The sequence below is a fragment of the Salvia splendens genome, chromosome 4 (assembly GCF_004379255.2).
Source record: "Salvia splendens isolate huo1 chromosome 4, SspV2, whole genome shotgun sequence".
In the NCBI taxonomy this organism is placed as follows: domain Eukaryota; kingdom Viridiplantae; phylum Streptophyta; class Magnoliopsida; order Lamiales; family Lamiaceae; genus Salvia; species Salvia splendens.
The window spans coordinates 5586213-5647160 of record NC_056035.1 but is presented as its reverse complement, the minus strand read 5'-3'; the positions used below and the strand labels follow the sequence as shown (position 1 = coordinate 5647160).

The 60948-nt window shown below is 37.7% G+C and overlaps 4 protein-coding genes, 1 long non-coding RNA gene and 2 pseudogenes across 13 annotated transcripts; 3 read left to right on the top strand and 4 right to left on the bottom strand.

The window, feature by feature from the left end:
- Nucleotides 1-862: 862 nt before the first annotated feature.
- Nucleotides 863-2547, top strand: LOC121800550 (zinc finger MYM-type protein 1-like). The gene is made up of 2 exons (XM_042200102.1): nt 863-1299; nt 1572-2547. The coding sequence occupies exons 1-2, from the start codon at nt 863-865 to the stop codon at nt 2545-2547; spliced, it is 1413 nt and encodes a 470-aa protein (XP_042056036.1).
- Nucleotides 2548-5017: 2470 nt separating this feature from the next.
- Nucleotides 5018-10309, top strand: LOC121798116. Of its 6 annotated transcripts, none has more exons than XR_006050010.1 (5): nt 5018-6806; nt 6892-7106; nt 7283-7390; nt 8424-8516; nt 9698-10309. It is a non-coding gene; the product is annotated as an uncharacterized LOC121798116 (long non-coding RNA). The 6 variants fall into 6 exon arrangements; XR_006050011.1 differs by lacking the exons at nt 8424-8516; nt 9698-10309 and adding an exon at nt 7612-8121 and having other exon boundaries at nt 5018-6125; nt 6624-6806; XR_006050009.1 differs by lacking the exon at nt 8424-8516.
- A 5857-nt stretch (nt 10310-16166) lies between these two features.
- Nucleotides 16167-17512, bottom strand: LOC121798115 (annotated as a pseudogene).
- A 4194-nt stretch (nt 17513-21706) lies between these two features.
- On the bottom strand, nt 21707-22758 carry LOC121800548 (annotated as a pseudogene).
- A 9098-nt stretch (nt 22759-31856) lies between these two features.
- On the bottom strand, nt 31857-34911 carry LOC121798114 (probable serine/threonine-protein kinase PBL3). 3 transcript variants are annotated; one of them, XM_042196958.1, is made up of 7 exons: nt 34667-34911; nt 34501-34560; nt 33324-33664; nt 33115-33250; nt 32860-32996; nt 32650-32773; nt 31857-32520 (listed from the first exon to the last, which is right to left on the bottom strand). In XM_042196958.1, the coding sequence occupies exons 2-7, from the start codon at nt 34556-34558 to the stop codon at nt 32072-32074; spliced, it is 1245 nt and encodes a 414-aa protein (XP_042052892.1). In that variant the 5' UTR covers nt 34559-34560; nt 34667-34911; the 3' UTR covers nt 31857-32071. The 3 variants fall into 3 exon arrangements, with proteins under 3 accessions (XP_042052892.1, XP_042052893.1, XP_042052891.1); XM_042196959.1 differs by having other exon boundaries at nt 34687-34911; XM_042196957.1 differs by having other exon boundaries at nt 34501-34910.
- A 5627-nt stretch (nt 34912-40538) lies between these two features.
- LOC121798112 (UDP-galactose/UDP-glucose transporter 3-like) lies at nt 40539-46595 on the top strand. The gene is made up of 7 exons (XM_042196955.1): nt 40539-40828; nt 41139-41236; nt 41317-41447; nt 44790-44820; nt 45163-45266; nt 45598-45719; nt 45998-46595. The coding sequence occupies exons 1-7, from the start codon at nt 40725-40727 to the stop codon at nt 46404-46406; spliced, it is 999 nt and encodes a 332-aa protein (XP_042052889.1). The 5' UTR covers nt 40539-40724; the 3' UTR covers nt 46407-46595.
- A 583-nt stretch (nt 46596-47178) lies between these two features.
- LOC121798110 (transcription factor MYB124-like) lies at nt 47179-52060 on the bottom strand. 2 transcript variants are annotated; one of them, XM_042196953.1, is made up of 14 exons: nt 51754-52060; nt 51474-51528; nt 51181-51369; nt 51044-51090; nt 50870-50926; nt 50703-50775; nt 50329-50384; nt 50053-50232; nt 49851-49966; nt 49530-49675; nt 49014-49156; nt 48720-48937; nt 48433-48578; nt 47179-47884 (listed from the first exon to the last, which is right to left on the bottom strand). In XM_042196953.1, exons 3-14 carry the CDS (start codon nt 51268-51270, stop codon nt 47774-47776), a joined length of 1383 nt encoding a protein of 460 aa, XP_042052887.1. In that variant the 5' UTR covers nt 51271-51369; nt 51474-51528; nt 51754-52060; the 3' UTR covers nt 47179-47773. The 2 variants fall into 2 exon arrangements, with proteins under 2 accessions (XP_042052887.1, XP_042052888.1); XM_042196954.1 differs by having other exon boundaries at nt 49911-49966; nt 51754-52056.
- Nucleotides 52061-60948: the final 8888 nt, after the last annotated feature.

Genomic DNA, 60948 nt, shown 5'->3' with positions numbered 1-60948 from the left:
GACTATCCATCTAGGATTAAGTTGAAAGGTTCAATCTTATGAACCAAACATGATACATATTTAATCATAAGATTTAATCTTGACAACCGAACACCCAGTAGTAAATTAATGTGAGGTTTTCTTTCTAAAAAATAGAGGTGTTGATAATGTACCAGTACCACCACTATCCGTTTGCTTTCAAGGATAAAAATATGAACGATTTTTCCTTGGAAATAAATTTTCCATGTATATAACCCACAAATGAAACGCAGCTGGCAATATAAATTTATTTACTCCTACTGTTACGGGCTCAATTCCCACATTGGTTGTGAGCAGGGACGAAGGGACGTTAGGGCCTGGGGGGCCAGGGGCCCCTCAACAATTGTGAAAAATAACAGGGTTATTTTGGTAATTTCATAATTATTAATTTTAATAAATAAAAAATATCTATTTTAATTAATTCCTAGTCCATACCATGGGGACAATTGAAGAGGCCCAGCAACAAAAAAAAAATCAGGCCCTAACACTATTCTGTTGGCCGAAAAAATAGGCCCAACCACTATTCCACATCTATCTATTGACCTACGTGAGTAATGGCGCTAATTGGAGTTTCAGAATTCAGACTCACCACAACAGCAAGTGACCAAGAGGCTGTATTTCACAGGTAAATTCCAAGCTTGAATGTTTTCCTTTCTAGTATGATAATTAATTTTGGAATACTTATTTTAGGAATTCTCCTTTACATTGCATATTCTGTCGACAAGCTTTGGTTAGTTCATACATTTGCAAATTGATTTCCCTAATTTTAAGTTTACTCCATAAAATAGATGTATTTGCTTATCGTCAAAAGCTTTTGAATGCAGGTATTTGTTGAAAATTGAAAATGGATCGATATTTTAAGAAACTTTCCCCTAGTGTTGCTGCTTCATCTTCGTCAGTTAATGGACCTACACTTCTTCAACCTCAAGAGTCATTGAATGAAGATAAACTTGAAGCTGATCCAGAAAATATTCCAAGTGATCCAGGGAAACGACCTGATATAATGAGATATCCGTCAAACTCAATAGAACGGGTGCGTAGAGCTTACTTACTTAAAGGTCCATGTCAACCGCGCGAACATGATTTTCCTCCAAGAACTGATGGAAAGCGACAACGTAAATTTGTCGCGCATTGGTTTGATGAATTCAAAGATTGGTTGGAGTATAGTATTACAAAGGATGCAGCATATTGTTTATATTGTTATCTCTTCTCTAGACTCCATGGAAATGGACAGGACGCTTTTGTATCTGGAGGATTTACAGCCTGGCGCAAGAAAGAAAGGTTGAGAGATCATGTCGGGGATCATACAAGTGATCATAATAAGTGTAGATTAGCATGTCGAGATTTGATGAATCAAGCCCAACACATCGAAGTGTGTATATCTAAACAATCAACAAAATCTAAGCTTGAGTACCGTCGCAGATTAGGTGCAACTGTTTTGTGTCTTCGCTATCTTATCAAGCAAGGATTACCCTTTCGAGGAAATGATGAGTACGATGAATCCTTGAATCAAGGTAACTTTCTTGAGCTTTGAAAGTTGTTGCTTCTTGCAGTGAAGAGATAGATAATGTTGTACTGAAAAATGCTCCTGCAAACCTCAAACTGACATCATCGGATATTCAGAAAGACATCATTAATGCAGCTTCTGTTGAGACAACAAAACTTATTGTAGATGGTATAGGAGACAACTCTTTCTCCATATTAGTCGATGAGTGCCGAGATGTGTCCGTCAAAGAACAAATGGGTGTTGCGGTACGATATGTGGATAAGAATGGATGTCTCAATGAACGTCTTCTTGGTATCGTGCATGTCAGTGATACGGTTGCAACTACACTTGAGAAGGCACTTGATTCTTTGTTATCGACTCATGGTTTAAGTGTATCAAGTTTGAGAGGTCAAGGATATGATGGTGCAAGCAACATGAGAGGAGAATTCAATGGGTTGAAAAGTTTGATTCTTAAGAGAAATCCTAGTGCTTATTATGTGCATTGTTTTGCACATCAGCTTCAACTCACAATTGTTGCTGTTGCTAAAAAACATACAAGTATTGGGTCTTTTTTTAATTCTGTCACCCGTTTGTGTAATATTGTTGGAAGTTCATGTAAGCGCAGAGATGTGCTACGAGAGAGTCAAAGAGCGAAGGTTGTTGAAGGGATTGCAAGTGATGAAATTAATACCGGAAGAGGATTAAATCAAGAGAAGTCATTGACACGACCCGGAGATACTCATTGGAGTTCGCATTATGGTACTCTCATCAACTTGATGCATTTATTTTCTTCTATTAATGATGTCCTTGAGTATGTTGGGGAGAATGGTTATGAGGATGCACATAGGGCTGAAGCTTTGGATGTGCAAGAAATTCTAAATCATTTTGAGTTTATCTTTGTGTTGCATCTTATGAGGAAACTCTTGGGAATTACACATGATCTCTCTCAAGTTCTACAAAAGAAGGATCAAGACATTGTTAATGCTATGAATCTTGTCAAAGTAGCAAAAACACATTTACAAGTAATGAGGGAAAAAGGTTGAGAGGTTTTACTTACTGAAGTTACAAAGTTTTGTAGAACAAATGAGATTGATGTGCTTGATATGGAAGATGATTGTGTAGTTAGAGGAAGAGGAAGGCGTAAAATTGAGAAAATAAAAAATCTCCACCATTATCGAGTTGAGTTGTTTTGTTCAGTCATTGATATGCAAGCTCAAGAGTTGAATCACCGTTTTAATGAAGTCAACACAGATTTACTTCTGTGTATGACATGTTTTGATCCTAGAGACTCATTTTCTGCATTTGATTCAGAGAAGCTGCTTCGTCTTGCCAAGTATTATCCATCTGAATTTTCAGAAGTTACTTTGTATGAGCTTGAAAGTCAGCTTGATAACTTTATTTTTGATGTGCGCACAGATGAAAGGTTTTCAAAAGTAACGGGAATTGCAGGTCTTGCTCAGAATATGGTTTCTACAAGGAAACATGAGAATTTTCCGTTGGTTTATTTGTTAATTAAGCTGTCATTGCTCTTACCCGTTGCCACTGCTTCAGTAGAAAGAGCTTTTTCAGCAATGAAGCTCGTTAAGACTTCTCTACGGAATCGTATGGGAGACCAGCTATTGAATGATTGCTTAGTTCCTTATATTGAGAAGGATGTGTTTGTTAACGTAACTAATGAAGCTATTATGCAGCGGTTTCAGAAGATGAAAAGTAGAAGAGGAGTGTTATAATATCATTGTATGGAACTATGTTTTTACAATATTATATTTATATTATGTAATATTATTTAAGTTTCATTTTATTATTTGAATTTTTTATTTGGACCCCCCAATAGTAAAATTCTGGCTTCGTCACTGGTTGTGAGAACAACTGACGTGGAGTATATAGACTAAATGGGAGTATATAGATTAAATGTGCTCTCTCTCCTAACAGACTAGTTTTTGGGATGAGTTCTCTTGTTTGGTACGTATCACCTACTTTGTAGTTAGTGCATTAAAACACAACTTAGTCGGAAGTAATTTCACGATTAGATCTTAATTAATCTATCGCTCCTACGCAGTGTTCGAGTTAGGAAAGAGCAACCTAATACCCATTCTTTGAATTAATTGCAAGTTCTAATCATATGTAACGCATGTCCATTATTTGACGATAAAACAGAATTTAGTTGATCAAACATGTTCTCTCAAATCAATGGCTGTGTACTTTTATTGATGTTTTAATCCTAGACTTATAAATTACGAGTAGTTTTTTCTAATCCGAAATTTAACAAATACTAGTACGTAATTAGGTACTTTATGTAACCCTATTCACATCAAATATAGTTGAACTTCAATTTATTTGGTCGAAAAATAAATAAATGTACGCAATTGATTTTGGGTCAAGGCCCGTAATAATTTGGTAAAGAGCTAACCCGGCCCAAATAATTTGATAGTCTCATTATTCATAATATGTATGGGTTTTGCGGTAGTTTATGGTAGTGTATTTCTATTTGAGGTGAGTTGAAGATCAATTTATATGGTAATTTGTAGCAATTATTTATTGTGTTTAGCTCGGATATTTTGCAAGTTTGATGTTAAAATTACAAATTCTATAGTTAAATTGCTTACCAGCAATAGTCCGGAGCGAATCACCCCATTTGCTACCCCACCAATAGAATAATGCCATGTGTTTATTCTTTAAGCTGAATGATAGGAGGGGCTGATATTTGAATTTGCAGAGAAAATAGCAAAATAACAACGGCTGCCGTAGTAAATTTGAGGAAGAAGATGATAAAAGTCTAATACTAATATAATATTAACAAAAGTCACAACTCCATCTCTCCTCACTTGACGATCATGTTTTTCCTTCTAATTTTAAGTATTAGTCCTATGTTTTTTTAATAATACTGACTATTGAAAGTAACTAATTAATCAACGACTTATGCACAATTTTAAATTTATTGTTTGTTGGGGTTGGAGATTTTTTTTTTTTTTTTTTTTTTTTTTTTGGGTTGGAGATTTTTTCTTCGCATTTTACAATTTTTATGTTTTGATGCGCCGTAAAGTTCAAAGGATTTAGGCGTTTGGTTTTTAGACGTGAATGATAAATAAATGATTTTAGGGTTTAATATTTAAAGTATTGTTTTTATTTTCTTTTTATTTGTATTTTTGACATGGAAATATTATATTGGTATAGTAGAAGATATATTAGTATTTAATGAAAATTTTAATCCTTAATTTTATATTTTAATAAATATACACATGGCACTATTATTATTATTTTATTTTTTAGCAAATGATGTAGGAGATTTTTCAATTTAAAGAATAAACACATGACATTATTTTATTGATGGGGTAGTAAATGAGGTATGATGTGGGGGAGGTGATCCGCTTAGGCAATCGTGAATGTAGCTTGATTCTACATGTACACTTTTGGTGGGAGACTTTCCCCACTTCCTTTTTGGTTTTATTTGGTGGGTGCTTGTATGATTAAAGGAGAACATTTTTTGTCGGCTGTATGTATGTGGAAATGTTTCATCAACATGTTTATTTGTACTTTGTAGATGTAAAATCTTGGGATCTCTCTCAGTAGACATGTTACTAAAGCAGATTGAAGCTATTGTTTGTTAGTTAGGGATTTTCTGGCAATAAGTGGTTATGCAATATTTGAACTGTTTAATATTCTTTTCAAATATTTGTGGTGATGATCAGATCATGCTTTGTTTATTATGTTCTCTGATGGTGGCCTCCGTAATCAGTTTTGCTTTTGCTAAACCTTCATTTTCTACATCCTGGTTGTGGGACTTATGTACAATAGGATGCAATTTATTATGGCTTCGTTCCGTTCTGTTCCGTGTGAATGCGTAATCAATGAATTACATGGTTTATAGCTCAATCTGATGATGGTGTTGGTTATGAAATTTTCAAATTTTTGAATTAGTACAGGTTTTGTAGGATGTTAGCCTCCTCAAGATGGGGAAGTCTCCTGGAAAATGGATCAAGGGCATTACTTTTGGTGAAAAAGGATCTAAGTCTAGTTTAAGAGAGCATCCTGTAAGTTTCAATTTGTATTTTCAATCTATACTTTTTCTTTGGTTTCAATCACAACTATCATTTGTGAGACATCTATGTGTAAAGTAATGTTCCTATGTATGATCATTTCTCTTAATTGTTATTCTACAAACAAGATGCATCAGCTGTTGTTTCCTCTATTTGAAAGAATCTTAAACTCTGCACTGTCTATGTTATGTGTATTTTGGGTGAGGTATATGTAATAGTACCTCTGTATAAGAAGAAATATGTATTGAAGAAACCATAGGTGAAATATGTATTCAAGAAAATTATGTAAGCAAAACCAGAAGACATTAAAGGAAGCCTGTAAGATCTACAGCCCCTATACCCTCGGAGCAAACGTTTAACACTCCAACTTGTAAATTAGTGGAGGAAAAAACTGCATCGCCCCAGTCAAGGTGAGAGCTCTAGTCTCCCCAAGGTTTGGACAAGATGCAACTGAAAGCAATTCTCTGCCATCTTCCATTAGTGGGAAACTGATTTCATCACCAAGAGTTCACAAGCTGGCTCAATCTAATGGCAAATAACGAACCAAAATTGATAGATCCATGTCTTCCTCAAAAAAATTGCAGGTAAGAGCTGCACTTAGTTAATTATGTGTTAATAATTTGTTAGTTCCATGCAATTACTTTGTTTTACCTCTATTTGAAGATTCAGCTCAACATATGATACTGAGTAGTTACTGCTTTTCCCTATATCTTGGACCGTATGAAATACTAGCATTTTTCCAGAAATCCATATTTTTTTTAAAGTAACCTTTGCTGCAAACTGGACAAATTCATACAATGAGATAATCCATATTTATTTCTTGGATTTCTCTCATTATAATAAGTGTCTATGAAGTAAGAGCAATCATAGACATTTTTAGGTGCTTGCTTTCTACATATCTTAATTTTGAGTTTGGTTATAAAGATGGCATGTTGACTCCTTTCCTTTGGTATTGTTTTCTCATGTTTCACCGTTTGCATAACATGATACACATTTTGCATTTAATAGCTTCCCATAGTTCTTCAACTGACTTTTTTACCTGAGTGATCTATTTGTGATTTGTCTGTTGGACTTAAGAATAGATTTGACCATGACAAGGGACTTGAACCATTTTTGCAAATGTCACGACTCACGTTTGTGGTTACCTTCTTTCTGCTCCCAATCTTTCTGCTCAAGTTGCTTGGTAGATGAGCTGGAAAGGGTGGATTATATATGTGATCCCATTTAGACAGTGAGAAACTGTGCAACAGTCAAATGCAGTTAATGTAAACTCACAAGCTGAATACCTGACTTTCGTGCACCTTGGGGCGCGACAACGTATAATGCTAATTCTCTGCTATCTTGTATCAGATCTCCACAGGAGTTCCCCCAAACACTTCAGCGAGCATTACTCATCCCAGAAAATACTCAATGAAGCGACTGGGAGGACTCTGGTCGAGACCTGATATTTATCAGTTGTTTGAAGCTGAATCTATTCGGACACTGGCATTCTTACTATGCTGATGCATCTGGCTTGAATTGCAGTGTTTTCTTTCTTTTTTCCTAAGATGACCCACCCTTTTCAGGTATCCCCTCTTCATTCCTGATATCAGATCGCCCCCGGAGTTCCCCCAAACACTTCAGTGCCCAACCTTTCTCAAGAAACCATGCAATGAAGCGTTGAAGGGAACTCTAGGGGAAAACTGATGAGTACTTTCCACTTGTTTGATGACTGAACACAAACTGATACCTCTATATATAGTTGCGATGGAGCAGAGGAGTGGAGGAGTCTTTGATGGAAGTGTAAACCATGCATATCAGACAGAATTACCCAGAAGGTCCAGAGCATATTTGGTTGGAATCACAAAAGGTCAGAATATTACAATTCCTTGCATCTCCCAACTTGTAATATCATCAAATGCTGCAAAATGTGTTTATGATAAAATCAAACACTTGGTGCATCAGGGTATCATTCCTCGGAATATGATTTAGTTTTGGTGAAAGTAAGTTGGAAAGGATGATAGGATCAATTAAGCAGATTCAGTTGTGAAAATGATTCCATGGCATAACATAACCTACATTCTTAACCAGGTTCAATATCTCCCATGCATTCACCTTGTTTTCTAGGTTGAGAAGTGGACCTATCTAAGGATTCATCTCTAAAACTACGTGGTCAAGTCCTTTAAGGATCAGGATGCACCAACCATAGGCTTAAGTGAAGGGCCATTTTTGCTAGCTTATGCTTTAGAATCATGAGGCGTCAGATATCAAGAAAACCACATCAATCTGCATTCATGTAAAGAAATTGAATGATTGCTACATGAGTTGGTAATTTTGATTACAACTTTCTTTCTAGGATTTCAATATGACCAACTTAAATTTGTAGTTAGTTGATCTGGGCTTAATTTTTTCATCTCTAAAATGTTCTTTCAGGCTTTATTTTCGATGTAAATCCCACGCCCAAATTCCTTTGTTGAACTGTTCTTGGTACATGGTGACTTTGCATGTAAATTTGTACTCCCTCTGTTCCATAGTAATAGAGTCATTTTGCCATTTTGGTACGTTCCATAGAAATAAATTCATTTTCTTTTTTTAGTAAAAGTCAACCCATTTCTTCACACCTACTTTATTCTCTCTTCACCTCTCTACCTTTTTCATTTTCCACTTTATTATCCATTTACTTAACTCACCTAACACAATTTTTCTTAATCTTCATGCCGAAAAGAAACGTCTCTATTACTATGGAACGGAGGGAGTAGATGATAACCGTTTTGGGTCGGTAGTACTGTGCTGGCAGTCCAGCCCGGCCCGAATATTTTACACCATAAATCACATCATTAATTATCTAAACTTGAAATTTATTTGAAGTGTTTTCCATGTTGGACTAAAAGAAAAGATGCCAGGTGAAACTGTAAGAAATGGAGCATGTCTTTTGATTCCATGGATAATGGAAAAGGTGATACCCTTTTTTGTATATGGGCTACTTTCTCGACCAGGTTCAGACTCTCACTACTTATTTACTGGATACTCTGTATAAACAAATTAGTACTCACATTACTAGAATTTAAAAAGGGGAGAAACTTACCAGTACATAAATAATGGTAAGATTAAATTCCTTTTAATGACAGTAATGAGTAGTAGTGCATTCTATAACAAATGTACTTTTTTGGAATGGCTGACTTAATTATTTCATCCCACCGATTTGAAATTATTTGAATATGTAAAAATCTCATATTGTATTTTCGTAGATATACCACAAGCTTTAAAGCCTTAATTAAAGCTTATTGTCCAAGTATCACCCCAACTCAAAAAAAAGAAGATAAAAGATGAATTATAAATATGCTGGAACTAATTAGGAACAACAATTATAATTAATCTCACCGTGGATTATTTCGTTTCTATTAGTTTTCACGATCCAATGTAGAGATATTTTGCCATATTTAAGTTTCTTTTCTTTCGTTGTTCACATTTTAGCAAGGGGCGCCTTAATTCAACTGAAAAGAGGACCCCCTTTCCCTTCGACAGATCCTTGCTCACAATTTTCTATTACTATTGAGAAAATTAATTAATGGGTCAAAATAGCCCATTATTTTACAAAATTCAATTAAAAATTAGTAATCCTACTATATAAACTCACATTTTTATTTGTAAAGTAGTTTTTATAATTTCATGATGCAGCTGGATAATGTACGTAGTTGATAGGTTTACTAGTCTCATTTATTATCATGCATCACACTAGTAAAGCTTGCATCAGAGTGTGTATGATGTTGAGTTTGATGAACACATGGAAATAGTTGGCGACAGAGCTAGAAAACTGAGGGATCAAGGATTCTAATTCAAATAGATTGTTAAATCATATAATTTGACCCATGTTTGTGACCAGGTTCAGAAACTGCCATTTTAATTAGGGCAAAGAAAAAGCTTCACATGTTTGATTCTTGGTACGGTGTTAGTCCCTCTATATGTATAAATATAGGCAACAAGAAGCCTTTGCATTACTATTATTACAACATTCTAGTACATTGTGATTGGTGACTGAAGTTTCCTCAAACTACTTCACTAGAAATAAAACAGTTCCATTTCCTAGTGAAGTGTTTGGGGGAACTTTGGGCTGCCTCACAGATTTTGAGCATTCTGTTTCCTTTTTATTTTTTATTATCTAATTCTGATTCTTTAGGGAATGCACAAGGCAAAGAGATACTTGCCGCTGGTCCAAGTGGGGTGGAACCTCGCGAGGCCTATTGAATAGCCAGGCCCGATGAAGATGCACCCGTAGCTAGACGACGCTCCTCCATACACGGTGGCTCCCGTCTCGAATGTCCAAATTATAGCCCCTGTCCTTGCATCCATTGCGTAGACGGAGCCAGTTGGCGCCATCGACCCTGCAAACAGGACTTCATTGACAATGGTGAATGGCCCATGGGCAGTTTCGTTGCTTGGGTTAGCCGTGGTCCATAGGATTTCCCCAGCAGTGGTGTTTCGGGTAGATGGCTTCAGAGTGAAGGGCTCATTGTTGGAATTCAGTATGTTCGTATACACGCGCAATCCATCACTAGCTGCCTGCACCCCATACCCCTCCTCCTTCTAGTCCTCCGGGGCCCGCTCTCTGTGTATTCATAAACATGAGCAAAAATTACAAATATGGTCATCATCTTGATAGAACGAGGTTCCATCTTAAAGTCAATAGGTGATAAGTGTAGTAGCCCATAAGACTATAATAGTTTCACTTATCTTTTTACATCAATTTACCATTCATCAACACAAATATAATTAAAGACTTACATATGTCACCATTGTCGCGATCTAGAGCCCAAGCAAAGCCACTTTTCTGTACCGCAACAACAGCGTCGCGCAATCTTCCATTGGAGACAACGGTGAGCTGCATCGGAGCCTCTCCGAAGTCGGCATCCAAGTTGGGGCCAGTTGGACAATCTGGGTTATTGGGAACCAAACATGTGAAGTAGAAAACATCATAACCTCCGAGTTGCCTAGCCCACACAATTCTCCCACTATTCAAATCTAACGCCATCAGTGAATCAAAATGTATATCCGGCCCAAAACACTCGTCAGGCTTGCTTGGCGGCCTTGTTCCATTGTTCTGCCTAGCCTGACACTGAAGAACCTCGGTCGGAGCAATATAAATTTGCCCTGTTCCTGCATACACGAGGCCGAGCCTCATGTCGATTGATACGGAGAGGTTCCGTATCTGTGCGCCGGCGACGAGAAGACCAGAGGGGGAGGATCGTTCGCGGAGTCTTCCTCCGTCGAGCAGCCGCCGACCGCTAGGGTTTTCGCGTTGTAGTTTATGTAACTTGCGGAGAAAGTAAAGGGACGATAAAAAAAAGGTAAATTCTGATATATTGATAATGATTTCAATGTACAGAACCCCTATATATATCTAAGGACCCTAGGTTTGGTTCGACTCGATCAATTCCGGGAAAGAACCAACAAGAAAACCCGAAACGGAGCTTATAATTACGCTCGACTCTAAAAGGCAATTATTTTAATAGTTTGCAAAAATATTAATGAAAGTCTTAAGCAATAACAATTAATAAGGAAACGTTAAACGTAATCATCCAACTTCGCCGGACGTCTTGATATCCGCTTCGGAAGTTCCGGCGACGATTCCCTTGAGCTTGACCCCTCTGACTCCTCAGCGCTTGCATCCTCCTCACCCTCGTCTGACTCTCGGTGCGCTTCCTCCTGCCCTTTAGCCGTCTCTCTTGATGTGCTACTCACCGTGCTTGTATCAACTCCCCCCCGGATAAGAAACTCCTTGTCCTCAAGGAGGTGGGCAAAACGGGACCGAATAGTGTCCAATGGCTCCCAAGAAGGCGCGACTGAAGGGTCCCCCGACCACTCCACCAATACCTGTTCCACCGCTTTCCCATCGTGGAGAGCGACTCGACGATCCAACACCCTTATCGGCTTTCCAACCGGCCGAGCTCCCAGAAATTCCTCCGGTAAAACAGAGTCAGAGGTTGCCGAACCCCCCTCGACGAAAGGACGAAGTAGAGACACATGAAATACGTTATGAATCCTTGCACCCGGCGGCAATGCAAGACGATATGCCACAGACCCAATTTTTTCGGTGATGACAAAAGGCCCATAGAAACGCTTGGCTAGCTTAGCCGACAGAGGGCGAGCTACCGAGTGTTGACGATACAGTTGTAACTTGAGGAGAACTCTATCTCCCACCTCAAACTGAACATCTCTGCGGTGCTGATTCGCGGTGTCCCGCATCCGCTGCTGCGCCCTCTCTAAATTTTTGCGCAAGTACACCAGAAGAGCGCCACGCTGCTGTATTAAATCTGCCACAGCCGGCTCTGTCCGGATTCGCCCCGCCGTCGGCTGAACAGCCACCAAAGGAGGTGGTTCGCGACCATAGAGAGCCTTGAACGGAGACATTCCCAAACCCTCGTGATGGTAGCAATTCAGGGCCAACTCCGCCCACGGTAAAAAATTCGCCCATTTCGATGGTCGGTCCCCTGCGAACACCCGCAAGTATTGCTCCAATCCTCTGTTGCGAACCTCGGTCTGACCATCCGATTGCGGGTGGTAGGCGGTGGAATAGTGAAGCTTCGTCCAACTTAGCTCGAGCATGTTCTTCCAAGCGTCACTAAGGAAAATAGGGTCTCTATCTGAAACCAAAGTCAACGGAAAACCATGATGCTTGACCACTGTCTCAATGAACAAACGTGCCACCTGCATAGCATCGAAGCGAGCAGGAAGTGGAGCAAAATGAGCATATTTCGAAAGACGGTCCACCGTCACCATGATAGTAGTGTAGCCCCGCGAGGGCGGTAATCCCACGATAAAATCCATAGAGACATCTTCCCAAACCTGGGAGGGAATAGGTAACGGCTGTAGCAACCCGGCGGGTTTCTGCGTAGAATATTTGGTCGTTTGGCACTCCACACACGATGCAACAAATTGTTTAACGTCACGGCGCATGCCACTCCAGCAGAAATGAGCCGAGAGCCTCCGAAGGGTTCTCTCAAAACCCGGGTGACCTGCTTGCGGAGTGCTATGGTGCTCATGTAAAAGGGCCTCACGCAGAGGTGAATCCTTGCTCACGAATATCCGTCGCCCACAATAAATCAGCCCGTCCGAGAAAGCAAATTTTGGTGCCGCTGTACCCGCCACAATCGCTCGCTGCAGCTCCTGTAAGTCCGGGGCAGCCGCTGTTTCCTTACGCAGCAAGGTCAGAATGTCGGGCCCCGGCTGGGCGACACTCATCAGCAACTCCCCGTCGGCCACTGCCTCCTCATCGCGGCGCGAAAGCGCATCCGCAACCTGCTGCAGAAGCTCCCTAAGGCTCTTTTGGTCGCTGCGAATCACGAACTCGCGACCCAACAAATACTGGCGCCACTTTTGTACGGCCTCGACAATAGCATAAAGCTCCTTATGGTATGTGGATGCACTCCTTTTCCTGGGACCCAATTTCTTACTGAAAAAAGCGATTGGGTGGCCATCTTGCATAAGCACCGCTCCAATGCCGAAATCCGACGCGTCAGTCTCCAAATAAAATGTCTTAGAGAAATCCGGTAAACGCAAGACGGGGGCTGCCGTCATAGCACGTTTAAGTGCCTCAAAACTGTCCAAAGCGGCCTGGGTCCAGCAGAAAGAATCCTTCTTTAGTAAATCCGTCAGGGGGGCAGCGATGACGGCGTATTGTGCAATGAAGCGGCGATAGTATCCCGTCAACCCCAAGAAGCCCCGAAGTTGTTTGACTGTAGTCGGAACCGGCCACGCTACCATGGCATCAAGCTTTGCCGGGTCGGCCTTAATAACTCCCTCCGAAATCAAGTGTCCTAAATAATCCACTGTAGTGCAGCAAAATATGCATTTGGACATCTTAACAAAAAATTGTTGTTTATCCAGAATCGCCAATACCTGAGCTAGGTGAGAGGCGTGGGTTTCCAAAGTGGGGCTGTAGACGAGGATGTCGTCGAAAAATACAATAACAAACCTCCGCAGCCACTGTTGGAAAATACAATTCATCGCCGATTGGAAGGTGGATGGCGCGTTGGTAAGTCCGAACGGCATCACCAAGAATTCAAAGTGACCGTCATGAGTGCGAAAAGCGGTTTTGTAGGTGTCCGCCTCGTGCATCCTGATCTGATTATAGCCCGAACGGAGATCTAATTTTGTGAAAAACCGGGCTGCACCCAACTTATCAAATAACTCGTCCGCAGTTGGAATCGGAAAATGATCCGGAACGGTGGCCTTGTTCAAGGCACGGTAGTCGATGCAGAAGCGGAAGGTACCATCCTTTTTGCGAACTAAGAGAACCGGTGATGAGAAAGGGCTGTGACTGCGCTGAATCACCCCCTGTTCCAACATGTCCCGGACCTGTCTCTCAATTTCATTCTTCTGAAAATATGGGTAGCGGTACGGACGAACATTCACTGGCTTGGAATTCGGCAGAAGGTGGATGCGATGGTCAAACTGGCGGGCCGGTGGAAGGCCAACCGGAACACTAAAAACTGTTGCATGTTCTTGTAGCACATCGCGGATTTGTGGAGGTAAATCGGGAGGGAAAACTGCATCATTCGCGGCAGGGTCAGCTGACGGAGGCAGCTGGACTACCTCGTACATTTCGAACAATGACACCCGGGACACAAAAGATGTCAAGGACCGGAGAGAGATCTGACGCGGGCCAGGGTTTGCGCTCGTGAGAACCACCAACTCATTGCCTCTAGTAAATTCCATTGATTTCTTGACAAAATCAGTAGTCACACGCCCCAACGACTCGAGCCATTCCATACCCAATATCACCTCTGGGCCATGAATCGGCAAAATGTGGAGGTCAATAAGAAACTCCGTGCCCTGCATGATCAACTCGGTGGCCCTGGAGATGTGGGAACACAACAATGATTCCCCATTCCCAACATATACTCGAAACGGCTTCACCGCTGTGAGCGGAAGGTGGAGCTTCTCGGCCATGCGGGGGTGGAGATTTCGATCGTGCCCGCCAAGGTCAGAGATTTCGATCTCCTCGTGCCGTCCATCGAGTGAAGATGTGACAGATCCGCCGCAATAACTTCATTAGAAAATCCCTCAGCATTATCTTCAAGCGGGTCATCCTCGTTATCCTCGACTCCCATGTAGGCGAGGAATCGATGCTTGCATACGTGTCCAGTCACCCACTTTTTCGGACAATAGTAGCAGAGGCCCAGACGAGAGCGTTCCGCCTTCTGAGCCGCCGAAAGCCGAATGATAGGTGTCTTGGAGCCCTCTGAACGGGGCACGTGCTGCCCTGGGCGTCCCGAAACAGCCGGCGATGCCTGGCTTGGGGTCGCTACTGGTGGCGCTGAACCAACTGGGTGCGAGTCACGCGGGGGCCAAGGGCGGCGCTGCGCAACCTGGGGTGCGGGGCTGAGGTCCGGCCGACAGGCAGCTAGCTGAGCAGCCAGGGCGAAAGCACTTGCCAATGTGGCTGGCTGGTGTAACAACACCTCGTCTTGCAAGGGTTGCTTCAGACCCGCCACATACAAATCCAGAAGAACATGATCAGGCACCCCAACAGCGTTATTTTGCAATTTTTCAAAGGCCAGCTGGTAATCATAAACCGTACCCGTTTGGACGAGTTTCTTCAGGAGTCCCACATGCCTCGTGTAGCATTGAGGGTCGAAGCGGCGGCGAACGTCATCCAGGAACTCATACCAAGTGACATACTCGTTGCTAGCACAATAATTCCAGATCCAATCTGCCACCACGGGCTCAAATAACATAATAACGTAGTGGAGGCGTTGCGCCTCTGGGGTTCCCATATGATCGAAGTAGAATTGAACCCCACGGATCCAGTTATTCACCTCTGTTCCGTCAAATCGAGGGGGATCCATTTTTACCCTTGTGTGGGGATGCGAATCCGAATTTGGTTGCCCAAACTGAGGGCGTGCATTGGGTGGGCCCCAACAAGACAAGGGATTCACCGTAGGTGGACGTCGCAGCTGTGTGCGCTCCGGAGTACGGCCAAAGGCTGAGTCGGCGTGGTGCCTAGAAACTGTGGTGGATACCCCCACAGAGTCCGAGAAACCCGACAGTGGAAGGGAGAATGGGCCTGCAGCAGATGTAAAGGGCCCTAGGGTTTGTGGTAATGAGGCGTGTGTTGCGAAGGTAAATGGCGCTGTCTGTGGGTGGTACGACGCAGCGGGAAGGGAAGGTCTCACTGAAGGAGTCGGGGTGAAAGTGAACAGAGGGAACGGACTTGTACTCAGCGGCGGAGGGCGGTCCGTGAAAGGCGGGGCTGGTAGTGGCCGCCTCGGGAGTACTTGGTCTCCCACATCGAATTGCGATTGCATCTCATTCACCACTGCCGTGAGATGTTCCAGTTGTAACATAATCGCCGTCAACGACGGTTGGCTGGCAGTCGGGTGCGTCGGCTGTGCAGTTGAAATCCCAACCATCTCCAAGCAATCGGACGCAGAACTCTGTGAAGCCATTGAAATTGATGTAGGGAGTATGAGAACCAAAGAAAACACCAGATGATACGGAGAGGTTCCGTATCTGTGCGCCGGCGACGAGAAGACCAGAGGGGGAGGATCGTTCGCGGAGTCTTCCTCCGTCGAGCAGCCGCCGACCGCTAAGGTTTTCGCGTTGTAGTTTATGTAACTTGCGGAGAAAGTAAAGGGACGATAAAAAAAAGGTAAATTCTGATATATTGATAATGATTTCAATGTACAGAACCCCTATATATATCTAAGGACCCTAGGTTTGGTTCGACTCGATCAATTCCGGGAAAGAACCAACAAGAAAACCCGAAACGGAGCTTATAATTACGCTCGACTCTAAAAGGCAATTATTTTAATAGTTTGCAAAAATATTAATGAAAGTCTTAAGCAATAACAATTAATAAGGAAACGTTAAACGTAATCATCCAACTTCGCCGGACGTCTTGATATCCGCTTCGGAAGTTCCGGCGACGATTCCCTTGAGCTTGACCCCTCTGACTCCTCAGCGCTTGCATCCTCCTCACCCTCGTCTGACTCTCGGTGCGCTTCCTCCTGCCCTTTAGCCGTCTCTCTTGATGTGCTACTCACCGTGCTTGTATCATCGATGGAGGGGCTGCTGCCCCAAATGCCTGCGCCAGCGTATCCTCCTAGTTTACCGCCGTTGTCAGGTAAGGTATACGTTTGCCATAATATTTTTCCACTGTTTACATCTATCTTCACAAGGCTTCCTCGGAAAGTGCAACATCTCTCCGCCGGTAACGTTACTTCTAGAGACGATACCCCCACGTAGAATCCACTAAAACAGTATAAACGGAGATCTGAAATCAATATACAAATTCCAAGCTATTCTTATTATCATCAATTGATTTTAAGACGAAAATCTGTAAAATGGAGTTAGAATTTTACAAACCCTTTGTAAACTGTTCCAGACGCCGTGACAAGGCTCAAGGGGCCTGGATCGACCCGGGTAGACCAGACAAATGTTCCTACCGAGCGCGTGACAGCGACAACATAGGCCGGGCCATAGATGCCAATAATGAGGAGATCGTCGGCCACCACAGGCGTCGACCGCGACATTGACGTATGTTCCTGTCGGAGGTAGCTCTGTCAGCTGCCCTATATTCCGTTGCCATATCAGCGCTCCATTGGCGGCGTTAACGGCGTAAAGGTTGCCGTTCCACGACGGGAAGTAGACTACACCGTTGGCCGCAGACGGCGTCGCGGTTATGTCGAATCCGGCCAAGAATTCCCATCTCTGTCTCAACAGCCCTAAACGAACGGAGATGGGATTGATAGTTCCTCCAATCTCACTCCTCTTGTTGCTGATGTCTCTTCCATGGGTTAACCACTGCAAATAATTTGCCAAAGCTTCACTTTCAAAAAAAAAACTGAGTATACAAATTAATAACTACTTCGACAATAAAATCTAAAAATTAGGTAGAATAACCTCCGCAGTTGAGGTGTCGACAAATGAAATGAAAAACAATGCCAACACAAAAATTGCATTACTTCCATGGTTAGCCATAATTTGGCGACTGGAGGCCTACAATGTTGGAAGTTTTTTTTTTTTTTGCAATTAATGCAGTTGATTAATAATTAGGAGAAATATTCAAGTCAAGAAGTTGATTGTCCCAATTGAGTTGGTATCTATATACTAATTTTGAAAAATATACAGGAAAATTTTCTTTCTTATATAGTGTATTTCTTGCTAGATAGAAACGACAAAACTTGTTTCAATTGAGAAAGTGATCGAAGTAAGGATTTTAAAAATATTAAAAAAATATGATGCAAGTGACAAGGATACATATAATCTTGAGAAAACCAGCGAGATTTCGCCTCATAATTTGTGATAAAGTCGCAAAACAAACAGAAATCCTTCATGGATATCATAGAGAACGTCAACAAAAATTATTTGAGGCAAATTATTACTCGAGATTGCACTTTTTAGCATCAATTTTCTTTAATCAAATTAATTCTTTTTTTTTATCATGTTAATGTGCTGATTATGTTAAAAACAATAATTACTAGGATTACCAAAAATTTACTCTCTCAAAGTTGACAAAGTAATTAATGGCTTTGGCCACTGTTCTTTGCTTCTTTTATTAGGGAAAGTGCAGTACAAACGTGTACTCTTCAGTCGTTTGATCTATTTTTTCCTACAATGTTGAAGTTTTCTAATGGGAAAAATTGAATTTTTAAATGTTGAAAAATACAGCTCCTATGAAAGCCTTACTTTCTCCCAAGCCAAAAAAGTTGACATAAATAAATCTGACTTACGAGTTCAAAGATTTATGTCTAAGTGTTTATTAATCATACGTCACTTTTTCTTTTATCTATCATCTGAACGTATTTATGAATCATAGACTTTTATTTTTATTTTTTTCTTATTTCACTCTATGCAATAATATAATGCATATTTATAGTCCATCCTTGTTAAATTCATACACAAGAAAAGTATACAAATTTCGTTAACATTAATAATTTACTATATAATTAAAATAACAAAAATTAAATTCTTGACTTCTAGAGAGTGCCAAATATTTAGATTTTTGGATTTACCTAGTTGGAATGGGATTATACATGTGCACTTTGAGGTGCCTTCCGAGCATATCTCGTTCAACTTTCTTCCAAAATGTCTATGTTTTTTGGTTGGTGGTTGACAATTGGATCTTTGTTGTACACACTAACATCTTGAAAATTCGCTTGATTTTCTTGGCGGACACCTGCGTGTTGTAAACGTGCCCAGTTAACACTATTCGACTAGATCGTACGAGTGAAATGTTTAATTTTGTGAAATAACATACTAATAATATAGTATCGATCTATGTTTGGAGCAGATAATCATGATATATCCATTATCTCTATGGTGACTCTCAATGAGTACGAAATAGTGAAATAATGTGTGTGACTTGAATATAATTAGAGGTTTGAGATGAATTAATGTGTTATTTAATTATACATTAAAATCATGGTATGCGGAGAAATATTTCGTCAACATGTTTATCAAATGTTTATTTGTTGATGTGAAATATTGGGTTCTCTCTCAGTAGAAATGCTACTAAAGTGGCTCCACAAATGATTGAAGCTATTGATTGTAAGTTACAGTAGATTTTTTCTTGCTTATAATCTTTTCAAATTAATTCTGGTGATGACCATCACAATTTTTTTTTACTACTAAATACTTATCTTTTAAGGACAAAAAATATTGAGACGCAATTACTAGCTTTTGAATTTTTTTTTAAAAATAGCCATAATTTAGGGTGCAAAAGAAAGTCTTCTTAAGTTGAGGGCAATTATCTTAATCTTTTGTTTTTTTTGAACGCTTCTGTTTGTGTCCCCTAATTTTAGTTGGGGCACCAACAATAATGGCAGTTTATAAAGCGTTGGTGGTATAATTAGACACATAAATTAGCATACTTAATAGCATTAAAAAGCGTGTTTATCCGTAGTCAATTTTAGTCTTGCTAAGCCTTCATTTTCAACATCCTCTGATTGTGGGAGTTATTATTTCAGGTGCTAAACCTTCATTTAGTTTATTTTAAGCTTTGCTGCAACACATGCATTCGTGATTCTATTCATCTCTCTGTTCCCAATCCATCTGCTCAAAGTGCTTGGTTGATGATCTGGAATAGGTTGATTAAATATGCATTCCCATACACTACAGTTAAATGCAGTTAATGTAAACACATAGTGGGAGATATATGGAACAGAGTTTCTTTGTAGGAAGTGTAAACCATATTCGGTATCACAAAAGGCAATAATATTACGATATATTCCATGCACTTCCCAATCATCAAATGCTGCTGAATGTGTTTATGATCAAATCACACACTTGGTGAATCAGAGTATCATTATGATTTAGTTATGTTGGAAAAGGATGATAGGATCAATTATGCAGATTCAGTTGTGAAAATGATTCCATGGCATAACATAGCCTACATTCTTAACCAGGTTCAATATCTCCAATGTATTCACCTTGTTTTCATGGTTGACAAGTGGTCCTATCGTAGGATTCATCTCTAAAACTACACGCTCAAGTCCTTCGATCGAAATGAACCAGCCATAGGCTTAAGCGAAGGCCCATTTTTGCCAGCTTATGCTTTAGAATCATGAGGCGTCAGATTTCAAGAAAACCACAACAATCTGCTTTGATGTAAAGAATTTGAGTGATTCCTCCTGGATTTGGTATTTCCGATTGAAAGCAATTTTCTTTCTAGGAACGATTTTCTGCATCTCCAACATGTTCTTTTAGGCTTTATTCTTGGCCCAGACTATTGATTAAGGCTTTATTCTTGTATTCTTTGTCGAATACGAGAATAATTCAACTGAAGCATCCTACCATAGGAGTACTTATTTTCAATGTAAATCTTAAGGGCCAAAATTCCTTGTTAAACTGTGCTTGAATTAAATGTTTGCTTAATTATAAGCACGGTGAGTTTGCATGTGTACTGTAGAATGTAGATTATAACAATTTTTGTTGGTGCCCGGCCTAAATATTTTACATCATGTATAATAACATTAATTGTGTAAACATGAAATTTATTTCAAGTGTTTAATTCCATGTTAGACTATAAGAAAATATACCAATTGAAACTAGTACTATGTAGTATTTGATTCTAGGGACGATGGACCCTTTTTCGTATGTGGGCTACTTTTCTAGAGTCTCACTCTTTCTTATACGACTAATTTACTGGAATTTTTAAGGAGAAAAAAACTTATCAGTACATTAAATCATGGTAAGATTAAATTCCTTTTGTGGACAATGTCATGTGTTTGATTAAAAACAGCCCCTGTTTTGTTTTGTTTTGGTTGGTTGGAATCTAATGTTTTCCAAGTTACAGGGAAAACTACTCTTTTATTGAGCTAAGTCTTGTAGTAATATAATGTTTTATTTATATAGTTTTTTGGTTTATTTTAGAAAATATTGCTAAATTATGATATTTTAACCAAATTACTAAACTTTAATTTGTTTCAAAATGATTACTAAACTTGTATTTTTTCATCACTTAAGATTTCAATTCAAATTTGCTAATATATAATTGTAGTATTCCACATGGCAATTTTGAAATGTCACATGTATTACTAATAATTTCTCTTCATTTGTTTTCCTGAGAATGTCGTCCATAAGAATCGACGAAAGTGTTGTCGCTTATTATTATGGTTCGCTCACTTATACTGCGCGCAGCTATCAACTTCTCTATCTAACACGAAATATGTTGTTTAATTGCATAAGAATTAATTAATCATGTTGTTAGGTTAACTAACATTCATAATATATCATGCATCAAACGAGTAAAATCAGTAGAGTGTGTAGGAAGTTGAATTTGATGAACAAAATATTATAGTAAGAGCAATTAAAGCTTGAAAAGTGACTTAATCCAAAGATTATTGAATCATATAATTTGACCCACTTCTGTGACCAGGTTCAGAAATTGCCATTTTATTTAGGACAAAAATCATGCTTCACATGTCCGATTCTTGGTACGGAGTTAGTATAGGTCGTCTATATAAATATAGGCAACAAGAAGCCTTTGTATTATTACTACTACAACATAGTACATTGTGATTGGTGATTGGTGTGGTTTCGACTGAAGTTTCCTCAAACTACTTCACTAGTAATAAAACAGTTCTCTTTCATAGTGAAGTGTTTGGGGGAACTTTGGTCGCGCCTCACACATATCCTGATCCTTCTATATCCTTTTTATGTTTACAATCTAATTCTGATTTTTTTAGGGAATGCACAATGCAAAGAGATATTTGCCGCTGGTCCAAGTGGGGTGGAACTTTGCGAGACCTATTGAATATCCATGCCCGATGAAGATGCATCCGTAGCTCGACGACGCTCCTCCATACACGGTGGCTCCCGTCTCGAATGTCCAAGTTATAGCCCCTGTCCTTGCATCCATTGCATACACGAGGCCGCGTCTCATGTCGATGGAGAGGCTACTGCCCCAAATACCCGCGCCAGCGTATCCTCCTAGTTTACCGCCGTTGTAAGGTATACGTTTGCCATAATATTTTTCCACTTTTTACATCTATCTTTGCCATGCTTCCTCGTAAAGTGCAACATATAAATATATATAATAAAAATTTCACATTAGTATTTAAAGAGAACTGAAAACAATATACAAATGTCAAACTGTTTTTGTTATCACTAATTGGTTTTAAGATAAAAATCCTCAGACCCTCTATAAACCGTTCCAGATGCCGTAACAAGGCCCACGGGGCCGGATCGAGCCGAGTAGACCAGACAAGTGTTCCCGCTGAGCGCGTGACAGCGATGACGTAGGCCGGGCCGTAAATTCCAACAATGAGGAGATCGTCGGCCACCACAGGCGTCGCCCGCGACACCGTCACGTTGACGAATGTTCCCGGTGGAGGTAGCCCTGTCAACTGCCCTATATTCCTTTGCCATATCAGCGCTCCGTTGGCGGCGTTAACGGCGTAAAGATTGCCGTTCCACGACGGGAAGTAGATTACGCCGTTGGCCACAGACGGCGTCGCGGTTATGTCGAAGCCGGCCAAGAATTTCCATCTCTGTCTCAACAGCCCTAAGCGAACGGAGATGGGATTGATAATTCCTCCGATCTCACTCCTTCTGTTGCTCAGGTCTCCTCCACCATGGTTTAACCACTGCAAATGGAGTAATAATTTTAAAAAACATATATATTAAAAAAAAAAAAATGAGTTAAGCTATAGGAACCTCAGCAGTTGAGTTGTCGACAAATGAAAAGAAACAAAATGCCAACACAAGGATTGCAATACTTCCATTGTTAGCCATAATTTAGCGACCGGAAATGCAAAAATGCTGAAGCTTTTTTTGTGAGTTGATTAGGTAAATTATTGAAGTCAAGATGTTAGATTTGTATCGATTGAGTTGGTGTTTATGTACTGATCTTGATAAATCTACAGATAGCAATTAGCAACAAATTTGTTGCTATCTTTAGAATGAAACGGCATAACTTGTCTGTGTTGGGAATGTGATTCAAGTAAGAATTTTAAAATATAAAACAAATTACTACAAGGATAGAATCTTGAGAAAAGCAGCGAGATTTCGCATCATAATTTGTGATAATGTCGAAAAACAAATAGAAACTCTTCACGTTGTATCAGATTGATTTCGCCTGCCTGCAGTTGTTTTCTTTATCAGTTATATATTTTGAAAAATATGAAAATTTATCTGAATTTTTTATGATGTTAATTGTTACTATTTCAAGGCTGTTTCGCAGCAAATTGGCAAATTGCGGCGTTAAACTGTATATGGACTCCTGAAGATTTTGGCCTCACAGTATATTTCCAACTTGTTTCTGATTGTTTAATTTGAATTGATGGATCAAAATTTGGGGCTTCAGGGTGACTGAATGATTATTGTAACATACTCTGATACTATGTTAAAATACTATTTGTATCACAGTTACTCTATTTATTACATCGTGTATTTATTTAATTTGTTGGACTAATTCATATAATAAAATACGATAAATTTTGCTCTACTTTACTACAAGAATAGACTATTTGTATCATACTCCTATATGTTGCACCCGGGTCGACCCGAGTTTCCAGAAGATGGGAAGGTTTTGGACGAAAATGTAACCAAATGAATAACTAATACGGTATGTTTGGGAACATGGAATTGGAGCTATCCATTGTTTGATATTACAAAAAGTATATAGAATTGAAATTGACTTATAATTCTAAGTTTTTTAATTCCATGATTTGAATTTCATATCAAAAGTAGAAAATTGAAATTCCAAATAGTCATTAAATTAGATAGTTTCACTATATACCCACTACACACATTTCACATACACTACACATATTTCACACACTACACACACAAACTTCACACGTTTCACATACTACATGCACTTCACACATTACACAAATTTCACACACTACATACTACACAAATTTCACACACTACACAAATTTCACACATTTCTCGCACTACACACATTTCACAAACTACACCCACTACACAAATTTCACACACTACACATATTTCCCACACTACACAAACTTCACACACTACACACATTTCACACACTACACAAATTTCACACACTACACAAATTTTTCTTTCTGATTTGAATAGAAAAACTAAAAATTTCCAAAAGATTAAACTGAACTCAACTTAGAAATTTTAGTTTGTGAATAGTGTGTGTATTTTGGTTATAGTGTGCGTAGTATGTGTGATTTGTGTAAAATTTGTGTCGTGTGTATATTGTGTGTGTAATGTGTGTAGTATCAAGTATGTATATTTTGTGTATAGTGTATGTAGTGTGTTTATTTTGTGTATGGCGTGTGTGTATAGTGTGCAATGTGTGGAGTGCATTTTTTTGTATAGTGTGTGTATTTTGTGTAAAGTGTATGTGTGCAGTGTGTGTATATTGTGTGCATTCTGTGTATAGTGTGTGCAGTGTGTGTGAAGTTTGTGTATGTGTGTATAGTATGTGTATTTTGTGTGAAGTGTGTGTGAGTGTTTATTTTGTGTATAGTGTGTGTGAGTGTTTATTTTGTGTATAGTGTGTGTATAGTGTGTGTGCACAAATTATTCAAATTCAATTTCATATCAATTACTTCACTTTATCAAACATAGGATTTTGAATTGAATTGAACATTCCAGTTCAATTCCAATTTAATTCCAATTTCGGGTATCAAACGGAGCCTTAGACAATGTGTATTAATTCTAAAATATACTGAAGTATTCTCGTAGCCATCGATTATCATAATGTTTGAATCATTGTTTAAATTTCAGACTGGATCGGTTGGTTTAGCCATGAATCGACATGTGTCCGCTCCAATTGGAACATACTCCCTCCTTTTACAAAAATAGTCACATTTGTGAACGGCACGAGTTTTAATGAGTAATTAATAAAGTAAGAGAGAAGGAGAAAAAATAGGTAAATAAAAGAGATAGTACTATTTTTTTTATAATATTGCAGTTCGATCAATGGTCTGAATCGTGAATTGATACCTTGGTCAATTTGCTTACCCACCCGATTTTTAAAACATTGGTTTGATTGCATATATATTCTACTAATAAACTGGACTATACCGATAAAAAAATTTAATACTAGGGTTTATATCAAATAAATCCTAGCAAGTGAAATTAGCACAGATAACTTGTTTACAGTACTTCCTCCATCCTATAAGAATATGCATTTTCTAATTTTTAAATCTCTCAAATAAGGTGGAACCAATTTTTCACTAATACTAATACTTTAATTAATTTTTCTTTCTACATCTCTTTTACTTTACTAATTATATATTAAAGCTCATATCCAACCAAGAATGTATATTCTTGTGGGACGAAGGAATTATAAAATACTGTAGTACTTTTAGTTGTTTATGCAACCAACATTGTTGATTAAGCACAACAATATACTCCATCCATCCCAGCCTAAGTGATACGTATTCCTTTTTGGTACGTCCCAACCTAAGTGAGATGTTTCCTTTTTTTGGCAACAATCAACTCACTCATCTCTCATATTTTATCCTCTTATCTCTCCTACTTTATCTTCTCTCTTACTTTATCCTCTCTCTCTTACTTTTTTCTGTCATTCTCTTTCTTACTTTACTATCTCTCTTATTTTACTATTAATAATTTAATTCACTATACACAACTACCTAAATTCTTGTGACAAAATAGAAACGTCTCGCTTAGGTCGGGACGGAGGGATTATTGTATATCAATAATCAATGACAACATACAATAAAAGAATTGGTGAAGTATAATACTTCCATTGTCCCACAATAAGAGTCACATTTTGCTATTTTGGTCTGTCTCATAATAAAAGTCATATTTTACTTTTACCATAAATGATAAGTAGATCTCATATTCCACTAATTCACTCCAATCATATTTTATTATAAAAGTAATATTAAAAAAATAAATCTTATATTCCACTAATTTTTCTAATCCATTGTTCATTACATTTTTTTAACTTGTGCCACAAATATGAGTTTAATTGTTGGACGAGGGAGTAGTACATTACTCTTGATTTCGTGGCTCATCATTAAAATAAAACGACGTTTTTCCCAATATTATCATTCATGTGAAGTGAAACTGTTACAAATTTGAGTTAATAATTACTGTAGTATACACTAGTTTCTTATTAGGCTTTACAATTTTTCTTGTTTTGGTTATTTAATTTATAACTATTTAGGTGAGTAATTTTTTTCTGAAAAGTCAAATATAATTGCTGTAAAGAGTAATACTTGCATACAAAATCATTCGTATCAAAATAGATAAAAATGTGAGTATATTATACTACTGAGTTATACTTTGAGAATAACTAAAAATAAGAAAAGTTAAGAATAATTGAAAATAATAAAAAGTATCAACAAAATGTGTGCATATTTTAATACAATAATAATACATTATCTTATTATATGAGGTATCCCAGTATGGCCAATATCTGATATTTCCAATGAAAATATTGAATCTGGTCAGTATTGTAGCCAAGGTGCAGAATGGAGAAGAATCCCTCGATCACTTTTGCTGTCAGATATAATATGTTATCCTTTAGTATCTCAGGTTTTTTTTTTTTAATAGAACTTAGATTCTGTGTTTGTACTGAAATTTTTTTTTGTTCCGGGTTTGGGAGAGAGACGCATGACCCTCATGCGTCTCCTTTTAATGAAACGCATGACGGAGATGCGTCTTTTATAGAGACGCATGAGGGACATGCGTCGTTAATTTTTTTTTTATTATTTTTATTATATTTTACTATTAAAAATAAATAAAATAAAATAAATAAATAAATGAAAGACGCAAAACGCTTATGCGTCTTTCAAAAAAAATAAAGAAAAAAATAAAAATTTAACGACTCATGTCCCTCATGCGTCTCTATAAAAGACGCATCTCCGTCATGCGTTTCATTAAAAGGAGATGCATGAGGGTCGCGTCTCTCCCAAAGGCGGAATAAAAGAAAGTCCAGTACACTCGAGGAATGTTATTTGTGATCTAGAACAAAAAAAAAAGAAAAAACCTGTATCTCAGTATACCTTACTACTACTTGACAACTCACAATCAATTATACTATATTTAATTAATCAAGTCTCCTTCAATATTATCAATTTATCACTAAAAGGGATCCAACACATTATCTCACACTTAAAATAAAGACTTAATCGAATTATAAGACTAATATTTAGGTGAAGAGATTAGGATAAAAGGGCAGGCGTCATCCAACAAGATTCTTCACGTTTCCCACAATTGCGTCTACATTCAGTTCTTCCCCAGACACATCTCTCTGCATGATCAGGTCTCTCTCACTCTCTCTCTCAAGGTTAGCAAAGGGAAAAGGTAGATCTACTAGTATTTTGTAGGGAGTGTGACATTTTTTTACTCAAATTCGATATTTTCATTTTTAGGGCAAATTTGATATTTTCATGTTGACTTTGAATTGGGCGTTTTTTTTGGAATTTGGGCGTGTTGATGCTCTTGAAGTTGTGCGGATCGGAAACATTTATTTAGTTTGTGTGATTAATTTCTATATATCTTTTTTGGAGACGAATAAATTGATTAATTAGTGGTTCCTGGTCCCGGATACTGTAAAGTACTACTCCATAAAATTTGAGGAATCAAAATTGGCAAATAGTCTCCATTAAATTAGGAATTTGCAAGTAAATAGTTTTTCACATTATATGCTATTATGACTTTATTTTTTCCTTTTAAAAACATCCTCATAACAAAGGGGAGGGTGTGGAAGTTTTATCGAATTAAAGTGATAATTCTTTCTCTTATTCATTTGCAAGCATAGATGATTATACTGCCACTCTCATTAATGTTCTTCTTTCTAGATTCTACAGATGTAATTTAAATCACACGATAATGAAATGAGAAATGGGACATAGCTTAGCTATTGTGATTTGCTGATTTGTGTACATAGCAATGCAAGGACGAATTTGTAGAAAGAGGCAAAACATAATTTAATGAGAATTGAGGCTTGGATTTTGATTATGAATCATACTTGCATTGTTTGTAATGTTTCTGGGTTGAATTTGCACTGCCAAAATCAATTACGCAAGGCTACATAAAGGGCAAACATAACTCTAATATTTGATTTAGAAAGTAATTAAATAAAAACTAGAGAAAACAAAGTAAGGGGAATATAGTGGGGAAAAAACATATAACAAGGTAGTGAAAATGGGGCGAGATGATAACTGAATAAGATTCTAGGTGATGAAATGGAGTCTAGGTTCATTCTGGATCAGAGATATATTCCATGGTTTACAGCAACGAATATGTTGAGCTCTTTAAAAGCCACACTACAATTGACAACGAAAACATGACGAGTTGCAACAATTTCATTTCATGCGTCCTCTAGAGTTCCCTGCAAACACTTCTCGGACCTTAATTGGCTCTCGTGAAGTGTTTGGGGGAACTCCCGGGCTCGTTTGATCAATCATCCTCCACATGTAAGTACGTCTGCTGCATCGATCTCTTTGTGGTGATTATGATTCTATCATCAAATTAAAATTGAAGTTGATCAAACTATATCTGGGGTTTTGTGAGCTACTAGTGTGTGAATGGATTGTACAGTTTTCTTGGATTTTAAGATTTTGTTATTTAAAAATGTGAAGATAGGGCAATTGAGCTTAAAAAGTAGTCTTAACAATATTTTCCTACATTCTCCAGATTTATGCATCGGCTGTCCAAATTTTGGTTGAGTTTTCTAAGTTCTTTCTTTCTTCAGCCCCAGCAAAAAAACAATAAGATGAGTATAGTGCTTCAAGATTTATACAGTGAAATTCCAGATCTCTTTCATTTTTCCTTTGGTTTAAAGACATATATTATTTAGGTGCTAGAAAATCAGCCGAAAATAAAGGTGAAATTGGAGCACACATCTTGAAGCTAGCTAGGGCTTGCGGTAACTCAATTGTTTCTGAAATGAGCTCATTTTGGAGATCTCTACATAGGAAAATGATAGTAGTAATTTGAAAATAGTAAGCTATAAAGTGCTACTATAACCTATCTCCTTTTACAAAATTAATTAATGAATTCCTTGAATAGAAAGCATAGTGGAACAAAATCTTATAGGAGCCTGACAATATTTAATTTAATTACACCATTAGCTAAATGCATTTGCCTAACGGCTACATATTTAGTCCAACACGAGTAGGTCATCTAGAGAAATCGACCGTACCTGGACGATGTATATCCCGAAGATTGAAGGGGCTCATCAAAGACTTTCGACCGATCAAAATGATTAAAGTCATGAGAAGAGAAATAATAGTCTCAATTTTTGTCTCCATTAACGGTAAGTTATCTTGTAGTGCAGCCACATTTTCTGTAGTTGCAAGATTTCAAGCAGCCTCATGGAGAGTTTCCATGTGTCAACCTAATCACCCAATATTTGCTTTCTCTGTTGGCTTCAAATCGGCTACGAAGTTTTTATAAAAATTTTGGCCATCTGTGACTGTTCTATATCATGTCTATTATCTATTTGGGATATATCTAAAACAAGATTGCTTTTCAAAAATTTGAACCCAATTGAGTGCTCGACAAAAAACGGCATTTTTGGCGCATTGGCACATGAATTAGAGGGATATTTTTAGCTTCATACACGTTATTGCATCAAAATTCGTTTCTATTTAAATGTACTTGAGAGTTGAAAGTAGGCTTTGCTTTTGTATAGTAATCTCTCCATCACAATTAATATGAAACATTTAATTTTTGGCTAGGAATTTTAGATAATATTATTTTATGAATTAATAAAGAGAAAGTATAATAAGAGAGGGAGAAAAATAGAGATGATAGTTGTTTTTATTTTAAAAAATGTTTTATTTTTAATATGGAAGAGAGTACTACATTTGTGAATTAAAGACTAATGGGACCAAGTGTAGAATTTCATATGTACATTTGATTACTAGGTAAAGTTCATTATTAAGGCCACGATAATTAATTAAAGTTAAAGCGTCCCCACACACACAACACTAGGTAGTGACACACATAATTAAAGTTAAAGCGTCCCCACGATAATATAGATTCTTGACATAATTCAACTCTATTTAAACACTTTAAGGTCATCTTTTGTTGTCAGGATTATGTCTCAGAAAGTAATCTAATTCCTTAAATTTTAAATTCTTGTGTTTGTTTTAGTTTTTAATCAAATTGGGAAAGTAATCAGAATTCCGAGAACAAGGAAGGTTAGTACAACTTTCCAGGATTCTGAATCCTAATTTTTCTTAGGCATTCTTTTTCCCAGTTTTAGGATTCTTACATATTTAATGTAATAATAATATTATTATAATTATTATTAATTAGAATGCTTTAAAATAATTTAAAATTATAAATCATACTACTTAATTTCAAAATAATAAATACCCATAATTAAAATGATCATAATTATAACTATGTTATTATAATTTTTATATATATTTTTTATTATCATAATAATAATTAATAATTTATTAAATAATGAAAATGTAATTATATAATAATAAATACTAATTATTATTTTATAAATTAATAAATAATCAATAAAATCCTAGTGAAATTTTAAATTATAAAATTTATTTAATTATAATTACCTTAAATATAATTATTATTATTATTATTATCATCATTATAATCATTTATGATTATAATACTCCATGTAACTGTAATTATAGTTGTATTATTATATATTGTGATGGATGATCCATATTTAAACTATCCATAGTAATAATAAATATAATAATATAATTATTATCATTTTTAAATAATAATTTAATAAAATTTTTATTATTATTATTCTTTCTAAATAAAATAATTATAATAAGTCTATTTTTAGTTTGGTGTTTAAATCAAATACTATAAATTTTAAAATCTTGATATTTTCCAAATATAAGAAAGTAAAGTTATTGGGAATCATATTCACGGAATTCATTTTTCCAGGAATCATTTTTCTTTATAGCTTTACTTTCCCGTCAATCAAACATGACCTAAGATAATTTATTGGGAATATCTCCGCTCCAGGTAATCGATAGGTAATCAATTCGACCAGACCAAATGCAACTACAAATTACCTAAACCTTCGATCTTAAGATTAAGTCTATCAATTATTTGGATTTAATTATTAGTTCACACTTGATTGTGGTTAATTGTCCATTAATTGATTATTATGATTAGTAATTCATTATGAAGGTGTTTGTTTGGTCACAGTGAAAGGCAAGTTTGATACAATAGGTCAGTTTAATTAAATGTTTGGTTGGCTTAACTAGGCTTGATATGGAAATTCGACACGCACTCTAATCATTCAATTAATATAATTATATAATCATCATCTAATTTATAATACAAAATACCCAAATTGCCATCACTAAAATTATTGTTTGTTTTGTACTCTCACCCTCCCATTAAATATGAAACATTTGGAAATTAGCACGCGATTTTATATAGTTTTGTTTTGTGAGTTAATGAAGAGAGAATAAAATAAGACATAAAAAAGTAGAGATAGAGTTAATTCTATTTTAGGAAATGTTTCGTTTTTAATTGTATAATCCAAAAATGAAAATGTTTCATTTTTAATGGGATAAAGGAGTAATTTTTAAAATGATTCATTTTATTCTGCACCTCGCGCAGCAATCTAAGATTCTAAACTAAAAATAGAACAATCCAAATACAATCATGAATAATCATACTATCAATCCAACAAATCTAACTCATAACTGATTAGTTGGTATGCTTAATCTCCTCGTGTATTAATTTTGAATTAACTAAATCCATAGACTAGTAATATTATTGTTATTTGTTTTTGTTGTTTTTGTGTGTGTTGGGGGATGGGGAGGTTGAATACAATTGTGGTTTGTGAGAATAACGGAAATAAAGAGCTTAAGACGACACAATTCATATACCCATCCACACACACACACGGTAACACCTACTACTAAAGAAATGGGCTTCTTTGATGTGAAAAGGAGAGATCTCGGATTCAATTCATATTGAATTTCCCTCCCAAAAAAATAATACAGATATTAGATTTCACTCATAAGCCACAATCCACCAACAATACAAACACGAAAATGTGATCCTAAGTGGAAAATTTACAGATGAATATTAAGGTAATATCATATGATAAGCATACAACAACTAGCAACCCGCCTCATCTTACACGGGGCGATCTCCGGTGTGCCGGCACCGGAGATGCCAATGGCGTCATATTCATAGGCGAATGGTGCTTCGACTGCAAAATGGGTACGTGTTCACCTTGCTGATTGTCTGTCTTCAAGTGTCTGACTGTGCACTTGGGCGCTTGGAGCTCTTCCAGTTTGGCCAAGACCTCCGCCATACGAGGCCTCTGCTTCGCCTCGTGGCTCAGGCATTGCACAGCAATGGTAGCAGCAGTGAAGGCTGCTTTCTGAGGGTATTGCCCCTCCAGTTTGATGTCCATTATGCGGAACAGTTTTCTCTTGTCGCCCATGTATGGCTTTGCCCAATCCACTAGGTTTTGCTCGACACCTACCTTCATTTTGTCAACGGCACGACGCCCAGATAGCAGCTCGAGCATAACAACCCCAAAGCTGTAAACATCACTCTTTGCTGTCAACCGACCTGCTCATAGACCAAGAACGACAAGCGTTTTGTTAGAACATGGACCATAGATGCTTTTGTGGATCTTCAAAGGAAAAGATAAGCACGTTATCAAAGAAAAACGAGCATGATGTGTTTTAGCTGTTTCACCTGTGGCAACATACTCAGGTGCAGCATATCCATGTGTACCCATAACTTGAGTTGACACATGGGTCCTATCACCAGTTGGGCCAGCTTTTGCCAAACCGAAATCGGACAGCTTCGAATTGAATTCCTGCATCCCCAAATGAAGTTGTCAATGAAAAAAGATAATGGATGGCTTATTAACAAGGTTAGCAGTGTAACTAGTTGGGTTCATACCCCGTCTAGAAGGATATTCGATGCTTTAAAATCTCTGTATATGACTTGCTCTTCAGCTTCATGCAAGAAAGAAAGGCCTCTGGCAGCACCTATAGCCACCTTGATTCTAGTAGCCCAAGATAGAGGTTGAGGCCCTCCTGTAAAAGGGACACAAAAGCAGTTAGAACTGAATTAACGAAAGATCCCACCCCATAACACGAAAACACAGACTATAAGTAATATTTATAGGACAGGCTTAACAAAGATAATGCATACTTCTGAACAAATGATTCTCTAGGCTTCCTTTTGGCATGAACTCGTAGACCAATAGCCGATTGTCACCATCCGAGCAGTAGCCAATAAGTTTAACTAGGTTTGGATGGCGAAGTTGACCCAGGTAATTAACTTCCGTCTGAAAACCACAGCCAGTCTCTCAGAACCTTGAAAAGATAATTTAACTAAGCAGTGTAGTAGAAGACACTTACCAGCCACTCTTTGTGGCCTTGGAACCCTTCGGGCTTTAACTTCTTCACAGCAATGACCAACCCTGATCCAGGCCTGGCAGCAGTAAGAGTATGCTCGTCGATCCATCCTTTGAAGACATAGCCGAATCCTCCCTCTCCAAGAAGACTGTCAGGTCGGAAGTTTCGTGTAGCATTCTTTAACTCGTTAAACAAGAACGCCTTCACATGAGGGGATGAGAGAATCTCAGCTTCTGATCTCGGAGTGGGGAGGCTTTCTGCACTGCTTTTAGCACTGTACGAGGGAATGCTTATGTTGGATGGTGCTGATGAGTTGCTGTTTTTGCAGGCAAATCTCGATGCTTCTGGAGATAATTTAAAGGAAAACTTAAGCGAGATCATTACCCAATACCCATGCCAACTACATATCTTACAAATTCTCAATTATTAACAGCACAAACAGGATTGAAGTGACTTATCCAATATATGAATTCAGTATTCGGAGAAACTAGAGATTTGAGTTAATCTAGTGCTTTATATACAGAGTCAACTGACAGTAAACATGATTAAAAGTTTCTATCAATGCATTCATCTATGTTAACACGAATCTCCATATTTAAGATCATTGTTATTTTTCAAGCATGTCATTGTATTCTAAGTATACAGAGAAACAATAGTTACTAATAAGGGTTATGAAGAGAAGAAGTTTTGAGTCCTTGACAAACAAATATCAGTTGGGTATGTAGAAAATAACCAGAAATCGTAGACATCTACCTAAATAGAAAAGGCTGCTAATAATTACAGATAACAAGAATTATCTCAGAATGGAAATCAGTTTTTCACTTGCCCTAATGCCCAAGTTACCAGTATACAAAAAAAAAAAGAAACAGCATATTTCTATATTGAAGAGATTACAAATAATTAATGCTTCTTCAAGTAATAATAATTGAAACTAAAGGAACAAAAAACTTTAGCTATAACCACAAATAAGAGCCAAATTCACAAATAACATAAACCTGAAACCATAAAATTCAACTTAATTAGGTTAATTTTTAAAAATTGTAACCGCACATCGAGTTCAAACAAGATCCACACAGTTTCTAATAAAATGAAATCAGGATCGTCGGAATCGAAACTGCAGTCTCAAAATCGATAATTCAAATTATCTTCGCCTCAACAAAAAAAGGAGAAGGAAAATTACCAGAAGTGGAGCTGAGAGTGGCATCAACTCTTGCAGAGGAACCAAAGCAATTTCCCATACCTAAAAGAGAGCAGTGAGGAAAAGGATTATGAAAAATCCTTGAAAAGGAGTGGAGGAAAGTATGGATGCAAGCAAACAATCGGACAAAAGGGGCTAATAATGGAACCGGGGAAAGTAGATAACAACAAAGATGGAAAAGTAGAAATTGTTTTGCGCAGCAAGGAAGAAACTTCTCTCTCTCTCTCTCGCACTTGCGCAGAGAGAAGGGGGTCCTGGGTGTGAAAAGGGCGGAAGCGGGATGGAAAATGTGTAGAACTGAAGGAGATGCGGATGCTGCCTCTCTCTCTAGAGATTGGTTGATGAAGTAGTAATTCTCTTGCCTGAATTTGTTTGGCGATATCAGTGACCCACCTAACTACACGACAAACACCCCATTGTCTATTTTTGTTAACGTGTTTGCCACTGCCAACTATTTCCTATTTTAACCCTCTTTCCCGCATTCCTCTATATTATTTTTATTTTTATTTTTCTTTTTATTTTTATTTCTATTTTTCTGGACACCATTCATATATTTCCGGACAGAGTGTTTGGTTTGGACTAATGAATTTTTTTACTCTTAATAAATGGTTCAATTTAAAAATAACTTGAGATTCTTGAAGAACTGCACAACTCAATACAGTACTATTTTGAGGTTGAATTTTAGTTCAGCAAGTTTTTCAACAAATAACCCATCCCATCACTATTTGTTCCATAAAATGGAATTTGTTCTCTTAGTAAATAATGGAATATGTTCGCTTTCCCAAAAACAAGTTAATCTTACCTCTTCCCCTACATCTTAGTTGAGAAATCGCATAATAAACCAATGATGGGGAAATAAAAGACTAAAAAAGAATCATATCATTTTCATTTCTTTATTGATTACATTCTCACGATGTGATAAAAAAAATGACAAGAGTAAATAATCCATAAATTGCCACTACAAAAAAGAATCCATTCGCACCACATGTTGACTTATGAATCTAAAATAGGGACCCTCAGAGAAAAGCAAAAAAGCGAATACGTAAAAAATTTGCTAGCAAAATATCTAACTATAACCTTTACCTTTTTTTTTTAATTTACAAGCATTTATTCTTTTGACTAAAGCAAACAAATGAAGGTTCCATCTTGTTCTTGGACAAGGTTGCTGGTTTTTAATTTCTTGCCTTAAAATCGATGTCATATTTGTGCACAAACGAGTTGACTTATTCCGGTATATTTGCGCATTATTAAATTAACACAAACTAGCTAACACAGATTAAATATTGTATTTTGGTCACATAGTAGTTGACAAGTGAAACGTAATACATCATGCTCTATTGCTCTGTCATCACTTACCTCTATAATTGTATAAATAGTTCATCTATATTGTACATGTATAAATATATTTTATGGGGCCATTCAATTAATTAGGAGATTCCATAGCTAGATTATACTTCCTCCATCCAAAAACCACACGCACCAATTTTATTATTTTGAGTCATCCATCAAAATTAGACTAATTTTAAAAAATAGAATCTTTTAAACAAATATACTAACCATACACATCATTCTAAATATATGGACCTCACAATCCACTAAAACTATTTCCACCACATTTTTCCTCCTTATTTTACTTTATCAATTATGCATTAAAACCATTTCATTTACAACTTTTTTCTATTTTTTTGTGGACGGTTGGATTACATAATATGTCATGTTAGGTTCATGAAATTAAAATTTACAATATAATCTTGGACATATCTAATAAATTATTTTGATGAAGCAGGATTAAGTGAACAAATGAGAGTGAACATGTAAAACCTGAGAATGAATTTTTTTCACATATATTAACGAAATAACTTCATAATATGGAAAGTATCAATCTCTTAATGTAGTCCTTTTTATTTGGAAAAGTTGATGAAGTATCTATTTCTTTTTTATTTGTATAATTGAGGCACTATTCTAGTCCTTGCACAGACTTGTTTAAAACTTGTTTGGATGTAAAGCAAAGGAATTAAATTTGATATAGTAATAGGAAACAGAGAGACTCGCGATTCCCAAGACTAAAAGAATAAAACGCGTAGACCTAATTTCTCAGCATGCACGATCGCTTTCACATTTGGAAAATTCCCTTGTTGACTTAGTCTAATTTCTCTTTTAATGCGTTTATATTTTTAAATGATAAAACAAATTCTAACTTTCTAAATTATCTTATGTGAGGGAAAATTCGAAGAATGATACTATTAATTAATTGTTCAAAGTATGAAAAGTGATAGTGCATCAGCGTTCCACATAAGCTTTTCTTATAGTGATTTGGAGACAGGAGGAGCATTGACTTTCAATTTTGATGAAATAGAAGTATACAAATGTACCCTACGAGTGCTACAACTTCTACATAATTTTTAATTGGCTCGACCTATTATTTAATATTATCCTCTAATTATGCAAAAGCAAGCAAAACAATACTAGTAGGGCACGTTTGTTTGCCATGTTAGACATATATAGCCCCCCTTATCTATCCTAATATCTATGTTTGTTTGCCGTGTTAGGACTCCACACAACCCGACATACAATTTCAAAACCCGACATTGTTGGTGTTTAGTATTTCAAAAATATAGATATCTCTATACCCTCCGAAAGCTGTGATTGTCCAATATCCCCAAAAAAATGATAGGGCTTCTCACCAACAAATGACATTGATACCCCCTTTCATTTATTCCACCGCCTTCCACTACACTGACTCCCTTCGATCCTTGATGAATGCCCAAAAGCTAAAAAACAAGAAGACCAGATCCGCGGTGATATTTTGACGGACCCCATTTCGACAATTTTGGTAGCGACACACTCTATTTCGAAACTCTTGGTGGACATACACCTTCACAGTTTAATTGTGGTATGTGGAGGTTGAATCCAATTGAAGATCCCGTCGGCGTTGCCTTTGTGTGGAGGTTGAATCCAATTGAAGATCCCGTCGGCGTTGCCTTTGTGTGGAGGTTGAATCCAATTGAACCTGCACCGACAACCGCACACGACCCATGTCTGACCAATTCAGTAGGTAATTTGGTTGAATAACTCCAAAAAACATTCCGTCTGCGTTTGTGTGACCGACCGTGATTATGTACATAATAGATGCAATTTCGCCTGCTAGATTTGTTCGTTGTGGCTGAATGCAGTATGTGGGTTGACGTTATTTGTATTTTATTTCAATTGAGATGTTGTTTTGTAATCCAAGAGATTTCGGTGTGCTCTATTCTACTATCATGATTATTGGAAATTTTGCAATAACTTTGTCTTGGTTGGTGGAGTTCATAATGGGAAGCTTGATTTCACCTATGGATTGAGTGTGCACACAATACGAAAATTTCAAAGTACCACTTTATATGCCTATCCTTTAGAGCTTGTGCAAGGCATATGTAAACTACATCCACTTTGTTTTAGTCGTTTTTGGAATTTTTTAAAACTTGCTGTGACTTTGAAGTGGTTCTTGTTTGGAATTATAATGCTGCTTCCTTCTTTGCTGTAGTTTTAGGAAAATTGACATTTCATCCGTCGTCGGAGGTTGCAGCGTCCGTCGTCGGAGGTTGCAGCGTCCAGACGAAGGGGTAAATATGGGGATGAAGTATGAGGAGAAGATGAAAATAGGGGGCGGGAATAAAATTTGGGTTTAGCGCCAAATAGGGTTAATGAGGACAATTCGGGAATTATGAATAATTCATGTGGCTATAATTGTCAATAGATTTTTGTATCTACCGTTTCAACGTGTCATGCCAAACAGAGAGATGGCAAACATGTGATATGTATATTGACAAACAAGCGGACAAAGGTGATTACTATGCAAAAATTAAAACATAAAAATAGTGTTTAATATATGCTAACATATGTTAGACCAACATGGCAAACAAGCGTGCCCGTAGTATTATGCAACAACCCTGGTCGGATTTATATAGAACTATCACAGTAGCGTACGACATTAGTGCATTTCCAAATAGATTTTGGTGTGTAGGAAGACCTATGAAATCAAGCTATTTATTAGATGAAGTTGAAGTCAGAAAAGTTGCATGCAGGATCAATTAGGTATGACTTGTGAGTAATTGGTTTCCACTTCAATTGATTGGCCTAAATTGAATTCAACACGAAACAAAAAAAATTTGATAACTAGAAATCGATATGAATTATTTGAATATTTGAACAACAAAAATCGATCCAAACCAAAAAAGCAAAATTACACAAGAATATATCCCAAATATCCAAAAATTAAAATCTAAACTACTATAAAATTCGAAATTGCACAAATATATTCCAAAAACTGAAAAAAAAATTGAAAATTAATTTTCTACAATTAACATATTCAAACAACTACATCTTTATAAAATCTAAATTATCATAACATTTATTAATACTATAAACCAACACAAATGAGTTTTTTAATATGATATAATACATAGTATAAGTATTAAAAACATATTCAGTTTTTCAGTTTTTATATATTCGAACCGAAAAACCAAAAAAACTGAACTAAATTTAAAATTTCAATTTGATTCTGATCGAGTATTCGATTTTTCGGTATTTTGTTCATCCTTAGGCTAGGAACAATCAACAATATAATGACGTAGTTCTCCAAAAGGTTAGGCCTGGAGTTGTCAAACACTTTTAAATCAGTTACAACTCCAAAGATCTAGTAATTCATTTATATTCTTCCGATGAAATAATGTCACATTTTATCATTTCAAAACATTCATTATTCAAAATCTTATAGAATGAGACTCTACTAAATTATTTAGACTAATATGTAGAAATAAAGCAGATATAAATTGTTTTCACTTATTTTTCTTCAAAAATCTTAAAAACGGAACACGTACGGAATAAAAATAGACTTGAAATTATAGAGTGCAGGAGTTTTTATTATCATGCTAGTGGTTGACTTAATTATAATATCGGATGGACCTGATCGTTGAATATTTCTATATTTGATTTTGATGTATAGCATTATCGAATTTACATCTACACCTCAATTCTTAATTTTTACTCAGAAAAAATCACAACTCAATTATTTTTTGAAGATACTTGGTCATCATGTTTTTATATAAATTTTTTGTTGAACTTTTTACATGCATCTTATCTGGACTAAATTAACATGAGAATTGATCTGTCACATGTACATAGTCAATATTTATCCATCACACTATAAATTGTTATCACGTTAGTTTATGGAGTAATGCTTTTGGACTTGGTCGTTGTTATAAACTTACAATGATATAATGTCTAGCACTGTCGAACTATGACTATGATAATCATCTTGATTTGGAGAATATTGAGAGATTGGGGGATTTAATTACGACGCCTCAATTCTGATTATTTAAGCGAAAAGTTTATCACTCAAATATTTTTGAAGAGATTTGATGCTCGAATGACAATTTAATATATTCTAATCTCCATTAAATGTTATCCAAAACAATGTAACGTATTTACATAATCACATTAGTTACACTAAGACAACATTTATTTTAGTGAGGAAAATAGATTTATATAGATGATCGATCATCGTTATTTACTTTAATGAAATCATCAATTCTGAATGTGTTACAATTTTATGTTTTATTTAAATAAAAATTAATAAATTAGAAGTTAGTCTGATACGAGTATTATTTTTATATAATTATTTATTTTTATTAAAATCATCATTGAATTGTTGAATCAATTGTTAAACAAGGTGAAAAATAGATGGTAATCGCAACTAAGGACAATCCATCAGATTCCAGATCAGTCATGCTCCAATTGTGTACTAATCGAATGAAGCTGAATTGAACTAGAATTTTATTATTAGAAATTTCAATTATAATTGAACAAGTTATCTAAATTAGTTCACTTATTTTTTGGATTAAATTGAACTAGTGTGAGACGAACGAGTATAACAGATCCAATCTCTCAGGAGACTCGACCCGACCCGACTCAACCCGCGCGCAGTAAAATGAAGAGTCCGTGTCGTCTCCACCAATGACATCGTGCTCCAACTCACACCAGCCACTTACAACCTGCCACGTAGGAGAGCTTCTCGTCTCAATTCAGTTAATCTCCACTTCGCCTTTGTACAAATTTCGGTCGCCATATCGATAGGCAAACACGGAATATTCTCGTACGTTCCACCGCAGCTAAGAAGTAGGAAATTCGCCGGAGAATTCGTACGGCGGCGATCTCATTTTCCGGCAATGGAGTCTCATGGCTCCGGACTCCGCCGCGTATTGCTCCTGGCATTTTGTATCTCCGGGATTTGGTCGGCTTATATTTATCAAGGCGTCCTGCAAGAAACTCTGTAGGCATTGCCATTTCATTTTTTATGCTTCGATTACTTTCTATATTTTCCATGACTAATTGTTTGCAAGAGAATAAGTAATTCCATTTCCAGGGGGAAAAAGTTCGATTAGATTGGCTCTAGTATGTTTGCATTTGGAGGCTTTCATGTTAATTTTACGGAGTTATTTAGCTCGTAGCATAGCATCATCACAATGTGCTTTGCTTGCGCGCTCGCTCGCTCATGCATTTTGTGTTCAAAATTATGTGATTTCTTATGGATTATAATTTGGGGCGTGTTTAATTTAAACTGGTGAATGTGTTGGATTTAGGTCGACGAAGAGGTTCGGTCTTGATGGAAAGAGGTTTGAGCACTTGGCTTTCTTAAATCTTGCTCAAAGTGTGGTGTGCTTGATATGGTCATTTATGAGTAAGTTTATGAGTTACATCAATTTTGTTCTCTCCCTCTCTCTCCTGGGACTTAAACGTCGGCGTTTTATCTCCGAGCAGTGATAATGATTTGGTCGGATGGTGGAAAGAGTGGTGCTCCATGGTGGAGCTACTGGAGTGCTGGCATTACTAATACAATTGGACCAGCCATGGGAATTGAAGCACTCAAGTACATTAGTTATCCCGCTCAGGCATGTTCCTGATTCCCAAAGTTCTTTGTTTATTCGTGTTATTTTGTTTTGTGGATTGATGATAAGCTGGACATTATCCCCTTTTAGACGTTCACCTGTTCTACCACTGAAAGGATAGCAGCAAAAAACCATTATAGCTTAAAGAGGAATGTGCAAAGCACTTTTCATTGATTGAAAAAGATACAATACATATCAAGGAATGTGCAAAGCACTTTTCATTGATTGAAAAAGATACAATACATATCAGAAATACATCTATATATAATAACTACAAGTGGAAAAACTGCCTCATGGAGTAACTGCCTCATACGTGGGAGAGTGCAGCATTGCATCAAGAACATGGAAGAGTGCTCTCATCCAATTGCTCTCTTCCTTTCAACAGAATATCTTTCCAACTTGGTCTGCTAACGTGACAAGGATCCTCTTGAGCGATGTAAAGGTCTTATCAAAAATACTCTCAACATGAACATTCTCATTCTCTGTATTGTCAATGATTCGACAAAGGTTAACACCCCCCCTCAATTCGAGGGAGACAAGCGAACAAACACCAAGTTTATTCCGCAGCCTCGAGAAGAATTGATTGCTTAGTGGCTTAGTAAGAATATCCGCAGCCTGATCCAAGGTGGGTACATGTCGTAGATCAATGAGGTTAGAAGCGACCTTGTCACGAACAAAGTGAAGATCCAATTCAATGTGCTCAGTCCGTGAGTGATGAATAGGATTGGAAGCTAAAGCGATCGTACTGAGATTTTCCACCTAAAGAACAGGAGGAACTGTTGAAGCCCAGCCAAGTTCAGCAAGGAGAGATTGGAGCCAAGTGACTTCAGAAACCAAAAGAGCTAGACTACGATATTCAGCTTCTGTGCTAGACCGCGAAACAACCTTTTGCTTCTTGGCACACCAAGAAATAAGATTATCTCCAAAATAGACGCAATAACCAGAGGTAGATCACCGATCATCAATGTCAGAAACCCAGTCTGAGTCCGAGAAACCAGAGAGAGCAAAAGAAGAGGCTTTGATGTGGATGCCATGATCAGTAGAGCCAGCCAAGTAGCGAAGAATTCGCTTGACAGCCTTCCAATGAATATCGAGAGGGCACGACATAAATTGACTTACCTTGTTGACGGAATAACTGAGTTCAGGACGAGTAATTGTTGCATACTGAAGTGCACCAACAACACTACGATACAACTTACCATCAACAGTAGCCTCACCCTCAGATTTACTAAGCTTTAAATCGGACAGCATCGGAGTTGGAAAAGGCTTAGCGTGAATCATTTTAACTTTCTTGAGAATCTCCTTGATGTAGGCGGATTGAGACAGGTGGAGACCTTGACTGGTCTTGGTAAACTTCAATGCCAAGAAATTGTGTAACATCACCAAAATCATTGAGAGCAAATTGGTTATGAAGCTGATCAATAACTCGACGAATACCAGAAGAAGAATTTCCAGTTATGAGCATGTCGTCGACATATAACAAGAGATAGATTGTTTCAGTCTTTGAGTTCAGATAGAAAAGAGAGGTATCAACTTTTGATTGAGTGAAACCAAGCTTTAAAAGAGCAGCTTAATGGTGATGAACCAGGCCCTTGATGCTTGTTTAAGGCCGTAAAGCGCCTTATTCAGCTTGCATACCATGCCCGGGGCACCTTGCTCAAAACAAGAGGTTGGCGCATGGAAATCTCCTCTTCGAGATCACCATTAAGGAATGCATTATTGACATCCAAATGCTTGATCGACTAGTTAGATGACACTGCAATACTAAGCATAAGACGGATGGTGTTGGGCTTGACCACTGGACTGAAAGTTTCATTAAAGTCGAAGTCGGTCTCTTGTGAAAAACCTTGAGCAACCAACCTAGCCTTGTGTCGAGCAACTGAGCCATCTGCATTCTTCTTGAGTCAAAAAACCCAAGTACATCCGATAAGGTTCTTGCCGGGAGGAAGGAATGTAAGGAACCAGGTCTTATTCCTTAAAAGAGCAAGAAATTCATCATTCATGGCACATCGCCAAACTGGAATAGCTATAGCAATTTTGGCAGATGCAGGAATAACAAGATGGAGATCTTTGGAGTCATCAGATCTGTAGTTGGAATTTATACTACATGACTTTAGCTCTCGACTGATTTGCGAAGCTAGTTTCCAACGCCTTCCAGATCTCACAAGTTGTAGTAAGTCCCACCATGAGAACCATGATATTCTCTGTGAGTGACGACTGAATCCATGAGGCAAGCAATTGATCTTGCCTACGCCAAGCCAAGAAGGCTGGATTTGGCTTCATGATGCCTCCTGCACCAGTTACCTCCTTGGGAGGTTTCTCTTGATCCTCCGGAAGATATGACTCAAGTTCATATCCTCTAATTGTTGACATGATTTGTTGTTTCCAAACAAGATAGTTGGATTCAGTGAGTTTGATGGCAATGGGGTGACTTTGTGATAGGAAAGGCACTGCATAGGGATTATGCCCACTCCCCTCCTCGGAGGTTGAGCTGCTCATATTTAAAACAAAAATTTGGGAAGGAACAAGGTAAAAGGGAAAGAAATAGAGCCACAGAACCTAGGAAGAACCTAGGCTCTGATACCATGAAAGGATAGCAGCAAAAAGCATAGTAAAGCAAGAAATCATTATAGCTTAAAGAGGAATGTGCAAAGCACTTTTCATTGATTGAAGAAGATACAATACATATCAGAGAGGTCATCCATATATAATAACTACAAGTGGAAAAACTGCCTCATAAACGTGGGAGAGTGCAGCATTGCATAAAGAACATGGGAGAGTGCTCTCATCCGATTGCTCTCTTCCTTTCAACAGAATATCTTTCCAACTTGGTCCGCTAACGTGGCAAGGATCCTCTTAAGCTGATGTAAAGGTCTTATCCAAAATACTCTCAACATGAACATTCTCATTCTCTGTATTGTCAATGATTCGACATAGGTTAACAACCACCCATCAATTTGCTTGTCGTTTTAAATATTTGCAAACTTGATGCATTTGCTTGCTATTGTGATCATACTCTTACAAAGTAGTCAATTTTTTTAAAGTTGGATTCGTTTTCGTTTTCGTTTTCGTTTTCCGGAGTATGCTGATCTTAAGAAGAGTGCAATGTTATGTGATAATTGCGAGCTCACTGGCCGAATGTCAATGTCATTGTGCTTATGATTTCCGGCTACTTTATGTGTTTGGGCTTAAAGTTTATTAATTGGATTTTGTCAAATAACAGTGAACTTTATCATGCTTGCAACACTTGTACCAAGCCAGTAATAACAATTTCAATGGGCATACAGAGCCACATTATATACTTTTCTCTAAGTATTGTGTACTAATTTGGTGTGTTATCTGTAGGTTCTGGCAAAATCCTCAAAAATGATTCCAGGTGGGTCAGTTTCTCTTGATTGGATTGGCAAATCTCTATTTGATATTGATTTCTAGCAATAATAGAAATTATTTAAGGAAAAATAAGTTTAAATGATAAAATAAGCTAAAATTCAGACCTACATTTTCTCTCATTATGATTGAAAGCTCTACTTATTTCCATGAGTAATTTAGTTAAGTATTTCACTCTTGTCATTAGAGAAGTGGGATATATTTATCGAATATACCAGTAGAGATGGTAATTGGGTCAATATATTGTGTTTCATCCTGTACCTGGTGGTGTTGATAATTTAAGTTTTAAGGATGAAATGTAAAAGCTCAGATGTGTCTTTTTTATGTGCAGTGATGCTGATGGGTGCACTAGTTTATGGGATCAAATATACCGTCCCTGAGTATGTTTGCTCACTTCTAGTTGCCGGTGGTGTATCACTTTTTGCACTTTCTAAGGTAAGTGCCTGGATGTATTTTATGCCTTTTTCTCATCATATATCCAGATAGTCTAATCAATCATCAACAACGTGGATTATATTTTCAAATAATCTTCATACTGAAAGAAAATATTCAATATTCTGTAAAGTAAAACAGTGCATGCCCATTGGAAGCAAGCTCAAATTGAAAAATGTACCAACTAGTTGCTTTATGTGCATTTTGTTGTTTTGTTCATCGTTTGGCAGTGAGTAATACATTTCTAGTTATACCTCATGAAACATAAGTGTAACCTTATTGGCCAAGTTATGGCACCCGTTGTTCCTGAACTGTTTCAATCCTTTCCGTGCAGACTAGCTCAAAGACAATTAGCAAATTAGCACACCCTAACGCCCCACTAGGATATGGGCTTTGTTTTCTGAATCTGGCTTTCGATGGATTCACTAATGCTACTCAAGATTCAATTACGGCCAGGTAAACACCAGCAGTCACATCTTCACTTTTTGAAAACAAACTATATAAAAAAGCTGTTTATAGGTTCATATTGGTGCAATAGTGCTATCAAAAATTGAAGGCAATATATTGCCCTTGTTCTCGTCATCCGCAATCAACTATCTAAAAATACAAAACTTCCTCTAGAACAGATTCTATGGAAAACTAATATAATGTTACTGGATTATTTATTACTCAGCTGGCCATCTTAAAGGTGTTAATCTGGAGTCATTGACAGAAATCAACTGCTGTTATTCCAGGTATCCTAAAACAAACGCATGGAACATGATGATGGGAATGAACTTATGGGGCACCATCTACAATCTGGTATTCATGTTCGGATGGCCAGGTGCCATTGGCTACGACGCAGTTCAGTTCTGCCAGAAGCATCCTGAAGCAGCATGGGATATTTTTCTCTACTGTCTATGTGGTGCAGTTGGCCAGAATTTCATATTCCTAACCATCAGCCGGTTTGGCTCCTTGACCAACACCACGATAACCACAACCCGTAAGTTTGTGAGCATAGTCGTGTCTTCCCTGCTGAGCGGAAATCCCCTTTCTGAGAAGCAATGGACGAGCGTGGTCATGGTCTTCTCCGGATTATCGTACCAGATATACCTCAAATGGAAGAGGGCACAGAGAATGCCGAAGAAGAGGAGGTCCACATAAACAAAACTCATGGATCATGTTACTATGATATGAGGCGATTTTGTTTCCTTTATGAATAGTGAGATATGTAGGATTATTTCTTCCTTCTGATTAGATATTGTCAGAGCATAGGAAAGCCGAATTTACAAAATTTAATGGCAAACGCAATTCTTAGTCAACTTTTTATAAATTCAAATATTGTTTAGCAAATCGAAGTAGCACTAAAGTTTTGATGTGGTGGACCAGCAACACAATAATCCTAACCAACTACTACTACTACTAAAGTTGAGGTCCCAAATTAGTAGGCCCTCTAAATTAAGTGAAAAAAGTATACGTCAAATGACTTGTTTGCCCCTATGATACAGCAAGGTGAGGCTCTGCGTTGATAATTAAACCAGTGGGTGTTCCAGTAATTTCAAAGGAAGAGTGGCTGCCAGTGAAAGCAAACTTTAACTTGTACAAGTTTCCCTCCATTAAACCAGTAAACTTTTGCTTTGTCGATCATCATCACACTTGTCCCTCGGCTGACCAACTTAAATAACAGCCCTCCTTCCCCAGAAGAAGCACACTCCAAACAACTTGCAGACTTGAACACAGAGAGTTGAGAACAAGAAGCTCACGAGTAAGGTAAGTATTCAGTCTTACTTTCTGTATCAATCAATTTTAAATGGTTATGGTTTTGCTTGGTACAGTTCATCCTTTGGTCTCTGCATTTTACATTCATTTCTGCTTCAAGATTTCAAGAAACAGCTGCGAAGAAACAATCTTGTAGACTAGATAAGAGAAACATGTCTGCACACTCAAAATAAGTATGGATTACATTAATATGATCCAAAAGCGTTTCCAATGCCATGGAAACTTATTACATACTTCTCTGCACACTTTTACACAGCAAAAGATGTTTCGAGCTGATCAACTTTTGCTCTTCTTTTGGCTGCCATGTCTATACCTATTTCTAATCTCTCTAAAGGGCAATCTCCGTTGCCACTGTATAGCTACGATTAATAACTAAAGAGTTTTTAGTGTTGAATCTGTCTGTACAGTAGGCTTATCTAGCCCAAAAAGAACTTTTGGAGCAGTGGATGGCCGTATCCACGTTCCATTAAACCAACAAAAAAATGACACACCACAAGAAAACACGCACAAGGAACCAAGGTGAGTATTAGAAATTAAAACTCCAGGATGCAGATCACAGCAGTTGATCTTCAGAAGAAAATGTAGGATGCTCCTTAGCATCCTATATTCCAAAGGAGATCAGATCCTCCCAGGCCCACTCGGAAAAACTAAGGTCGAGATAGCTGCAATCCAAGGATAAAGAACTCCAAAAAGAATCAAAAATCTCCTACACTCTACGGGAAACCTCCCAAAGCCTAGTCATACTGATTCGGTCATAGACAATGTAGAAGAGACCTCTTGCACGGCGGAGGTTGGGAAGCATTGGCGACATGACTAGGAGAAGTAGACTCCATTCCTAATGCCTTCATTAGGAAGTGCTTTTCCTGCAAAATCAAATGATAAAAATGGTAAGTTTAAAAGACACTTCCCACCTCAAAAACAAAATAGGACTCCTTACGCATTTTACATTCTCTCAACCTGGACAAAAATGAACTAAAACACTTATAGAGATGAGTAGCATCCTCTTGCACTCGTATAGTGGGAAAACAAAATTATCAAGGCTGTTTGGGAAAATAAGCAGATTACTTTAACGATGGAGAAAAAATAATTAGTTTCCAGTTCTATATGTATCTGTTGCACTTCCGTAACCTGTACGGTGGTTCATAACCGGTTTAAAATATTTGATATCAGAATCTGAAATTATAAATTTGTACAGATTTGTGTACTGTGTATCCATAATATGTACTGTATGCATGATATTATGAATGCTTTGTTCAAGAGAAAAAGGCTGAATTGTTCGTCATAAATTTTGAGTTCGTGTCTAATAACAATACCGAGTACCAATTTACGGGAAAGACTGAATTTTTCTGCATGGACCATCAAATTTATTTCTTATGAGTAGAAGTGAATTGGAAAAGCTTAAAATTCTTACACTTTCTGAAAATTTTGGGCTGGGAATTGTGGCTGCCAATGCTCCAAACAAGGGAGTCACATGAAGAGGGGAACCAAACTCTGTGCTAGAGTACTCACATACTGCTTCATCATTATTGTTTGTGTTGTTACAAGTCAACATGTTCACTGCAATGCAATAGATTTGTTATGAGCTTCAGAAACAATTCTGTATTCTATCATATCGTAAGATGGAATGGTAGCCAACAATCTTCAAGTTGAGATGGAGTTAAATATGATACACATACACTTATATGTATACTAATATACCTTCATCTGTGCTTGCAGTTTGGCATATTTGACTGCCTTCAGCAAGGCACTGCTGATGATCTAATTGATCCGGCTGCATTTGATGTCCATTTTCCTGGTGCAGCAAGCAGGTTTCAGCTTGACTTCCATCCGCTTTATCCCCTTGGATGATTGGCAGCAGAGTTGATCCTGCACTGTACTCAGAGCTGGCTGTGGATGACTCATATAAATCAGGTTCCCTGAAAAAGTATCTAAGTTACAAAATGTGGAGGTGAATAATAATCTCAACTGAAACTAGACTGCCTCATGAGTTACCTCCAAGATGGTCTACTGCCTTCATCGTCATTCGTCAAATCCTCCACAAAGTCTTTGAACTTCTCAAGTTGAAGATCAACATCAGGATTTGTTAATGTGAACAGATCACTTTCTTTGTTTTGTTTCAAAAAGTCTTGAAGAGCCTGGACCACAATCACCTCACAAACTTAGTTGTATGCATAGAAAAATTGCAGCTATTGTAATGAAAATGTAAAGGGTAGAATAAACCAGAGAAAGGAGATTAGAGTCGCTTGAAAAATGTTAATAGTAGGGTAAACTGAGGACTGGAGGATTGTGGGGGACCATAAATTTCTTTAGCCATTTTCTTTTCACGTGAGGATATTGTTTTAAGCTATCGTTATGAAAACTAGATGTCTTTTTGAAATCATTTTGTGAATCACTGCAGCTTCAATCATTGATTGGTGGGAGGAGGTAGGATGGACCATTGTATGAATCATTTCGATAGGGTATGATCTAATGCAACAAGTGTCGAGCGCTCAAACTCTTTGCACTTACCATCCAAGCACTTTCAAGACTCTGATCTGTCTTCTCTGAGTTAACTTTAATTGCTAGAGAACTGAGCAGTTCTGCTTGTTGCATTAGCGCAAGCACCTTTGGATCATCCTTCTTCAGAAACGTACCTTGACTTTTGTTAATTCCAGCTGCGAAAAAAGAAAACCACATTTATTATCCTTCTGTTTGAACTTACAGTAGAATGAAGAGTCATGTTGGTTTAAGTAATTAGACTTTTTTCTTTTCCTTTTTTTATAAATCCATTTCTGTGTATATGATCTCTTGAACTCACAACTTTGAGAAGGTAAGGGGATTTAAACTCACAACTATCGACATTTTGAGCTAGTACAGAAAATGGGGGCCTAAGTAGATGATCGGCATTACCACATTCACCGGATAAGTTTTCTCCATGGATTTCTGCTGTATTTAGGACATAGGCCCTAGATCACAAGCAAAAGACGAACTTGTAAGAATATTGACCCAATAAAACATCTTTCGAGATAATGGAAATTGAGATCGAATGTACCTCATCTTCTTAAGAGGTGCAGCACTCTCAGATCCTCCTGCATTCAGCCCATTAGGAAAGATAACCCTTTTGTTGTTCAAGTTTATATAACTAGAAGTGCTGTTTTCTTTTGCTAGAGCTTCGTGCTTTGCCCTCTTCTTGCACAGTGTGGTGAACCGATTCTTCACAGCATTATCAGTTCTGGGAGACCATGGATTATCACTTATCAAATTGCAGCAATTAGAAAAAAGCACCCAACAAAATGAAAGATTGACCCTTCATATTTCAAATAGTTACCTGCCGGAGACTACCTTTGCAATCTCAGTCCATCTATTTCCAAATATCTTCTGCGCCTGAGAGCCGGTTAGATGATTAGACCAAAATCACGAACAATATGAATTTACACATATATATATAGGTGTATGAACTATCAATTTTATCCTTTAGAGACAAAATCATCAATATATATATAGCTACTTAAAAAAATTAAACTGAAAAAAAACTAAGCTATCAACAAAAGTTCCCCCAAAAAAGATCACCAACTGACTTTACAAAGAACAAATCAACTTGTTGGGAAACAGAAAATGCTCCTTTTGAAATCATTATCAATAGCAACCACGTACTGTAATTTGGAAGAGAAGAAGAGTAGAGAAAACAACGAGCATCGTTACCTCACACAAGAGCACATCTTCCTCAGGCGACCACCCTCCTTTCTTGAAATCAGAATTCAAATAAGTGAACCATCTATACATAACATTTAAACCAAACATTAATTCCAATCAGAAAAATGCACTAAACAATGATCGAATATGCAAAACAGAGGAAGAAGTCTACCAACCTCCGGCGACATTGCCTAGTTGTTTTATCCTTGAATTTCGATGCAATAATAGCCCAACTATCACAAAAACCAGACCACGAGTTTTAATCAGCCATAACCAATAAAAAACAACACCTACAAACACAAGATTCACACTGTTATTAAAGTTTAGACACAAGTTATCAAGATTCTTACTTTTCAGTCCCATGTAGCCGGATTTGCTCCCTCAAAATATCATCCTCCTAAAAAAATCAAACATTCAGCAATAACTCCATCAGACCAATAAGCAAATTAATAAGGAAAAGAATCAAAAGTGGTAGAATCTGCCTCACCTCTTGAGACCATGATACAATATGCCTCTCTTTCTGCTTTGATGCATCACCATTATTTGCATCACTACCACTATTTACCTTCTTCTTCATATTCTCTGTAACTTGTAAATTTCTCCCCTTTCTTGCATGCTCAAGGGCAACACTCTTTTTGTGGATTGTTATATAAAAAACAACAATTGGAATAATACCCTAGAAAAAAAAAGATCAAGTCTTTTAACCCCTTTTCTCTTTACAGAAACTGTTCACCTCCCAAAACGGAACAGAACAGCATCAACAAAAAATTAATCTTTTACCTCAAACCAAATTTTTTGCCTAGGATTCTGGCCTTTTCCTCACCCCCTTTGCTGTCTGAAACAAAACAGCAAACACTCTTAATGCAAAAAAAAAAAGCTCACCCCTTTCTAATCAGGGTTTTCCGCTTCAAGATTTGAATAATGAAAAAAATAAAAAAAATCTTGATTCTTGATTACGCAAGGTAACATATCACTCACTACATATATATGTATGCTCTGTAAACTAAATTATCCAAATTAAAAAAACACAGTAAAAAAATGTAAAAATGCCACTGAATACCTGCCTCGAGATTTGAAAAAGTGGCGATTCCACAAGATTATACATACATGAATACATGAAAACGAAGAATTAAAGGAAAAACAAAAACATGGGATGGTGCTTTTTTATGGGGTTGAAAAAGATGAGGGTTGCTTTCTCGCTGTCCAAAAGTGGGGAGGCTGAGGCTCTCTCCTCTCTCAGAGAGAAAGATGGAAATGTGGGGTGCTGTTAATTTTTATTTTTATTTTTATTTTTATCGTATATGTATATTTTGTGCAATAAATTTCAAAAAATAATCAACGGATTCTTGCTTTTGAGCGCGGGTATGAGGGTGAAGTTTGAATAATGGGAAGAAATAAAAAGAAGTAAATAAAATAACGCTGAAATCCATGAATCTATAATTAATGAAAGGCGCATAGACTAACCCCACACTCCACGCTCACTGTCACACTCTCTGTGTGTGTGTATGTGATTTTGCAGCTACTGTATCATTTTTTACAGTGAGATTCATAAATTGCTGATTTCTTCATCTGCCTACTTCACATTCTTCGTGACTCAACTATTACACTCTTCTCACGCGCCTCCGTTTTTACGATCGTCATTCATTTTAATCCATATTTTTATTCACTTCAAAATTCTTGCTCTCTAAGAGCATCCACATTGGGACGGATGTCCCGGCAGACATCCCGACGGACTTTCCAAAAATACCTCCTGACACGTCATAAAGACATCACACTGCACTGTCACGTCATAAGGATATCCCACTGCACAATGGCGGACATCCACAATAATAAAAATTCACAAATTCACCAAATTAAACAATTTACGAAATTAAAATTTCGGACACGAATACGGAGAAAATGTAACCACTTTATTTAAAACAAAAAACATACATAATTATTTTTTAAAAAAATACATAATTAAAAAAACAACATCAAGCTTCAACAAATGCGCCCCTCGTCTCACTCCTCGTCGTCCCCACCGCCAGTCCTGTCGTGCCCGTGGCCGGTCCCGGCGTCACTCACGGGCAGGGATGGCATCCCCAAATCGCGCCGCATAATGTCGATGACATCCTTCAACATCAACTTGTATAAGGGGTCAGTCGTTGCATACCACATCTCCATGGTGTGTATCAGGGTCTCATGCTATTGTATGCGGGCGAGTGAGGGAGCTCGGGATCGATCTGGGAAGGAGCTGCCGATTGGACCTTGGGGGACCCGTTGGCGCTTCCCCTAGCCATCTGCATCGCTGTCTTTTGCCCAACCGGGCGACGGCGGCGGGAAGACGATTGAGGGGTCGGGAGCTCTGCCTCGGCGTCAGGGAGTTCGTGGGAACCGACACTGCTGCTGTACTCCCCAGAGGCGTTGATCTTCGTCCGCTTCGGCCAGCCAGCTTCAACACCCGAACTAAACTTGGCGGAAGTCTGCACCACAAGATAGACCACCCAATATTTGAATTCCCCGAAACCCAATTCACTGGGGGAACTGCTGGTGAGACAGAAGCTTCATATCATCGGCGGACATGCCGTTGGTTGACGTGCGGAGGTTGTTTTGGTAGATGCCGGCAAATCGGTTGAGCTGCCTCCTCAGCCGCTCCCACTGTTTCCAACATTGCCCTCCATCGTGAGGCTTCCCACCTGATGGTTTGAATTGGCGGTAGCTTTGGCTAATGCGCCACCACATTCTGTCGATATGTTGGTTAGCCTCGATGTAGGGATCCTCGACTACACTGATCCAGGCCTTCGTTAGCGCGACGCACTCCCCTATGCTCCAGATGGTCCTCTTTCTCCCGCCGGCTTCCTCCCCCTCCTCCTCAGCCCCCGCCCTACCCTCGTTCCCGCACGCGAGGACGAGGTAGTGCCCTTGCCCTTCCCTATCCCTTGCTTCCGCGTCCTCCCTGCCGCCGGTGGCATCTCAGTGGGAGACTCCCTGACCGGAGATAGCCCCAACTCCTCAAAAGAGAAAGTCTCAATGCCGGTAAACTGAGTCTTCAGAGGAGTACTCTTGGGGAAATCACTAGACAATAAATCCATGTAGGAGCGATAGATATTGTCCCCAGGTGATTGGGAGACCCCCTGCCTGCTCCTCCCCGCAGCGCCAGGCATGCCCTGCATCATCCCGGGCATTTGGGGCATCATCCCCGTCATCGCGACACTCATTTGGGGCATTTGGGGCATCATCCCACCCATCCATGCACACCAAGGGGGGTACATATTGTAGTACCCGGGCATCATCCCAGCCATTTGGGGTTGGGGTATCATCGGCGCCATTCCGGGCATCATCCCGGACATCGGTGCACTTCCGCCGGCATTTCCCCCAACTCTAACGGGAAAAGTCGGCGTTTGTGACTCGCTCGTGGCGGGGGAATCACTATCGTGGTGCTCCATTTATCTTCAAAAGGAATGAAAGTAGAGAGAGAGAGAAGCTCGTTAAAACAAGTGGTGCGAATGAAATGAAGTTCAACGAGCCGTATATAGAGTTTTTTTTTAAATAATTAAAAATCGGGACGTCCGCCGGGACGTCCGTCGTGGCACCGCAATGGCGGACGTCACGACGGACGTCGTCGGAAAGCCACGGAACTCTGGTGTCCGCATGCGACGTCTGCGTCCGCTGGGTTTACGCCTAATGGCGGACGTCCCGCGCGAACGTCCGGCACGCCGATCCGACAAAATTACTATAATAATGTAAAATTAGTAGAGTATAAAATAAAAAGAAATATTTAAAATAATGTTAGTGAATAATGATTTTTTTATTAGTAGTGTAGTGAAAAGATTTTAGACTGATTTTATAGTATGTATTAAAATGACAAATGAAGGCTAATATTTGAGGACGAAATGAGTATAACTGACAAAATTATAGCCAAATTATTACAGTATTAATTTGGGAATTCGATCTTCAAATTAGAATGTAAAACTACAACTAAACCAAAATTTAATAATTTACCTAATAATTATCTTGATTTTAGTATAAATATAATTTTGAAATTAATAGGAAAGTCGAGAAATAAAATTGTAATTAGTACACTAGTACTCCTATAAGAATTAAGGCATTAAGAGCATCCACAACGGTGGGGCCCAACCCGCGTCCGTCCGCGCCGCTGGCACGGACGTGTCTCGCCGCCGCTGTGCTTACGCCGTGCCAGCGAGCAGGACACGTGGCACGCGGCGATTGGGCAACGGCATAGCCGTTGCCTTTGAATTTATTTTTTAATTAAAAATCGATTTTTAATTAAAAAAACCGATTAAAAAAATTCACTTCCCAAAAAAATATATCCGTTTATTACCGTTTTTACCACTTTTTAATTTTTTTTTCCCTCAAAAATACACACTTTCATCTATAAATGCCTCCGCTCCTGAACCTGCTCCCTATGCGCCACCTCCACCCCCGAACAACTCGCTGTGGATACTCTTAGGCCAACTCAATATGGCCGATAGGTCAACTATGAGCCCCACGCAACTTCAAACGCACGAGACCATGATATTGGGTCTCCAAAAACAATTGGGGTTAGTGCCGCCGGATGAGTAGTCTTCCTCGGGTAATATTAGCCAATAATTATGTAATTTTTAGGAGTTTAATTATGTAATTTTTAATTTTTAATATTTTAATTTATGTAATTTTTAATTTTTAGGATTTTAATTATGTCTTTTTTATTTTATTTGTAATTTGTAATATTTATTGTGGTTTTTAATGAATTTTAATATTATGGAAATGTTTTTGTTTAATTGAATTTTAAATTGAATTGTGCTCGTTCTTGCGGAAGAGCACAACTGTGGGTATTGTGCTCTTGTCAGAGAGCATGCATGAATAGTGGTGCCGGGCCCACAACCGTGCTCGCTGGCAAGAGCACGATCGTGGATGCTCTAAGACCATCCACTACGCTGTCTCTATACCATCCCTTAACTACTATTTGACCACTATTTGAGGGCCCCACTGTCCTTTTTTCCTCCATCCCTTATCTAAGGGACGGAACCTGCAACGCTCCGTCCCTTAACCGTCCCTTAATTACTATTCATTCAATTTCATTTTTTTTTTTTTTTTACAACCCAATTAAATTTAAACAAACACAATTCATTAAAATTAAAACAACATTACAATTAAACTTAAAAAAAAGACATAATTAAAATTCTAAAAAAATAAAAATGACATAATTTAATCTTCTCCGCCAAAGTTTTCCCAAATGTGCTCAATTAGATCCTCTTGGAGTTGGGTGTGGGCGCTAGAGTAGCGTGTCCTTGCTCGAATAGCCAACCGTTCTTGTATATAGACGGATGCGCTCCACTTCGCGGCAGACTACTTGCGGTTGAGCTTCCGGGGGATTCGGGGTCGAACCAATTTCCCGCATCGGGTCCTTCGTCTCGGACAATCATGTTGTGCAAGATTATGCACGTATACATGATGTCGACCATGCTCTCCATGAACCACGAACGAGCCGGGGTTTTGATGATGTTGAAGCGCGCTTGGAGAACCCCGAACGCCCTCTCCACATCCTTGCGCGCAGCCTCCTGCTTCTGCGCAAAAAGAGCCTGCTTTGGGTTCGTAGGCCTGCTGCACGTCTTCACGAAGGTCGGCCACTTCGGGTAGATGCCGTCTGCGAGATAGTACCCCATTTTATACAGCTGGTTGTTGGCGACGAAGTTGATGGCCGGCGCTTTACCATCCAAAACTTCGGTAAAGAGATCGGACTGGTGGAGCACGTTTACGTCGTTGTTCGAGCCAGGGACCCCGAAGTACACTTGCCAGATCCAAAGCCGGTAGTCGGCAACGGCCTCGAGTACAACGGCCTCGTGTAGGACACCCTCCAAGCCACCGGGCAATTCTTCCATTGCCAGTGCATGCAATCGACACTGCCAAGCATCCCGGGGAATCCGTGCACTTATTCGTGCAGGTTGAGGAGGAACTGACAATCGTCCGTGCTTGGCCTCCAGAGAAATTCGTCACTGAAGGCTGCCCGGACGCCTCTGCAGAAGTTGAGCAAGCACATGCGCACAGTGGTGTCTCCGATGTGGAGGTATTCGTTGAATATGTCGGCCGTTTGTCCAGTCGCAAGCTGACGGATGGCTGCAGTACATTTCTTCAGCGTCGTGTGGCTGAGACGGCCGACCGCTTCTCGGAAGAACTCTTCCCGGGCCGCCAAAGTATTCACTATGTGGAGAAATAGCGGTTTACTCATGCGGAAACGACGATGGAAGTAGGTATCTCCCCAAATCGGGTTATCGCAGAAGTAGTCGCGTACTAACCGTGTGGCAGCTTCCTCCCGGTTCCGATTGATGTACTTCCGGGAGCGTCGTGGGGGTGGCGCGGCTTCCTCCGCCTCTCGTCGTCGATCTTCTTCAAGTGATTGTTCCATTAATTGACGCATTTGCTCAAAAGGATCCATTTGTTTGAGTTGATTTAAGATGGAAATTGGAGTGATAGAGAGGATTTGAGAGGAATAGATGTGTGTTTGTGTGTGAAATGAGTATGAAATAGGATTATTTATAGAATAAATAAATAAAAAAATTTAAAAAAAGGAAAATAAAAAATTAACGGTAACATTACCGTTTGAAAAATAAAAATTTTTTTATTAAAATTCGAACTTTTTAAAAAATCGAATTTTTTTTAAAAAAATGAATTATTGCGTCATCCGTTACGACGCCCACTCGCGGGCCAGCCAGTGGGCGTCACGCATGCATCGGGGGCGCCACGTCGCCCGGGCGCGTGACGGGCCGGCGCGTCCCTTGTCTCGTGGATACGGGCTGGGGACGGGCTACGGGACGGGACGAACGTTGCAACGCGTCCCGCGACGGAACCGTCCCTCCGGGACGGAACGCGAGCCGCGCTCGGGACGCGTAGTAGATGCTCTAAGGGGTACAAGCCACGTGATATAAAGAATGAACTCCAACATTCTGGTGGTTGGCCAGCCTGGTTCTGACCATTATCCAATCTGCGATCAATAAATGTGAAAATATTTATTCTTTTCCTTAATAGTACTCCTGGATTAGAATTATTTTCCTATTTACTTTTTACATAATCGTTGAATTTCAAATTAAGATAGAATCAAAGAGTCAAAAATACGTGTCTTTTCTCCACTAATTGTGGTGTGCTATGTGATTTATCAGGAGAGCCGCTGCCACTCTGTGCGTTATGTGCTTGTCTTTATTTCTAAGAAAATAGTTTTAGATAAACATTCTAAAGTAATAATACCGACATAAACTAATCATCCCAATTAATTAAAAGTAAATGGAACAAACATGTTAGAGAGCATGAAACCATATCACTCGGACCTGTGGTCCATCATCAAGATTCACTAGGTTCCAACCGTTCTTTATAGTCACTCACTCTAGAGCAAACGAATTTGGGATTGCCCGGGTTCGGTAGATTGCACCAACGACTACAAATACATGAAAATTTCAGTAAATTTGATTTTTCAAGTGGTTGTCAATCCTATTCCTGACAATTCCAACACAACAAATGTCGTTTTTCCGTCACTAATTCAATCCATCCACAATCTGTTTCGGCAAGAGGAAAAAAATGAGCATCGATCCTAAACTTGTTCACGTACCTTCCTTAATTAACAAGCATCAATGTTGATTTTCACAACTCAAATCTTGGGCGTTAAAAAATTCTATATACCACAGTTGGCTTACGATTTTGCATTGCTACATTACATCATACATTTTCTTCAAATTTATCATTGATGTTCATATTTTGGCCATAGAGATTTTTGTTTTTATCGATTGGAATGCTATCTATTACTACTATTTATATAAGGATAATCCAAACAACATCTGGAAATGGAAATATATAGGAATATATTCTTTGCGAATCAACTAAGTAATGCACCATATGATGTGATTTGTATTTTGTATAACGTGAATTATTATTTTCTCCTATTAGTTTGCCGATTTGTAACAGAAAACGACACTCTTTTCATATTCAGTTTTCTTTTTCTTCTATTTCAGAATCTAATTAAAGACGATATATAATAAATCATCGGGCTACTATCCCCTTAAGTCAGACTTCCAAAATTAATTTTGGAAGATAGTTCTAATATTTTTTGAATAAGAAGCTTCTGGTACTCATACGAAGATCAAGTAAATATAACAAGAGGCAAAATATAAACAATCAATTGATTTAACAAAACAATTATAATAACCATAAAATGAAAAATATACTAACACTTTATCAAATGCCTCTATTATTTAATATTACCATTAATTTAATATTAAATGATATTTTACAAAATTTGAAATCTGAAAAGTTTAAACCAACGTCTCTACTTTGGGTGATTTGTTAGATTTTAATTTTAATATATTTTTCATGTTTTGTTTTTAATTTATACCTTATAAAAATTTTCTTTTATTTTTATTAGTACATGTTAAGAGCAAATATATAGTGACTAGAACTATAATATATTTTTTGTGATTAATATAAAATTTAAGTGAGGAAATTGGTTTGCCCTCAATTATAATATAACAAAATGTCAATGTCGAACATAATCCAAGAACAAAAGCCATTAATTTTGCAAATTGTGTTTAACCGCATTTGCCCATTGAAGTGATGATAAAACCGATAACTTTAATTAAATTAAATGTTTTTGTTGAAGTCAAAATTTGTGTCTGCCGCGTAAGGAAAATAGTCCGGCTCTTAAGCATGATTATCATTTGTCAATATGGAAATCATATTATTTTAACTAAAGCATCCCAATTTATTTGATTTAACTTTTTATTAATAAATACTTCGTAGGAGTATATATTAGACGTTAAACGTTTCTTAATCTAATGAAGCCAAAGAACATTCACTTCAAAATTTATTTTGTTGTATGAATTATTCTGCAAATAGGGTATAATTATGACGTAGGTATTCTCAATTTTTTGAAACCCACTATGGTCAACAATTTTTTATTTTTTTATTATTGGTTTCCAATTTGATTGTGCTGAAAGTTATCGATTAATTCGAATTTCGGAAACAATCATCTTGAGGGTTCAATAAATTGAACAAGAACATATATAATAACAAAAGCTTACAATATATAATGGTTTTTAGTTAAGCTTCCTCATTAAAAATCCTCCGTTTCATGTAAATGTTGGCCGCAAAAAGGAAGGCTCGTTTTCTTAAGCCTTTTCAATTTGAAATGCAATATGAAAGAGATGAAATTTGTCCATCTCAGGCATCATTATTTCCCTAAATTATAGACGTCAGATCACACATTCGACAAATCATACCCTAAATCAGATCACAACTTAAATTTTTTTTCCTTTTTTAATTACTATAATTATCTATTTTATATTTATTTTTTAATGTCATTCTTATGATTTCAATAATTACACAAATAGTATATTTTAATTAAATATTTAAAATTATATAATTATAATTCCTATACTTACATAATTTACATTTCTAAATAATATAATATTCAATTATAGTAGAAAGAATTTTATAGAGGAAGATTTGAATGTGTATGATTGTGATTGTTTTGTGTTATATTTATAGATGAAAAAAGCTAAAAATAAATAATACAAATATAATGTTCGATTTAAAAAAACCACTTTGTGGTCCATCCTAATGCCCCGCAATGCAACCATCGTAGAGTCATACCGCTATGTTGCAGCGCTCTCACACTATTGGAGAGGTTTGACGCCCGGTTCAGGCCACTCCAACATCACCTGCAAAGCGCGAGGTTGGACTGCACCTCCCATTTTGAGAATGTCCCATTCCTGGCGCCCATGACCAATGCTCTTATGGATTCTGAGCTCCAATTTGAGATTGAAAAACGAACAATAACCGATGGAAATGGGTTATGATTTGAATAAATAGAATTTAAATAGAGATTATTAGTTTTTCATAATATTTTTATTAATTTGAAATTAGGAGATGTTGTGGAAGTAAATAATATAATACGGTATTTAATAAGTTAGCATATATACTAACCTCGTTAAATAAGAATTCGATAAAATTAAAAATAAGGGTAAAGTTTATTAAAATAACAAACTGTAACAAAACAAAGAAAACGAAAGTATAGATCAAGTATGTTACGATACATTTAATTTATAAAATTTGATTAATGATTTGTAGGAGTATAATTTATCCGGTATACCTCAGACACTAGAAGAAAAGAAGTTGGTCTCATTATACCCATCCTAGTACATGTTCGAATGAAATTCTATGCATACCATCATTGACAATTTCCACACCAATTATTTGATCAACTATACGAAAATACCACTGCTACACATAT

What these genes read in the sequence shown, in the direction of transcription:
- LOC121798110 (XM_042196953.1), bottom strand. Translation starts at nt 51,270, where the DNA reads ATGAAGAAGAAGGTAAATAGTGGTAGTGATGCAAATAATGGTGATGCA. An exon ending in ACTAGGCAATGTCGCCGGAG is followed by an intron (nt 50,776 to 50,869) that starts GTTGGTAGACTT and finishes TGTTATGTATAG; the next exon opens with ATGGTTCACTTATTTGAATT. An exon ending in AACTGCAAGCACAGATGAAG is followed by an intron (nt 48,579 to 48,719) that starts GTATATTAGTAT and finishes ATTGCATTGCAG; the next exon opens with TGAACATGTTGACTTGTAAC.
- LOC121800550 (XM_042200102.1), top strand. Translation starts at nt 863, where the DNA reads ATGGATCGATATTTTAAGAAACTTTCCCCTAGTGTTGCTGCTTCATCT. An exon ending in GCCTGGCGCAAGAAAGAAAG is followed by an intron (nt 1,300 to 1,571) that starts GTTGAGAGATCA and finishes TGCTTCTTGCAG; the next exon opens with TGAAGAGATAGATAATGTTG.
- LOC121798114 (XM_042196958.1), bottom strand. Translation starts at nt 34,558, where the DNA reads ATGGGAAATTGCTTTGGTTCCTCTGCAAGAGTTGATGCCACTCTCAGC. An exon ending in CACTCTCAGCTCCACTTCTG is followed by an intron (nt 33,665 to 34,500) that starts GTAATTTTCCTT and finishes AATTATCTCCAG; the next exon opens with AAGCATCGAGATTTGCCTGC. An exon ending in ACCTGAGTATGTTGCCACAG is followed by an intron (nt 32,521 to 32,649) that starts GTGAAACAGCTA and finishes GTCTATGAGCAG; the next exon opens with GTCGGTTGACAGCAAAGAGT.
- LOC121798112 (XM_042196955.1), top strand. Translation starts at nt 40,725, where the DNA reads ATGGAGTCTCATGGCTCCGGACTCCGCCGCGTATTGCTCCTGGCATTT. An exon ending in CACTTTTTGCACTTTCTAAG is followed by an intron (nt 45,267 to 45,597) that starts GTAAGTGCCTGG and finishes CTTTCCGTGCAG; the next exon opens with ACTAGCTCAAAGACAATTAG. An exon ending in CAAGATTCAATTACGGCCAG is followed by an intron (nt 45,720 to 45,997) that starts GTAAACACCAGC and finishes CTGTTATTCCAG; the next exon opens with GTATCCTAAAACAAACGCAT.